Source organism: Bufo gargarizans, chromosome 1 (assembly GCF_014858855.1).
Source record: "Bufo gargarizans isolate SCDJY-AF-19 chromosome 1, ASM1485885v1, whole genome shotgun sequence".
Taxonomy (NCBI): domain Eukaryota; kingdom Metazoa; phylum Chordata; class Amphibia; order Anura; family Bufonidae; genus Bufo; species Bufo gargarizans.
The window spans coordinates 284,697,995-284,761,897 of NC_058080.1; the positions used below are offsets into that span (position 1 = coordinate 284,697,995).

Here is a 63,903-nt window from a genome sequence, read left to right on the forward strand (position 1 = left end):
TGGATTTGCTGGACTCCGAAGGTTGGACCTTATCAGAACCTGAGCTTGGAACTAAGCTGAATATCCCCCCTTCCCATGGTCTACTTCTCAATTTCCTTAGAAAATAAATTACATACTGGACTACATCTGGGAAGGCCGTTGTCACCCAAGATTGGTTTGAGAATTTATTGACATGTACCAAGTACCCTTCTAAACTAATCTCCACTTTGTACAAAAAACTGATCCTCCTACCCCTGGATGTCAAACTGGCTGCAATCAGTTTGTGTGAAAAGGATTTAGGGAGACAATTCTCCGTAGCTGAGGTCAACAAACTGTTTAGTACTTCTCACAAACTTTTGAGATGTGTCCGAGTGCAAGAAATGGGTACAAGATCTTGTCTAGGTGGAATAAAACCCCAGACGAGATCTCTTTTATCAATCCATCTATCCCAGTGGATCTGATAGAGGCTCATTCATCCATATCTGGTGGAAATGCCCCCTAATAAATGTTTGGTGGAAAAAGATCTTTCAATTGAGCAACTCGATTTATCGCTCTAATTTCCCATGCACTCCCGAGATAGCTCTCTTGTCGTTTGGCATCCATGGAGGGGAAGTCCATAGTAAAACCCTCTTCTTCTTCTTGATACAGCCACCCATCTTCTCATACCTACATTTTGGCGTTCATCTGACACACCCAGTGTTGAACAGTGGATTATTAAAGTGGACCAGTTTTTCCATCTAGAGATCTCACATTGGGAACTCCACTCTAGGAATAAATTCCTTTCCATTTGGTCTCTCTGGAAGTCCCACAGGCACTTTGCCTAATACTATATCTTTGATTTAAACCCACACGTTTTCCCCACAATAGTCAATCTAGGTTTTTGTATTGACAAATACATTTATCTGCTACTCATGTTCTTTAACAAAAAGAATTTTACTTGACTGATTGTTTTTTGTATCAATCGTGACATATGCCTTATTCTTTTGACTTTATATGCATATACAAAACCAATAAAAAAAATAAAAACATATGGCGTTCCTTTCCTTCTGCGTCCAGCAGTTTACGACCACATATGGTGTGTTTCTGTAAACTACAGAATCAGGGCAATACATATTGAGTTTTGTTTGGCTGTTAACCCTTGCTTTGTTACTGGAAAAAATGGATTAAAATGGAAAATCTGCCAAAAAAAGTGAAATTCTGAAATTTCATCTACATTTTCCTTTAATTCTTGTGGAACACTTAAAGGGTTAAGAAAGTTTGTAAAATCAGTTTTGAATACGTTGAGGGTGTAGTTTCTAAAATGGGGCCATTTATTGTTAGTTTCTATTATGTCAGCCTCACAAAGTGACTTCATAATGCACCTGGGGCGTAAAAACCCAAGGGCAGAATATAGAATATTCGACACAGTCCTGACCTCAGTATCTGAGGAAAGGGATTTAGGAGTAATTATTTCAGAAGACTTAAAGGTGGGAAGACAATGTAATAAAGCAGCACGAAATGCAAGCAGAATGCTTGGATGTATAGGGAGAGGTATAAGCAGTAGAAAGAGTGAAGTGCTTATGCCGCTGTACAGAACACTGGTGAGACCTCACTTGGAGTATTGTGCGCAGTACTGGAGGCCATATCTCCAGAAGGATATAGATACTCTAGAGAGAGTTCAGAGAAGAGCTACTAAACTAGTACATGGATTGCAGGATAAAACTTACCAGGAAAGGTTAAAAGACCTTAATATGTATAGCTTGGAAGAAAGAAGAGACCGAGGGGATATGATAGAAACTTTTAAATACATAAAGGGAATCAACTCGGTAAAGGAGGAGAGCATATTTAAAAGAAGAAAAACTACCACAAGAGGACACAGTTTTAAATTAGAGGGGCAAAGGTTTAAAAGTAATATAAGGAAGTATTACTTTACTGAGAGGGTAGTGGATGCATGGAATAGCCTTCCTGCAGAAGTGGTAGCTGCAAATACAGTGAAGGAGTTTAAGCATGCATGGGATAGGCATAAGGCTATCCTTCATATAAGATAGGGCCGGGGCTATTCATAGGATTCAGATATATTGGGCAGACTAGATGGGCCAAATGGTTCTTATCTGCCGACACATTCTATGTTTCTATGTTTCTATAACTGAACTGGTCCTTAAAATGTGGGTTTTGGAAAATTTCAAGATTTGCTTCTAAACGTCTAAGTCTTCTAACGTCCAAAAAAAAGAAAATTTCATTATACAGAATGATCCAAACATGAAGTAGACATATGGGAAATGTAAAGTAATAACTATTTTAGGAGGTATCACTATCTGTTTTACAAACAGAGAAATTAAAATTTTGAAAATTGTGAATTTTTCCACATTTTTGGTAAATTTGGCATTTTTTTATAAATAAAAATGAAATGTTTTGACTCAGATTTGTCATGAAGTAGAATATGTGATGAGAAAAAAAAATCTCAGAATGGCTTGGATAAGTAAAAGCGCTTTAAAGTTATCACCACATAAAGTGACACTGGTCAGATTTGTAAAAAAACAGCCTGGTCCTTAATGTGCAAAATACCAGGGTCCTGAAAGGGTTAATGCACACTAATTCCTCCTTTGTGGCCTAGTTTTCTGTGAAAGAACTCCACCTTTTTGGTCCAGTTCTATGTACGGTATAAGAGATTTTTTAAATGTGCATGGTTGTTTCCTGAGACAAATTCTGCACCAGTTTAAAAGATTGCATATAGCGCTTCACAAAATAGAGTATGTTTCTTAGAGTAATTTTCACTATAACCACTAGATGGCAACATATAGCTACTGAATTTATATTTGTGAACCCTAGGCAGAATGCATGCGGCTGCCTCAGGAAACGTCATCAATACACGCCAGTGGTAGCTAGGAGAGCTGAGTTGCCATGGTACCCAACATGGAAACGAACACAAACCATACTGGTTAGTGTTTCCATGTGGGTTTCTTCTGACCTGTCAGTTATTAGACTTGTATCGCAAATGAATGAAATATGTTCCCTCTGTAACTAATCTATGAGCCATGTCCACTCTGACAGGACTGAGAAGTGATTCGCAGCCTCCTCGCTATCCTTGGTGAGTATATATGCAATTATACTTTATCTAATATTCTGAAAAATAAATGGATATAGATAATAATCATATAGTATTAAAATGTGAATCGCTAAATAAATCTAATATTCTTATATCTACTGTATATTATCTATCTATCTATCTATCTATCTATCTATCTAATATCTATCTATCTATCTCTATAATATCTATCTATCTCTTATCTATCTCCTATCTATTTATCTATCTATCTATCTCATATCTATCTATCTATCTATCTATCTATCTATCTATCTCCTATCTATCTATCTATCTATCTATGTATCTATCTCCTATCTATTTATCTATCTCATATCTATCTATAAATCTCATATCTATCTATCTATCTATCTATCTATCTATCTATCTATCTATCTATCTATCTCCTATCTATCTATTTATCTATCTCATATCTATCTATAAATCTCATATCTATCTATCTATCTATCTATCTATCTATCTATCAATCAAACAAGCTTTATTGTCAGGACTAAATACATTTAAACATTGGGAAATAATTGGGTAGAGTTGGGAGATGGGGACATGTCGATAGGAGTCCATGGTATATCAGGCTCCTCTCTATTATGGCAGGCAGTAATATATTGTGCTATTATGGCAGTTGTGTTCTCCTGTTCCCCCAGCAGTATGGAGAGTCTCTCTTCCTCCTCCATGGAGATGAAGTCTGGGCATCAATCAGACAGTCTCCTGAAGTGAGAGTCCCTCACTGCTGAGTATTTGGGGCACCGCAGCAGGAAGTGGGCCTCATCCTCCACGGCCTCCTGGTCGCACTGCTGGCACAGTCTGCTCTCCCTGGGCTTGTACCTCTGTCGGTAACGCCCAGATTCAATGAGCAGGCTGTGGGCACTCAGTCTGTACGGGCTCAGGATCTCTTGGATCGGAAAGTCACTCCAGATATGGGACCAGTTTGTACTCCCTCTGCAGGCTACGGTCAGCTTCTGTGATGTTCGTATGTCGTTCCTGCAGACGCTGATATACTCCTCTTTGCCCTTGTGTATCGTCCTCTGCATTTTCCCCTTTGCCAGTATGTATTGCTTGTTGGCTTAGGCAGGCTGCATTTGGGTGACTTCTTGGAGGGTGCTTTGTTTTTCTGAAGTTTCTTGGTGCAGCAAAGCTTTGTGATGGTAGGAGCTTGGACTGCTGCTATGCAGATGGGCTGTGAATGATAGCACCCTATTCTGGACAGCAAAGTAGAGTGGGAATCTGCCCAGTTCTGCTCGACAGGCGCTCTTTGAGGTGCTCTTGTGGACCTGGAGAAGGTGTTTGGAGAATTTTAGGCGCAAAAACTTCTGTTGGCCCAGAGTTCCACTTTGCCCAGTCTGGGTATGTGTCTGGGCCCCAGACTTCGCTGCCATACAGGAGGATTAAGGAGATAATGGTATTAAGGATTTTAAACCAGACGAGCTGTCTCCTTACTGGTCTGATTTGCTCATGGAGCTCCTCTTTATACCAGACTAATATTCCTCCTGAGCTCCGGCCCAGCTTGACACTTTTTTGTTTTTCAGGGCAGGGACAGAGATCTCCCTGTAAACGGTGGGCACCAGTGATTTATTCTCTTTCTTAGTCCATGTTTCTAGGAGCATCTGTATGTCAATGTTTTTTGGTCTTTGGGTAAAGTCTAGATCATGCGTCTTACATCCGAAGGCTGAAGCGTTCAGGCCCTGAATGTTCCAGCTGCTGACAATAAGAGAAGTCATTTTTTGTCCATATACCTTGTAATGAGCTGCCCCGTGTAGGACAAGCTGGATTGTTGACTGGTGGCCATGTTGTAGCAGTTTGGTCCAGTCAGTGTTCTGCACAGAGTGCTGAGCAGGGTCTTTATCTACTCAATGTCTCTGCTCTGCATTAGTCTATGTGAGGCAGGTGGATTCCTCGATGGTTTGTGCCTCTGATACCCATATTTTGGGTAAAGGTCACCATTTCCAGTTTGTTGAGGAGGGTATGAGGTTTCAGGTCTATTTGTTGTTGGTGACTTTTTCATAGGTTTTTGTCTTGTGTGGGGTCTGGGCCGGGGTCTCTGTTGAGCACTATATCTTGGCTAGAAGGCTAACTCCTTGGTTATTGAGGTGTTTATTGTCATATATAGTACAGACCAAAAGTTTGGACACACCTCATTCAAAGAGTTTTCTTTATTTTCATGACTATGAAAATTGTAGATTCACACTGAAGGTATCAAAACTATGAATTAACACATGTGGAATTATATACATAACAAAAAAGTGTGAAACAACTGAAAATATGTCATATTCTAGGTTACCGATTTGCACACTCTTGGCATTCTCTTGATGAGCTTCAAGAGGTAGTCACCTGAAATGGTCTTCCAAACAGTATTGAAGGAGTTCCCAGAGATGCTTAGCACTTGTTGGCCCTTTTGCCTTCACTCTGCGGTCCAGCTCACCCCAAACCATCTCGATTGGGTTCGGGTCCGGTGACTGTGGAGGCCAGGTCATCTGGCGCAGCACCCCATCACTCTCCTTCATGGTCAAATAGCCCTTCCACAGCCTGGAGGTGGTCTGTACTGTAGGTGATTATGGTTTATGTGCCAGGGTGATGTCTGGCATGGCGCTGATTTTAGCTGCAGCTCTGCGTTGATGCTCTGGATGATGTGTTCAGGGATGTCCTTTCTTGGGAGCAGCGATGGCAGGATGATTTTACAGCTGGGGAACTTCTGTTGTGCAGTCTCTGCTAGCTAGCTCAGTTGTCCTGCTATCTGCTGGTGCTGGTCCTGGAGGGTATTGGTGCCTATATGTATGATAATATGGTTGAGTTTGGTGAAATATGGATTATTGATGATGGCTGTTGCTTGTTCGATAGTAGAGCAGCAGATTTTACTGACTCTTTTTCCTGGGAAAAGTCGCTTTGTGTTCAAGTATTTACCATTGGAGTTTATATACAGGACAGTATCAGGGCACGGTGACTTACTTCTCCTTGTTCATGTCCTGCCTGCTGCTCAGGCTTCTTGTTAGGAAGCTGCTGTGTTGGGGTTCTGGTAATGGTTGTCTCTGTTGTTGAGGGCTGTTGTGGTTGTGTACGTAAGGGTTGTCAGCTCTTGTTTTGTGAGTCTTTTACCCTGATCTGTCGGCTCTTGTTGATGCCACATCTGGTGATATTCTTATAATGCCTGCACAGGTCTGTCTGCCAGGCGGCGGGCTGCTCGCTATAGAAAAGCACATTCGTTTTTCTCTTCCTTCTCTTCTTCCTTTAAGGTAAAATCACTGAAAAGGGTTTCTAGTCTGTCTCTAATTTAGGCATGTTGTATGGCTCTTCTCACTTGATTGCTTCTCTGGCCTTCACAGTATGTGATCTCCTGGGAGTATTACCCCCTGCTGTCGGAGGCTACAGTGCCCAGCTCTATCCTATATATAGTTCTAGTTATAGTTACTGTATAGTTAGCTATATTCTTGGGGCTTTCTTTTTCTAAATTATAATTTTCTAAGTTTTAGTTTTCTATTTTCTGGAAGCTCTCTATATTCTTTATTTCTATAGGGTGTGCTCTCTAGAAGAACTATTACCATATTTTTCACCCCATAAGATGTACTTTTTCCCCCCAAAAGTGGGGGGGAAATGCCCCTGCGTCTTATGGGGCGAATGCTGCCATTTTACATCGCAGTCTGTGATGCTGCAGCATTGCAGACTGCGATGTATCAGCTGGAGGGGGAGGGAGGAGGGGTCGGTGTCATGCAAAAGCGGCGGGGTGGTGCGGTCACTGTACTCCGGCCCCGCCGCTCACTCACTTCCTTAATGCCTAAATCTTTTATAATAATAACTTTAATTGAAGTTCCGATCCCCAGCATCATCTGTACTACTTACTAAATGTCCTGTAGCAGGCAGAGCAGGGCGGGCAGCCGGCCATAACTCACTGATGTCACGTACCTGCGCCACCTACTTTTGCATGCCACCGGCCCCTCCCACAGGTTTAGCTCCGGTATATTAGGGCATCTGTGGATGCCACTATTATGGGGTGGGGGATATGTGGATGGCACTGTTATGGGGTGGGAATCTGTGGGTGACACATATATAGCAGTGCCAACCACAGATCTTCCCCCCATAACAGTGCCATCCACAGATCACCCCCCCCATAACAGTGCCATACACAGATCACCCCCCGATAACAGTGCCATCCACAGATCCCCCCCAAAACAATGCCCTCCTCAGATCCTCCCATAACAGTGCCCCCCTCAGATCCCCCCATAACAGTGCCATCCACAGATCCCCCCATAACAGTGCCATCCACAGATCCCCCCATAACAGTGCCACCCACAGATCCCCCATAACAGTGCCACCCACAGATCCCCCCATAACAGTGCCATCCACAGATCCCCCATAGTCATGTGTCATGCACAGACCACCATTAGTTCAAAACCCACCAAAAGCACACCTTTTGGTTAAAAATATTTTTTCTTATTTTCCTCCTCAAAAACCTAGGTGCGTCTTATGGGCCGGTGCGTCTTATATGGCGAAAAATCCGGTAGATAGGTGAAGGAGCCAGGTGCTCTTACCTTTAGATGTTTTCACATGCTCAGCTCTATCTGATGCTCCCTGTTGCTTGTAGTCTATGTTAGGGTACTTTCACACTTGCGGCAGAGGATTCCGGCAGGCAGTTCCGTCGCTGGAGCTGACTGCCGGATACGGCAATCCTGATGCAAAAGGATGGCATTTGTCAGACGGATCCGGATCCAACAAATGCTTTGAAATACCGGATCCATCTCTCCACTGTAATCCGGAAAAACTGACCCGGTATTTATTTTCTTTTGCATTTTTAAAGGTCTGAGCATGTGCAGACCGGAAAACCGGATCCGTTTTGCCGGAATATATTTTGCACTAATATATTTCAATGGAAATTCCGGCAAGTGTTCAGGATTTTTGGCCGGAGAGAAAACTGCAGCATGCTGCAGTATTTTCTCTGGCCAAAAAATGTGAGAGGGACTGAACTGATGCATCCTGATACATACTGAGCGGAATGCTCTCCATTCAGAATGCATTAGGATGAAACTGATAATTCTTTTTCCGGTATTGAGCTCCTGTGATGGAACTCAACATCGGAAAAGAAAAATGCTAGTGTGAAAGTACCCTTACAGGTAGATTTCGTGTCTGATCAATAAAATCCTGTTTTTATCCTTCTTTGTTCTATCTATCTATCTATCTATCTATCTATCTATCTATCATATTATCTATCTACTGTCTCTATCTATCTATCTATCTATCTATCTATCTAAATATCTATTATATGTGTCTATCTTTCTATCTATCTATCTATTGTGGGGTTTTGCTCTGGTAGACAGGCTAGCGGACGCAGTATAGAGGCAATCACAAAGTCTTTAACTTAAACAGTTAAGTGTTTATTCACACATAAGGCCTCATGCACACGACAGTTTTTTTTCACGGCCCGCAAAAACGGGGTCCGTGGGTCCGTGATCTGTGACCGTTTTTTTCGTCCGTGGGTCTTCCTTGATTTTTGGAGGATCCACGGCCGTGCGGAGCCAAACGGATCCATCCTGAATTACAATGCAAGTCAATGGGGACGGATCCGTTTGATGTTGACACAATATGGTGCCATTTCAAACGGATCCGTCCCCATTGACTTTCAATGTAAAGTCTGGAGTTCTTTTATACCATCGGATTGGAGTTTTCTCCAATCCGATGGTATATTTTAACTTGAAGCGTCCCCTTCACCATGGGAACGCCTCTATGTTAGAATATACTGTCGGATATGAGCTACTTCGTGAACCTCAGATCCGACAGTATATTCTAACACAGAGGCGTTCCCATGGTGATGGGGACGCTTCAGGTTAGAATACACTACAAACTTTGTACAAGACTGCCCCCTGCTGCCTGGCAGCACCCGATCTCTTACTGGGGGATATGATAGCACAATTAACCCCTTTAGGTGCGGCACCTAAAGGGGTTAATTGTACTATCATATTCCCCTGTAAGAGATCAGGGCTGCCAGGCAGCAGGGGGCAGCCCCCCCCCCCTCCCCAGTTTGAATATCGTTGGTGGCACAGTGTGCCCCCACCATCGCCCCCCCCCTCCCTCCCTCTATTGTATTAAATCGTTGGTGGCACAGTGTGCCAACCACCATCGGCCCCCCTCCCTCCCTTTATTGTATTAAATCATTGGTGGCACAGTGTGCCAACCACCATCGGCCCCCCTCCCTCCCTCTATTGTATTAAATCGTTGGTGGCACAGTGTGCCAACCACCATCGGCCCCCCTCCCTCCCTCTATTGTATTAAATCGTTGGTGGCACAGTGTGCCAACCACCATCGCCCCCCCCTCCCTCTATAGCAGTAACATTGGTGGCAGTGTGCGGTCTCAACAGTAGAAGATTCATACTTACCTGCTTGCTGCTGCGATGTCTGTGTCCGGCCGGGAGCTCCTCCTACTGGTAAGTGAAAGGTCTGTGCGGCGCATTGCTAAAGAACTGTCACTTACCAGTAGGAGGAGCTCCCGGCCGTTCACAGACATCGCAGCAGCAAGCAGGTAAGTATGAATCTTCTACTGTTGAGACCGCACACTGCCACCAATGTTACTGCTATAGAGGGAGGGGGGGGGCGATGGTGGTTGGCACACTGTGCCACCAACGATTTAATACAATAGAGGGAGGGAGGGGGGCCGATGGTGGTTGGCACACTGTGCCACCAACGATTTAATACAATAGAGGGAGGGAGGGGGGCCGATGGTGGTTGGCACACTGTGCCACCAACGATTTAATACAATAGAGGGAGGGAGGGGGGCCGATGGTGGTTGGCACACTGTGCCACCAACGATTTAATACAATAGAGGGAGGGGGGGCGATGGTGGGGGCACACTGTGCCACCAACGATATTCAAACTGGGGGGGGGGTCTGCCCCCTGCTGCCTGGCAGCCCTGATCTCTTACAGGGGAATATGATAGTACAATTAACCCCTTTAGGTGCCGCACCTGAAGGGGTTAATTGTGCTATCATATCCCCCTGTAAGAGATCGGGTGCTGCCAGGCAGCAGGGGGCAGTCTTGTACAAAGTTTGCAGTGTATTCTAACTAGAAGCGTCCCCATCACCATGGGAACGCTTCTGTGTTAGAATATACTGTCGGAAATGAGTTTTCACGAAGTGAAAACTTAGATCAGAAAAAGCAAAAGCAAAACGGTGCATTTTCCGATTTATCCACGGACCCATTGAAAGTCAATGGGTCCGCGAAAAAAAAACGGAAAACGGCACAACGGCCACGGATGCACACAACGGTCGTGTGCATGAGGCCTAAGGAAAACAAAATGACGGTTCACAGTCTTGGTGTTTGTTCACACCATGCAATGTCCATAGAACAAAATCTTCACCTCGTTAGCAGTTTTCCATCTGCAGTCCACAGCAGGCTTTAGGGCAGTGGCGTACCGTCAATATAGGCAGACCACACACTGGCTATGGGGCCCGTGAGGTTAGGGGGCCCAGCCAGGCTGCATGGCTCCGCCCCCTTTCCGACCTGAATACACGCTGCATTAGTAACAGTAGAGAGAAAAAAACCGGCAATGGGGCATTTGGGTCAGCAGGCCCGGGCCCAGTGTCAATGAGGGGCCCATTGCCACCCCAAACGCCCCAGTGCCATTTCATATTTTCATTTGGCATTATGCGCAGCGCTAGTGCTGACAACAGCAGGCTGGGCCCCGATTGGAAGGAGGGAGGGAGGGAGAGTGAACAGCCGCTTCCTCCAATCAGGTAGCAGCTCACTGCCTGATGTGCCCGCCCCTCTGTGATGTCTTTGGTGGAAGTTTGCTCCCACAGCTGGCAGCACAGTAGAGTACCAGCTCTTCATTGACTTTTATCAGCAGTAATGTCCCACATGCTGACCCTCCTCTGGGTCTTCCTGCCCTTCTGTTTGCTTGTTAACCCCCAGCACTGCCTTCACTATTCCTAGGCTGTGTGAGAGGGCAGAAGGAAGCAGCAGCAGAAGCGCTCTGCATGATGGAGCTGACAGGAAGACGGGCTGTTTGCTGCGGCAGGGTGACTGTACTTAGAGCTGTTAGGGTCAGACAGGAGCCTCAGCTCTGCTCACTGTAGTGCATATATATTCTTTCACATGGGACCTGTGGCATGTGCGGGATGCTCCATATACACTACCTCTGAGTGAAAGATGGGACATGACTAAAATTGCTCAGCTCTGCTCCCTGTTAACAACAAAGGGAAAAGTTGAGCTGTGTGACAGAGATCTAATGCTGTGGACCTGCAGAAGATCTGTCCCAGGGGTCACATTGACCAATGTGGACAGTTCTGCTGCAGTAATTAACCCTACAGGCTCTCCTGTGATTTACACCTATCATAAAATAAATAAAACTTAAAGGGTAAGGCCGAGTTCATATCCCGTTTTTTCCATCTGTTTCATGTATACATACAGTGGCATCCTTCATCATAGAGTTTGAAAGAAAAATGTATATACGTATACGTTTTTTCTACTGGACTCTGCAGGATAGAAAAGCATTGGGTGCACCACTTTTTTTATCTCTTTTTTCCCCCCAACATATATGTAAAAATGGATGGCAAAAACGTGATGTGAACACAGCCTAACCTTTCATTTAGCCCCTAATGTACCCCGCACCCTCACTAATCAGCTTTAATAATGGTACTTTTTATTGGGGGGGGGGGCCCAATTCTGAGTTTTGCTATGGGGCTCCATGATTTCGATGTACACCCCTGCTTTAGGGGCCTGTTTCCCGGCATGCAGCTCTCAGCCCTTTAGCACGACACAAATTCACAAGTACCAAAACACAGAGACTCCCCAGCTTCTCTGTCAGATGGAGGAAAAAACCACACCCAGCTGAGACTGCCGGCCAAATAAGACCCGGGCTGGAGCATGGGGAGAAGCCACCAACCCAGCACTTTGGCTGCTCACAGTAAGAGCCGGCCCGGATCGGCTTTACAGCCATACTAACAACAAAACAGTGTCAGTAAGCACTAGCTGCCGCTGACACTTAAAACTACCGGCTCTTACCTCACTGAGGCCAGGAATCTCGGTGACACATACCTTCCATCAATGACGGCCCCTTGCGCCTTCCTACATACCTCCCCCCTTTGTTCAACCCTGAGGGGGTGAACACCCGCCAGACAGTGTACCCGGGACAGGGCATCTGCATTTCCCTGTAACCTGCCTGCCCTATGTCCTATGTTCCATTGGATAACTTGAAGTTTTGTAAAGATAAGAACCATCTGGTGACCCAAGCATTCCTCTCTTTGGCTTGGTTTATCCACTTGAGAGGGGAGTGGTCGGTCCCCAAACAGAACTTTCTCCCCAACAGATAATAGCGGAGAGACTCGAGTGCCCACTTGATGGCCAGGCACTCTCTCTCCACTATACTGTACCTAGTCTTGGCTGGGGTAAGTTTGCGGCTCAGGAAAACAACAGGATGTTCCTCCCCATTGATGTCCTGAGAGAGTACAGCTCAGAGGCCTACTTCAGAGGCATCGGTCTGTACCATAAACTCCCTCTTGAAGTCAGGCGTCACCAATACCAGGTTCATTCCACTGAACCATCACTGACTTGCGTCCCTTCACAAGGCCTGTCAATGGTGCGGCGACTGTAGCCAAATTGGGGACAAACCTCATATAGTACCCCACCATACCCAGGAACGACTTTACTTGCCGAGTAGTGACAGGTCGGGCCAATTCCTAATTGCCTCAATTTTGTTTACCTTAAGTTTTAATAATTCCGCGCCCAATTACATACCTTAGGTACTTGGTCTCTTCTAACCCTATCGTGCACTTTTTTGGGTTAGCGGTTAAGCCAGCCTTCCTAAGGGAGTCCACTACAGCCTGTACTTTAGGTAGGTGACTTTCCCAGTCGGTGCTGTGGATAACGATATCATCCAGGTACGCCGAAGCGTACCGACGATGTGGATGGAGTACAATGTCCATTAGCCTTTGAAACGTGGCAGGAGCGCCATGTAGCCCAAAGGGTAATACCTTGTACTGATACAGCCCCTCTGGCGTGATAAAAGCATTTTTTTCCTTGGCAGCCTCCGTCAAGGGTACCTGCCAGTAGCCTTTGGTGAGGTCCAACACAGAAAAATACCGGGCTTGGCACAACTTCTCAATAAGCTCATCCACTCGGAGCATGGGATATGCAGGAAACTTGGACACCTCATTCAGTTTGTGGAAGTCGTCACAGAACCACAATGTCCCTTCCGGCTTAAGTATTAAGACTATCGGACTGGACCATTCGCTTTTTGACACCTAGCTGGAGCATTAGCTGCACTTCCTCCGCGATGGCTTGTCGCCGAGCCTCTGGTACCCGGTATGGTTTTAACCAGACTTTTGCCTGAGGCTCAGTGATAATGTCATGTCGGACTATGGAAGTGCGTCCAGCGAGGTCCGAGAACACATCCGTGTTCCGACTAATGAACTCCCTGGCTTCCTGAGCCTGTTTAGAGGAGAGGCTGTCAGAAATGTTCACAGTGCTAGCCGCTTCCCTTGCTTCAGACAGAGGGGCTGAAACCGCTTTACCTAGGAACCCTGGTCGTGGGCTGTCTTCCGTAAAGGTTTCCCTAACTTTCCAGGGTTTGAGCAAATTCACATGGTACACCTGCTCCGGCTTTCGCCTCCCTGTCTGGTGTACCTTGTAATCTACAGTACCTCTCCAATTTTTTCAAGCACCTCGTAGTGCCCCTGCCACCTAGCTAGGAACTTACTGTCTACGGTTGGTACCAGAACCAACACCCGATCACCCGGGTTAAAGGTCCACACCCGAGCCTGCCGACTATAGATCCTACTCTGGGCTCGACGCGCTGCCTCCATATGCTCCCCAACCAGAGGTAAAACTGTTGCTATCCGTCCTTGCATCTGGGTAATGTACTCATTGACACTTTTATGTGGAGTGGGTTGTTGTTCCCACGCCTCTTTGGCCACGTACAACAGACCGCGAGAAGGTTTGCCGTATGACAGTTTGAAGGGCAAGAACTCAGTAGAGGCCTGGGGCACCTCTCGCACTGCGAACATGAGATAGTGCAGAAGAAGGTCCCAGTCCCTCCCATCCTTAGAGACCACTCTTTTTAGCATATTTTTGATGTTTGATTAAACCTCTCTACCAGGCCATCCGTTTGCGGATGATATGCAGACGTTCGTAGCTGTTTTATGTGGCGCAACTTACAGAGTTCCCCATGACCTTGGACATAAACGGGGTCCCTTGGTCAGTTAGAACCTCTTTAGGCAGACCCAAGCGAGAAAACATCTCCATTAACTCCTTAGCTATGAGTTTGGCTAATGTATGCCCAGTGGCACCGCCTCCGGGTACCGAGTGGCGTAGTCGAGGACAACCAAGATGTGTTGGTGTCCTCTAGCAGACTTCAGTACTGGGCCTACGATATCCATAGCGATTCGCTTGAACGGGATCTCAATAATCGGGAGTGGTACCAGGGAATAACGGAAATGTGGCTGGAGGCTAGTTATCTGGCAGGTTGGGCAAGACTTACAATTTTCTTCTACCTCTCTGAACTCACTGGGCCAGTAAAACCGCTGTACAATCCGAACCTGCATTTTTTGCATTTCCAGATGACCCCCGAGAACATGCTGATGGGCTAACTCTAACACGAGTTTGTGATAAGCCTGGGGCACCACCAACTGTTCAATGGATTCACCTCGCAGCTGGTTTACTCGATGCAACATCTCTTGATAAACCACAAAATGGGGAAACACTGCCTCTGCCCCCGGTTGTTGTGGTTCCCCATCTATTATTAATACATTTTCCCAGGCTCGGGATAGGGTTGGGTCCTGATGTTGTGCAGTACCAAAATTATCCCCGAAGACATTGAGGTCGACTAGCTCCGGACCTGGCAGCAAGTCCTCCATGTCTCCCACCATCACACTTAGCAGGGTTGTCTCCCCCTCTTCCACCGAAGTGGCGGTCACCCCTACTGCTGGCCCTTTGGACTTAGGGTCCCAGGGTTCTTTTCTCCCCCCTGAGCCGGGCCACTTCTGCTAGGGTCACATCTGTCTCACGGGTATCGGTAACTTTTGTGTCCGGCCATAGTGCTGGGAAACCGGGGTAGTCTCTCCCAATTATTAGTTCATATGGTCATTTTGTGGCACTGATATATTGTGCTGCTATGCCCACAGTGTTCTCTTCCTCTTGCAGCAGGATGGGCAGTTTCTCTTCCTCCTCCATGGAGCTAAAGTCTGGGAGTAGAACAGAGAGTCTTCTAAAGTGGATGTCCCTCAGTGCTGAGTATTTGGGACAGTATATCAGGAATTGGGCCTCATCCTCCACCACCTCCAGGTGGCACTGCTGGCACAGTCTGCTTTCTCTAGGCATGTAGCTCTGTCGATGCTGTCCGGATTCCACGGCCAGGCTGTGGGCGCTCAGTCTGTAGCAGCTCAGCATTTTCCGGTCTCTGGGGTTCCTTAGTTTCTTCAGATATGGGGCCAGTTTGTAGTATCTATCTATCTATCTATCTATCTATCTATCTATCTATCTCATATCTATCCATCTATATCAAATGTATCTATCAATCTATATATCAGTTATCTATCTATCTATCTATCTATCTATCTATCTATCAATCTATCTATCTATTCTGTCTGTCAATCATCTATCTCTTATCTATCATGTTTCTGTCTGTCCATCCATCCAGCAGAGAGCCTCTGTGCAGGAACTGTATATATGCCTCTTGCTTATTGTAGTGACTATGGGGGTTATTTACTAAACTGAAATACCGCAAAATCAGATGTATTTAAGGCGCAGATGGCAGCGCAACAGCCACTATCTGAGACTTCACCCTGCTCACGCCAGGTATAAAAAAGTGGGCGTGGTGGGGAAGGGGGCGGGGGCAGCACCCCCGTCTCATTGATTATTTTCTACATCTGTTTTAGGTGTAGAAAATGGTCTAAATGTAAGATAGCTAGGAAGCTGCCTTACATTTGGAACTGGCGCTGGATGCTCTGAAGTTCGGAGAGGTCTGCGCCTTTTCATAACTCTGACAGCTCCTCCACCAACTCAGGGCTTTATTAAGACCGACGTCTAAAACGCCGGTCTTTATAAATGTGCCCCTATATGCCCCCATTCATCATCCCATAAGGCTTCGTTCACACTTCAGTGATTTCCATCAGTGATTTGTGAGCGAAAACCAGGTGTGGGTCAAAAACACAGAAACGGTGCAGATCTCCCCCTTATACCTTATGTTTGAGTAAGATTCACTTCTGGTTTTGGCTCACAAATCACTGATGGAAATCACTGACCAAACACTGAAGTGTGAATGAGGCCTAAAGGTAATATACATAATAACAGCGTGTGACTGTGCGACGTCCGACAGCAGCAATGGGTCCTTTTAAGAAATATTCGAGACGCCAGTTGCAGTGAACCAACAACGAGACAGAGTCCCTTTACTAAATGGTGTTGGTGGTGGTACCAAGATGTAGGAATGGCCGAGTGGGTGCCCTACAGTGTCCCTTGTTGTTTTGTATGTGTCACGGTGCTCCTACCTGGATATGTTGGAGCCCAGGTGTTGTCTTCCGAAGCAGCAAATAAGGGGTATTTGAATTGGGGGATGAAAGAAATAACTTGAGTCCAGACCTTGTGATGAAGTTCAATAACAGCTTTACTTAGCATAGGCGTTTCTCCAAACGGGTTACAGACTTTGTTTTAGCATTAAAACTCTGGGAGGCAAACTCATCTCTGCTACATCTGTTGCTCTCTGGCTCTGCTGTACTGACAGGGTAGCTGTATAACTTAGCTTCATCTGGATGCTGCAACTTCTCTCGGTAGTCTGTCCCTTAAGTAGTACCAGGGAACTCTACTTCCTGGCTTCTGAAGCTTCAGGCTGTGGCCTCCATATCCACCAGAGCTGAAGGTGCTCTAGCTGGCTTAGACAGGGGGTAAACTGGAACTCACTCTAACTAAAACTCCACCTTTCCTGCAGAAATTGGGACACACCCACCACACCACACGGGGGGGGGGGGGGGGGGGGCTAGAATGGAAAACAAGGTTCCACTCTATGTAAATGTAGCTCTGCCAAATTCGCTGCCACCTACTGGTCAACCAGGTACATTACATGATAACATAATTAGTTTCAAACTTTAGAAATGAACAGTGTTCAGGACCTGAAATACAGTCAGGTCCATAAATATTGGGACAACGACACAATTCTAAAATGTTTGGCTCTATACACCACTACAATGGATTTGAAATAAAACAAACAAGATGTGCTTTAACTGCAGACTGTCAGCTTTAATTTGAGGGTATTTACATCCAAATCAGGTGAACGGTGTATGAACTACAACAGTTTGCATATGTGCCTCCCACTTGTTAAGGGACCAAAAGTAATGGGACAATTGGCTTCTCAGCTGTTCCATGGCCAGGTGTGTGTTATTCCCTCATTATCCCAATTACAATTAGCAGGTAAAAGGTCCAGAGTTCATTTCAAGTGTGCTATTTGCATTTGGAATCTGTTGCTGTCAACTCTCAAGATAAGATCCAAAGAGCTGTCACTATCAGTGAAGCAAGCCATCATTAGGCTGAAAAAACAAAACAACCCCATCAGAGAGATAGCAAAAACATTAGGCGTGGCCAAAACAACTGTTTGGAACATTCGTAAAAAGAAGGAATGCATCGGTGAGCTCAGCAACACCAAAAGAGCCGGAACACCACGGAAAAAAACTGTGGTGGATGACCGAAGAATTCTTTCCCTGGTGAAAAAAACACCCTTCACAACAGTTGGCCAGATCAGGAACACTCTCCAGGAGGTAGGTGTATGTGTGTCAAAGTCAACAATCAAGAGTAGACTTCACCAGAGTGAATACAGAGGGTTTACCACAAGGTGTAAACCATCGGTGAGCCTCAAAAACAGGAAGGCCAGATTAGAGTTTGCCAAACGACATCTAAAAAATCCTTCGTAGTTCTGGAACAACATCCTATAGACAGATGAGTCCAAGATCATCTTGTACCAGAGTGATGGGAAGAGTAGAGTATGGAGAAGGAAAGGAACTGCTCATGATCCTAAGCATACCACCTCATCAGTGGAGCATGGTGGTGGTAGTGTCATGGCATGGGCATGTATGGCTGCCAATGGAATTGGTTCTCTTGTATTTATTGATGATATGACTACTGACAAAAGCAGCAGGATGAATTCTGAAGTATTTCGGGCAATATTATCTGCTCATATTCAGCCAAATGCTTCAGAACTCATTAGACGGCGCTTCACAGTGCAGATGGACAATGACCCAAAGCATAATGCAAAAGCAACCAAACAGTTTTTTAAGGGAAAGAAGTGGAATGTTATGCAATGGCCAAGTCAATCACCTGACCTGAATCCAGTTGAGCATGCATTTCACTTGCTGAAGACAAAACTGAAGGGAAAATGCCCCAAGAACAAGCAGGAACTGAAGACAGTTGCAGTAGAGGCCTGGCAGAGCAGGGATGAAACCCAGCGTCTGGTGATGTCTATGCTTTCCAGACTTCAGGCTGTAATTGACTGCAAAGGATTTGCAACCAAGTATTAAAAAGTGAAAGTTTGATTTATTATTAACATTATGTCCCATTAATTTTGGTCACTTAACAAGTGGGAGGCACATATGCAAACTGTTGTAATTCCTACACCGGTCACCTGATTTGGATGTAAATACCCTCAAATTAAAGCTGACAGTCTGCAGTTAAAGCACATCTTGTTCGTTTCATTTCAAATCCACTGTGGTGGTGTATAGAGCCAAAAATGTTAGAATTGTGTCGATGTCCCAATATTTATGGACCTGACTGTAAATACACAAATTACATTATATTAGAGCATTGGAGATAGTAGCTAGGTTCAGAAGTGGTAATGCCACTCTGGGGCGTTTCAACTGCAATGATCTTTCTTGGTGTGGTAGCTGCAGCCACAGCTCTCGACTGGATGCCACCCACAGATGACAGGTGCACAATTCCAATTAATACCAGGAGAACAAATGGAGATTCAGTCCATGGTGCTGTTTTGGCTCAGACTAGAAGGGAGTAGGCTTATAGTAGGACCTGCCTGACTGAGACCACATTGGCGCTGGTAGGTGGGCACAGATGTGTTTTGTTAAAGAGAGTCTCTGATCTTATCATATCAGAGTAAGGGCTTAGTCCATATATAATGCTTGCATCTATTGTATGAGTGCATTATTTTCCATGATTTTTCTTATATAAATGTTGCCATATACATCCGCATATTCAGTTATCATATCGTGCAGGATGGTTTGCATCTTTTTCTGTGAATTTTGATTAATTTATGTTCTTGAGGGAGTGGCACCTTCAAGTGTGAATGCGCTCCTATTATCTGGGGAGTAGCAGTTTTGTGCACTTTTGCCCCACCTAGCTGTGCATGCTCCTCCTCCTCCTCTCATTGGTTGCTTGATGCACATAGAGGTGACTAGGAGCAACACACTATATGTGCAGGGTCTTCTCTCCTGTATTTAGATGCCCAACAGCATAGGTAGGTTTAGATTAGGACCTGCCTGAACCTGAGACCACCTTAGCGCGGGTAGGTGGGCACAGATGTGTTTTGATCTAAATATATTGGCTGGGAGTCTCAGATTTTATCATATCAGAGTGAGGGCTTAGTCCATATATAATGCTTGCATCTATTGTGTTAGTGCATTCATTTCTGTGATTTTTCTTTTTTAGAGAATGAAACAGGCCAGAAACATGTTTTGAATGTCAAAGTGGGGGGGGGGGGGGTTTAGGGGCTACCAAATTGGTGTATATTACACCTTATTTATCAACTTATGTTTGGCTTGAAAGGCACAAAATGTACCGGCAGATTAAGCTTGCTTCTGTAGTAGTGTAAATCGTTAAAAAGGCGCACGGCAGATCAGATAGATACAACTTTTATGCAAACATTCACAATTTTAATGATTAAGTGTAGCAAATCAGCCTTAAAGTAGTCGCGCGTTCAAAATGAGTTGAGCACAGATACATTGTGGCAAATACAATTAAATGTCTCATTTTAACACTTCTACTTAAAATTTTTTTAATTTTAATGAAATTATCGATTTTTAACCTACAATTACAGAAGAGACACGTTTTAAAAATAGCATGCACCTTTTGATACATGAGGTAAAATAAATCACCACTTTTGATTCGTGATGTAAGGATTTTTCTGGTGCAAAATACGCCATTATTGATAAATGTCCCCCAAAATGTGTTCACCTCTTTGCTGGTATTGATACACCTACCCCCGTTACCTCATTCACTCCTGTATGGCTGTAAAAATAGATTCGCTGTGTGAAAATTCTGGAAAGCTGGATGGCAGCCATTTTGGGAGCTGTAAAGGCCGACATATTTGTTGGCACCCAGCTTTCCTGAGTAGATAAGGAAATGCACCAAAATGATACGCAACTGACAATACTAGCCAATTCCTCAGGCCAATGTTAAAAGCTGAGAACTTCCTTTTCTGACAACTTCTCTCAGTGTACACATAATGGGGGAGATTTATCAAACTGGTGTAAAGGTGCTGTGAAAAATGAAAGATGAAATCTGATTGGTTTCTATGGTCAACTAAGCTAGTTCTACTATACAGCAGTTTTGGTAAATCTACCCTGATATACCGTACCAAATAAGCATCGTCTTTTGTAGAACCTATGTATATATGTGTACTGTCTATTGCAGGTATAAAGAGAGGCTTCATAAAAAATTCCTCAAAGAGTCCAACCATAAACTAAACCTTTCCGGTGCCCTCAATTCCCAACAATGGAAATTCTTACCAAGAGGAACAGCTGATTTTCGGGATGGCTATCCCTCTGGTACCGATGCCACTTCTGTTCCTGCCACCAAAGGGAGTGATGTTTTCCTGCAGAATGTAGCTGATGACCCAGAGCCTACCGAGAAACACAAAAAGAGGTTTACCAAGGAGCAGACTTACTTCTCCAAACTTCTCCCACAGCAGCAGGCACGCAGAGAATACATTGCTGGCATAGAATATGGACTGGTGCAACATCCGCTAGCGCTCTACCCTCACCTGGAAGAAGGAGTACCACCTGACGTAAGAACTAGCATCTACAGTGCAATTCATTGAAAGAATAAAGGGGTTGTTTGAGGGTTTAATATTGATGAGCTATGCTCCGGATAGGTCACCAATATCGTATTGGCGGGGGGGGGGGGTTCCAACACCTGGCATCTCAGGGGTCCAACACCGGCGGGGGGTCCAACACCTGGCATCTCAGGGGTCCAACACCGTCAATCAGCTGTTTGAAGAGGTTCACTCTCCAGTGAGTGTTGCAGTTTAAAAAGCAAAGCGTCATCCATTAGATAACAGTTGTTATCTACCTGCATCTCAGCTCCCTTCACTTGAATAGGATGGAGCTGCGCCTAGGTCATGTGATCAATGTATGGTGAAATCACTGACCTAGGAAGAGGCAGCGGCACTCACGAAGCGCCGCAGTCCCTTCAAACAGCTAATCATCGGGGACACTGGGAGTTGGACCCCCATGATCAGATACTGATGACCCATACTGAGTGTGTTTGCAGTTATATAGAAAAACTATTAGAGTTTATGTGATACATTCATAGCAGACAGGGCTTCTGTGGGTGAATCTTGCTAGACATATTACACACTTTTCTGTTGATGTCGACTCCATAAATCTTGCGCCTCCAGACTCCTCTGAGTCACATCCTGTAAAGAGTGTCTGAAAAACAAGTAATAGATTTGGCAGACAGAAGAAATGCCATTTTTTTCTAAACAAAATTTTGCTTTGTAAATCTCTCTGATGTATCATGTTGTGTAATATGACTGTTCATTCTGTATGACTATATACAGCCCCCACCTTATTCTGTTCTATATAAGATGATGTATGTATGATGAATGTGTGTTACATTATCACAAGCTGACATTTGAGCCTTTATTGGATAATCTGGATAAGGGTCCGACCACGCGGCGCGGTCATGAGGCACTTAAAACGTGCCCGTACAGGCCACAGCAGGCTCTAATTAAACTAATGAGGGCCTCACTGTTTGGGGGGTTAATGGCTGTGTGGCACCTTTAATACAGCGCAGCCATTAACAGCCTGCTGCGGTACTCGAGCATCACATGACCGCGCCGTGTAGCCATACCCTAACAGATCCCATAGATGTCCTAATCATTTTCAGGTTACTTGAGATTTTCCTACATGTTTCTCTACTGACATGCTATATATTTTTCGTATTAACCCCTTTATAAACACATCTATTTACCAGTATGTAATGTAAAATTACCTGGACCCTTGTTATTTTATTTGTGAAGCTGTTTGAAGAAATTGTGGGCATCCTGGACCCTGAGATGAGATTAAGGAGCGCTTCAGGGTCCTATGAAGGTATACCAGAGGATCAGGAAGAAGAGAACGTTCCTAGCCTCACACCAGCAGAGCAGCAGGAAGTACAAAGTGTGAAATCACGTGAAGAAAGCACAAGGCAATCATCAATGTAAGTGAACGCAGGTCTGCCTAGTTCTAAACGCCATGTATACTGTAGACAACGGTTTAACCAACACGGGATAGCGGCTCACTGTTATTGCAAAAATGGAAAAGGTGGGTGCTCCAGCTTATGAAAAAGCAAAGTATTGCTATGGACAAGTGCATGAAGAATAAAGCTGGCACTCTCACACACCTGGTACGTGTATACCAAAATATTGTATTTATTAAAACATGACTTCAGAATTACTGATAGATTAGATGATAAAGGAATTAATGATATAGTTATTACATTCGATCCCTCAATTCAATAATTATCGCGGGACCCTCACGGTAAAATAGAAAAAAAATAGAAGAAAAGGAAAAAAATGATAGAACAAAAAAAAAAAAAATGAAAAATAAAAAGGTAGTCTACTTAGTTTTTATAGTTTTCCATATTCATGTCCATACACAGGCATATTTTTATTTTTAATGCTACATATGTAGATTTATATAGTAGCGCCAACAAGTCTATGTATTTGATGGCACAGTTATTTAATAAATATTAATAGGGCACGGCTTGTCTTCAGTAGTGACAGGTATTTGTTTGATTGTGAAAAAAACGCTGCTCGACTTGCTGTGTATCTTATAGCTTCAGATATGCTGTAACACAGTAGCTATTGCTTGTGGTGTAGAAGAACAGTCCATGCGGCTGTATCAACGTGTGCTCACGGTCTGATGTTATTGAATTGAATCAATATAATTCTATGCGACCCCGTCAGTGCTGGGAGGTCAGGACGGGAGCTGCTGTATACTCACACTGCAAGTCTGGAGTTTGGAACTCACTCGGGCCTAAGGGTAAGATCATATGGTGCTGCTGAACGCACATGGGCAATCTCCGCCTAGCACCATGGAGGTCATTGGCATTACTGTTCTGCATCAGGTGGTTTTAACCTTTCTGGGCATTTGATTTTACGTTCCTTGTACTCTTATTGTTGCAGGAGTGAGCAATCCAGGCCCAAAAATCCATATAAATGGCTTTCTAACCAAGAGCCTGTTCCTGAAGAAAAAAAGTCCAAGACAACACAGTCTTTCACTCCTGTACTAGATGAAAATATCAAGGAAGTGACTAAGGAGTTTTGTGATTGGGTGACTTCCTTGGTAAGTTAATGATTAAAAACATAAAATGAACTTTAGCCTTGTGAAAACAATAAGAAACTATACATATGTAAAGAAAGGATTTTACTAACTCAATTCACATTAAAACTGTTGGCCTTTGTTTTCACTCTGCGCTGCTGGAGAAAGCACCTCATTTATGACAAGGTGCATGCTTCATCATAAATTAGGTGCACCTCCAGCAGTCCATGTGTCCTCTCCCCCCACTCCTAATTGGCGAAGACGGCACAAAACTTCAGCATGTGACAAAACGGGATCTTGGATTTTTTTGCGCCATAAACTGCCATAGTGCTGTTAGTAAATGACCGCAAAATGTTTGGCTTTTTGTCTGTGAGCTGACCATTAGTGGTGAGGCGCCCCCGCTGGTTTTGGCACATACTTTTGTGTGGCCACATAATTTTTTTATTTCCACAGTGCAGAGGATAACTATTAGATCGGTGGGGTTCCTACTGTTCGGTCCCCCACGATCATGAGAACAAGGCCACGCACGCAGCTGCACTAATTTTCATGGGAGTTCTGGAGATAGACCAGCTCAACAGCATTTGAGTGTAAAATATAGCTCTCTATAATGAAGGAGCTGTGCCCAAATCTGGTCCAGCATGAAACTGATGTAAAGTACCATATAATGAGTGAATACTACAGAACTGAGTGGTAGGCTTTTACATGGGCAATACAGCTGTGGAAGGATTCTATGGAGTGTGAGACCTCTCCATACGTGGCAATTTGCCACTGTTTTATATAGCTGACACCCACTTTCAACAGCCGGGATCAGAGATAACTCGGCTGTCATGGTAGCTGGCAGTATATTGAAAGCCTGAATACCTACCATCTTGGTACTACTATTAAGCTGTACCAAAGGTTGGGCTTAATAGGATGATGTAAGTCCCCTGGTGGGAAGAAACTAAAATATTAAAAGTTCAACATATCCGCCTGTTTCCTATTTATCATGTAAAAGTGTAAACAATAAAGAACTAAGCATAACTGGTATTACTCAGTCCATACATGTCTGATCTTTCAAAATATGACATTATTTATAAGGCATGGTGAACGAACGCCTAAAGGTAAAAAAAAATCCAAGAAAATAAAAATGGTGAAACTGGATTTTCTTTCAATTCCACCCCACAAACAAAGTATCAGTACATTATACAGTACACTAAATCGTGCCATTAAAAAACAGAACTTGTGCTGCAAAAGGCGAGCCCTCCTACGGCTTTGTCAATGGAAATAAAAAAAGTTATGGCTCTTAGAAGTTGGGATCAAACCCTTTAAACCATTTTACTTTATGATTCTAAAGAACTTGCAGTACAGGTGTATATAGATTGTTAGTCTTCATTTTTCGTTATACATTTACTTTTTATACTTTTGCTTTTGTTAATGCTTACCTTATGCAAGTAGCTATGTGTCATGGAAGAGAACACATACAACTCTTGCAATACAATGTAGACAAAGCTGTGAGCACATGGAGAAATGTATATGCAAGTTTGGAAATCTTATCAGTTACATATTAAAATTTGCCTAATCATTAAATGCCAGTTTATTCCATGCATGTCTCATTCTTTGCAGGGAGGGGAGCCATGCAATGTCAATGAGTCCACCATCTTCAGTTTATTTGCCAGTGGTTATGAGACAAAGCCTGCCCTCAGTGTCCCAATCCATGTAGTAGAGCTCAACAATGTGCCACCAGAGCTAAGAATGTCTGTAGGAATGTCACTTCAACAAGGAACAACAAAGACCTCAGAACCAAGGAACGCACAACAATCTAAGGTAAATCTAGTGACTTAAAGGGGTTATCCAATTTCTCAAAACCCTCCCACGTGTGCCGGGCCCCTCACCTGTAATATATTTACCCCACTGCTAGTGCCGCTCCTGGTCCTGTCCCCGCCTGCCATTGGCTGCCCCCCCCCCCCCCCGACACAGGATATTTTCATTCGTGTGCAGGGAGAAGCAGCAGCGGTGGTGCGAGGACCAAGAGCGGCGTTGGGAGTGGGGAGCAGGGTAAGTATATTACCGGTGAGGTGCCCGACACATATGTGTGTGAGTGTGGGGGAAGGGGGGGGGGGCGGGGTTGAGAAATTGGATAACCCCTTTTATTCTTAGCACAGTCCATGTGAAATCAAGCCATAGTGAAAGAGGTCCTGTACAGTGAATCATCACAGTCTTTGCATTTTATATTTATTCTGCAGTTACTGTATGTTTGCATGTATATACTGCCATGTGTATAACCCCTTTAAAGTTATTTTTTAGTAAAATAAAGCTTAGACAAAGTTTTCCTGAACACCATGCTATCATTTGCACCTATATCTGCTTCTTTCCTCAATCCCTTGTGCCATCTGCTATCTTCCCTATTCCTTGATCCTTCATCTGGTCCTCCATGCCCTCTCCTTCCTTCTCTGTTTCCTATATTCCCTGCTACTTCCTCTGGTCCTCTACACCCCCTTCTCTGTTCCCCATGGTCTTTGTTACTTCTTTAGATTCTCGATGCCCCTTGCTTCTTCCTCTGTTGCCTTTGTCCTCTGGTCCTCCAACCCTTTTGCCTCTTCCCCATTTTCCCCTTATCTTTCCTCTGGACCCCCATACTCTCTTCTTTTTCCCCATTTGCCTTTCCACATGATCTTTCCTCAGTGTCTTCTTACCCCCTGATTCCCTGCTTGCTTCTGTCTTTTCTATAATGTCTGCTCCTTCCTTTGGTCCTTCATGGCTCCTGCCTCCTCCTCTGTTTAACATTCTTCCTACTCCTTCCTTCGATCGCTCATTCTCCTGTTTACCGTGCTTATTGCTCCATCCCTTGGTTCTCCATGTCCTCTGTTCCTCCTCTGTTTACTCTACTCCATGCTCCTTCCGCTGGAGATTTACACAGTGATTGAAAGCATTTTTGACCACCTTATTTTTATGAAATTGATAACATAGTGTTTTATGACTTCAAAATTTTGTATTGCTATGTGACTTTGAGGGGGTTAGCTCAAGATTTACTAACTGGTTATTTTGTCTTATTTCTAATAAATATTAGTGGAAATACAACTGCATGGTAGTTATAATTTCCCATTTACAGGAATCCACATACTGTCCAAGTTGGGTAAAAACAAGATATGGAGCTTGGTACCTTGATCCTAAAACATGGAAAATGCAGAACGTCAATGAGCCATTGAAAGATCCAGCCACAGAAAAGAAAGGTCCACATTCAACAGAAAGAATAAGCCAAAAGGTATCTTTTTTTTTTAAGAAAAAGGTAATTTTCTGTCTCTTTAAATACATTCCACTTTACAATATGCCTCCATCACATGCAGTAAACACTCCATGCCATGATTATTTGTAGAGATGAGCGAAGTTTTTAAAAAAAATTGTCAATAAATTTTATTTGTTCAAAATTATTTAGTCACAAAATGCTATAAATAAGGTATACCCAGGCCAGTCTGCCTTAGGGTATGGCCATTTATTAATGAGGACCGCACTGTATAGTCGGTCTGCATTGTTAATGGCAGCGTGACACCTTTAAACAGGGGCTGTACCCACTTTTCCAACCCCAGCACTCTCCTGCCCTACAGGTGGGAGCCCTTCTTCTGCCATCTGCTTTTCCTCCTTTTCCACATCATCTAATATTGATGAGAATAAGTCATCAGTAACATCCAGCTACTCCTCTCTCTGCATCTTGCTGACTTTTCTAGGACATGGAGTCTTTGAAGGATAATTTGGAAGAAATAAAGCCAGCAAAAGATTAGCATGGTCATCATTAAGACCACCCTAAGGGGTGCAGACTGGATGGTTTTGGTTGGCACACTGGCACTGCCTGATCTCCGTACTGACCCTGAGATGCCCACCCTGACCTTGGCCTGTTCCGTACTATGGTTTTGCCTGACCCCTCTGTGCCTTTTCTGATGTCTTTTGTCCCCCATTGGTCAGCAGTCACTTGAACAAAGACTACTCCAAGAGGTGGCCGCCTGGTGGTTCCCCTGCACTGGAGTCCAGATTTCTGTACAGGGGTTAGAGGATGAAGACCAAGGGGGCTAATTAGATAATGCTATTAGGAGTAGCCCCAAGCCAAATCTATTCAGTGACACAACGGATCCACATCCTCTGCATTTCAGTCTACGTCATTTGCAGTTCTTCATTCGGATTCTTATATGATTGAGATGGTTATGTTGGAATAGTCTGTATACATACTGTATATACAAAAGCACAGTTTTCTTCCTAATGTGGAAAAAGAATGCCATGAGCACAATATCTGTCATTGCAGGATGAAGAACTTCTGCAACTTCATGGAACTATTGCCTTTAAAGATTTTATTGACAAGAAAGGCTATAGAAAACCTGAGGTGAGCGCTGGCAGTCCTGTTTGCTATAATTCAATATCCAATTTATTAGTTTACATGATATGGGTAAACTATCCTGAGGATAGATCAGGGGTGGCCAAACTGTGGCTCTCCAGCTGTTGTAAAACTACAACTCCCACCATGCCCCGCTGTAGGCTGATAGCTATAGGCTGTCTGGGCATGCTGGGAGTTATAGTTTTGCAACAGCTGGAGAGCCTCAGGTTGGCCATCCCTGGGATAGGTCATCATAATGTACTGGCTGCACAACCCCTTTGAGACTCATCTTCAATAACAACTGGGGTGTCCTATACACCAGGGGAGGGCTGGCAGCCTTAGTCCTGGGAGGCAAATCCAGTCAAGTGGCCAATTTTTAGCCCCGCCCATTATTAAAAGCCCCTCCTACATATAAAAGGCCACTCCTAACAAACACTGTACAGCTGAAATTCTATTGTTGAGGCCTGTCTCTACACATCATACGGAGAGGGGGGGGGGGGGGTCTGTCCTGGCTCCACTGCCTGCTTAACATTATACAATAAACAGCAGGCTACAGCCAGGAAGCTCCTCCGCTCTCCTCTCTCCCCAGATCCTGCTCAAGGCTTGTGGTTCCCCCCACTATCTGCCACCCGCCCGTGGTCTGCTACCCCCCTTGACCGTCCTCACCCAGCTCTGAATCCTCCTTCTGCAAATGGCAGGGGGAGAAGCCGGAGCATCTCCTCTCCTACATAGTGCCACATACCTCTTACATCCAGTGATGTCACCTTTGTTGCAGACGTTCTCTTTCCTCTTCTTCTCCATTCAGACCAGACCGCCATGATGATTTTCCCGTCTCTGCAGAGATTGACAAACAGACATTAGTTTCCCACATTTCCATCATCTTCACATCTTCTGAACACCGTTTCCTGCCACCCCCAATACTATACTGCAGAAACAGTCCTCCTGGAAATACAGATAGTGCCCCCTTCAACAATTATTGGCACACAGTGCTCTAAAAAATAACTGCGCTCAGACACTAATAGTATAAAGATAATGTCCCCCAAAAATAATTGTGCTAAGCTGATACTATGCCAGGCTGCCCCCCAAAGTAACAGTGCTCCCCAAAATCCCACCAATAGAAATAATTCTCTGCCAGAGCACACTTAGTAGTAATAATGCCCCTATAGTGCCCATACTAGTAATTATGTTCCTCATCGCCCCCCAGTAGTAGTAAAGCTCCGCATAATGCCCCCTAGTAGTAATAATTCTCCCTATAATATGACAGTACATGAAATACCCCTGCTTAGTGCCCGCAGTTGGGCTAATGTCTTCATAATGTATGCCAGTATAAACTACCCCTATATAGTGCCCCAGTAAATGCCCTCATAGTGCTCCTCTCGCCCTTCCCCATAGTGTCCCCCATAATATGCCAGTAAAAAAATGCCCCTTCTTAGTGCCCCCAGCAGATGTCCCTAAAGTGCTCCTCTCCCCAATAATGTGCCAGTAAAAAATGCCCCTTCTTAGTGCCACCATATGCCCCAATAGTGCTCCACTCCCCCATAGTGCCCCCAAATAATGCCCCATAGTGCCACTCTCCCCTATAGTGCCTCCTATAATGTGCCAGTAAAAAATGCCCTCTTAGTGCCACCAGATGCCATAGTGCCCCCCATAATGTGCCAATAAAAAAGGCCCCTTTAGAGTCCCCACTTCCCCATAGTGTCCCCAAATAATGCCCCTATAGTGACACCAGATGCCCCATAGTGCCGCTCTCCCCTATAGTGCCCCCCATAATGTGCTAATAATAAAAATAGCCCCTTTAGAGCCCCCAGATACCCCCATAGTGCTCCTCTCCCCATAGTGCCCCCCCAAAATGGGTAAGAATTAAATGCTCCCAGAATGCCACCCCCAAAAAAATGGGGCTGTAAGAAATGCCAGCTCCCCCGCAAAGAAAAATAAATGAGAAAACACTAATGCTTACCTCCATCAGCAGCGATGCGATGCAGGCCTCTTCCGGCCTGTGTCCCGCGCTGTGTGCTGCCCGGCTCAGGCGGCGCGATGATAATGAGCCGATCTCTGATAGGCCGCAGGCAACAATGCCTGCAGCCTATCAGAAGAACAGTGGAGGGAGAAGCCTCAACGGCGATACAGATGAATATGGAGATGAGCGCTTCCACTAGTGCCCCCTGCCACCACCGCCACAATTACATCCAGGGCCGCGCCGCCTGTGGTGATCGGCGGTGCGGCCCTGAGAAATTAAAAAAAATTAGAAATAATAATTATTTGTTAAAGACGGCCTCCCTGCCCCCCGTCCCAGCCCGCCCCTGCTATACACCCTACTGAGGACAGTTGTGATCTACGGTGTGGTATCAGGAGTGGATGCCACAACTTCTGCCCACTGCTCATTGAAAATAGCTCCCACATCAGACTCCTGTCATCAACTTTGTGCTGCCCATACTAACGGTAAAATAAAGTAGTGACAGGCGAGTTGATCTCAGCGGTCTGTCATTTAAAAGTTTAAAGTTTGTTGGTTACCGAGAACAAACATCACAGTCATTGCAGACTAGGCCTGGAAAAGAGTCACAGCCACCTGAGAAGAGTCCTGGTTATTCATGGACTCCTGCTCTCCCTGCCCACCTGCTGATGACTGACAGTCTTCTACCTAGTTTTCTCCCTTTCTCTCTAGGAGAGAACTGCCAATCATCAGCAGGTGGGCGGGAGAGCAGGAGATTATGTATAACCAGGACTCTTCTCAGGTAGATTGGACTCTTTTCCAGGCCTGGGCTGCAATGGTTATGATGCTGGTTCTCAGTAACCACTTACTATAAGCTCATCAGTGACACACCGCTGATATCAGCATTTCTGTCACTATTTTATGCTGCCCTCAGTGAGGTCAGCATAAAGTTGATGACAGGTTCCCTTGCATTGGATTGCTTCTACTACAATCTTTCTACTAGAATTGGCTTTGATTGGTGGGGATCTGAGTGTTGAGATTCCTGCTGATCATTGGAACAAGGGGAGAGAAGCACTCACATAGTTAGCTTTCTATCCTTGCTGCAAGAGACGGAATCAAGATGGACTGTAGACTTTCCATTGAGCTTGTCACCTGCAGTGAGTACAGAGAGTGAGCTATGTGAGCAATTCTCTCTTTGCTCTAATGATTGGTGGGAGTCTGAGTACTGATGCACTATGACATATCACATTTTTTTTGAAAGTTCATTGACATGTTAATGGTTTAAGCACACAGTTGCAGCAAACCTTAAAGGGGTTGTGCCACTAATATAAGTGTATCCCATCCAACATACATTGCTGTTATATCCCTTTCCCCAAATACCACCATTTATTAAAATTGCCTCATTCTAAAGTTATTAGCCTACTATTACACTCAAGGGCAAATCTGTTCTGATATTCAGTTGCTGTAGGTTATGTCCTGTAGTGGACCCTTGTAATGTAGGACGTAGGAAGCGTCATTGGTAAGAATAAGGGGCGGGGTTAGTGTCACATGTCCTGCTGATGTCAGGACACCTCTCACTGCCCTAAGGTATAATGGGATAGCAGAAACATGACAAATCAGGAAGTAGGATTCAAGCATGGGGGGTAAGAGACAGATTAGGTAAATCTGAAAATAAAAATTATAATAATCAAAAGGACTGGATGCTACAGTAATTGATGAAAAGACACTCTGGAGTGAAAAGTAGTTTATTGCACAACCCCTTTAGTCTCACTTATTATTGCAGATCTTTAGCATTTTTCATATACTGTACAATACAATCACATATATAGTATATTCCTATGTCACAATTTATAAAAGGCATCATTTAATAAACCAGACATGTTTCTGTTTCAGTTTCTTAACAAACTGTTCTGTAAGAAGGATGGCGTCACTTCAGAAAGAGCAATTGTAACAGAATCCAGAGCGGCTTCTTCTGCAAGGAACACCTGGTACCGTTCCAGCTCAGCCTCCACCCATGAAGATAGTATAATAAACTGACCGGCTGCCTAGAAAACATCCTGTATTTGTGCATTCAGCTGTATGGAAATGATAAAATAAAATAATAAAGAAGAATCCTTTCAGAATTAATAGAGTACCATGGCGAACCTCAGCAGTAGTAATGTAAGACCTTGTTCACATAGTATAGTTTTTGATACATTCTTTTTATATATTCAAAAGCAGGAGTGAATTTTAATAGGAGGAGTAGAAAAAAGAATTTGGATACAATCCCAATTCGGGTTTAAATAAGCAAAAAAACTCTATAAAACTGTAATAGTTCTTGTAGTGAGTATCTCTCGAGACTTATATCTAAGGCCTGCACTGTGCTGACAAAGGTCATTAAAGGGGTTGTCACTTTTCAGAGTTATTTTTTTGTTCTTTGTTTCTAACTAGGCAAATGTAAGGGCTTTACCATGAACTTACTATATCTCAGATTTCACAGAGTGTCACATGACCTGTGATGTCAGCTTCTCTCCCTGCTCTGATGATGTTTCATGCACAAGCCTGAGAGAGCAGATATGTGTCTGTACAGATGTCACTGTGCTGGCCACACACCCCTGCACGGCCCTCTGCCCTCTCCCTGGATTCTTCAGGAAACTCGAACCCCTTCTGCAGCACAGACTTAGGGCTGGAGGCTTACTGAGCAGCTGCAGGCAGTGAAGAGACACAGGATCTTCCCTCCTCATCCTGCAGACACAGAGCTGACAGACTGAAAGGGTTATGCAGAGCATTGCACAAGAACAGGTAGGGGGGAAATTCTGTGTCTATCAGCAATGTCATTGTACAGCACATACAACATGCTGCTGAGTATCCCAGCAGTCAGACATATCACTCAGGGCAGCACTGTTATCCACTCCCTTTGCAGAGCAGGGGAGGGGCACAAATATTCATTGAGAAAACCTCAGATATTGTTGTTATTGCATGTAAACAAAGAGCCAGAAGAGAACTAGGGAAATGAGGAAATATAATTTTTGTTGCCTAAAACTTGCTTTGCTTAGTTATATATTGCTGACCATCAGATTTCTAGTGCTATAATTTTTTTCATAACTCAGACAATCTCGTTAACCTCCACAACAGCTATGGACAGGCGTCATTTTCTTTTGAAGAAGACTGGTTTGGCTTATATCCTTAGACATAACACCAACCTACACTGGCTCCAATAGGTAACCACTATAAGCAACTAGAATCTCCGCACCAAAATGATATATACACAGCACAATTATTCTTTATTCATTTCTTACCAAACAGTAATGCACAGTTTTAAAATCAGCAGCAGCAGCAGCACGGCGGCATATACAAGAATAGAGCCACATATCAGTAAGAAGAAATCCCAATAATGAACTTGGTATTATAGTATAGTACCCATAGAAAACAATAATATTTGTTACTGCATAGTGCAAACCCATCTATATGACCATAAATAATGGGGGGTAACAAAAGTGCATAGTGCAATAAATAACATGTAAAGTTCATCAGGGAATACATCAAAAGAAATGTATACAGACCAATATGGCTCAGACCCCAATGCACGTTTCGCAAGTCGCTTCCTCAGGGGATTCCGAGTACGAGTACGGCACAGTGGTTGAGGGAATGTATGGAGCAGACTGCTGCAATGAGCCTGCTCCATATGCGGTGGGTGCCGGCTGTATCGTACATCTGACCCCCGGCCGCAATGACCGGGAATGGTGATCACGCCAAACCCCATCATTTAACCCCTCAGGTGCCGAGATCAACAGCGATCGTGGCACCTGTGAGGTAAGGTAGAGGAATACGGCTCCCTCTGCCTTCTGGTCGGAGCCCCTGCAGTGAAATCACAGGGCTCCGATCGATTACCATGGCAGCCTGGAAGCTACTGAAGCCTTCCAGACCTGCCATGGTAAGCTCCATGCTGCACTGTGCACAAGGCACAGCTCACCAGGGACAGTGTGAGGCCTCTTGCACACGAACATACTTTCATTCAGTTTCCGTTCCGTTTTTTTTTACGGACCGTAAACGGAGCCATTCATTTCAATGGGTCTGCAAACTGCAAAAAAAAACGGAAGGTACTTTGTGTGCATTCCGTTTCTGTATTTACGTATTTCTGTTCCACAAAAAAGTAGAACATGTCCTATTATTGTCCGCATTCCGCAAGTACTGTTCTATTAGGGGCCAGCTGCTCCGTTCCGCAAAATACAGAATGCACGCTGATATCATCCGTATTTTTTGTGGATCCGTTTTTTGCGGACCGCAAAATACATACGGTCATGTACAAGAAGCCTAAGAATCCTATTCACCCTAATACATCTGTATTAGGTTAAATAGGACAAAGGCTCAAAAGATCCAGATTCTAGCCCCCTAAGGCCTCATGCACACGACCGTTTTTTTTTAAGGTCCGCAAAAACGGGGTCCGTAGGTCCGTGATCCGTGACCGTTTATTTGTCCGTGGGTCTTCCTTGTTTTTTGGAGGATCCACGGACATGAAAAATGAAAAAAAAATCTAAGTCAAGTTTGCCATTGAAATGATAGGAAAAAACGGACACGGATCACGGACACGGATGCCAATCTTGTGTGCATCCGTGATTTTTCACGGACCCATTGACTTGAATGGGTCCGTGAACCGTTGGCCGTGAAAAAAATAGGACAGGTCCTATTTTTTTCACGGCCAGGAAACACGGATCACGGATGCGGCTGCCAAACGGTGCATTTTCCGATTTTTCCACGGACCCATTGAAAGTCAATGGGTCCGTGAAAAAAAACGGAAAACGGCACAACGGCCACGGATGCACACAACGTTCGTGTGCATGAGGCCTAATAGTTATTAAATATAAAGTAAAAAAAAAAAACACATCACCCTATATAAAAATGTATTAACAATAACAAAAAATTTGAACTGCATTGTTTATTCGGTTGTGAATGGACATGGTTACCATCAACAATCAAGACTGAATAAACAATGTGGTCCTAATCAGTTAGCTTGATCCCACTTCAGCTTGTGCGGCCATGTGGTACTGAGCCATAAGGCAGCTGCATTGCACTATGTGGTCATACCTTAAGGCCTCTTGCAGATGAGCGTGGGTCACGCTGCAAGTCCGCAGCGCATCTTTCTGCCTGATCTGCCAGCACTGCCGGGGTCACATAGAATTATATTGATTTATGATGCTATGTAACCATTAGGGCTGTTTCACATGAGCGGATGCCGTGCGTGACATCCGCTGCGTGAATGACAGCCAAGACCTGCTGCTCCGTGCCTCTCTGTGATCTCTTTACTACAAAATCACGGTGAAAACTTTATCTCACTGTGATTTTGTAGTAAAAAGGTCACAGAGAGGCACGGAGCATTATCAACCATATTAATGCTCTGTGCTTCTGCTGTCCGCAGCGGGTCTTGGCTGTCATTCACACAGCGGATGTCACGCACGGCATCCGCTCATGTGAAACAGCTTACAGTTCTGGAATGTATTAGATGACACTGACATAATGCTGTCATCCATGTACTGTCCACCTCTGTGTGGCCAGACCGCAAATTATAGAACCTGCCCTAGTCTTGTCTGTTTTGTGAACAAGTATAGCCACACAGAAAAAAAGCAAGAACTAAACTAATTCACAGAAAACACTGAAGCATTGCAAATAATTTTTTATTCAGTGCATAATATCTGCAAAGAAATCGATACTCACCTGCACCCTACTGCTCCATTCCAGCTCCTTGGCTCCCTGGTCTTTCAGTACCTGTCTGTCAACTTCCAAATTGATATTGGTAAAAAGGAAGCAGAAGGAGGATTTTCTGATTCGGTGCTGGAGCAATTGCAGGAGACAGTAGATATGGACGAGGGTACTTTCACACTAGCGTTTTTCTTTTTCGGCTTAGAGTTCCGTCACAGGGGCTCAATACCGGAAAAGAACTGATCAGGCATATCCCCATGCATTCTGAATAGAGAGTAATCCGTTCAGGATTCATCAGGATGTCTTCAGTTTAGTCATTTTGACTGATCAGGCAAAAGAGAAAACCGCAGCATGCTACGGTTTTATCTCCGGCGAAAAAAACTGAAGACTTGCCTGAATTTTTTTTCCATAGAAATGTATTAGTGCCGAATCCGGCATTTAAAATACCGGAATGCCTGATCCGTCCTTCCGGTCCTCGCATGTGCAGACGGAAAAAAAAGGTGAAAAAAATAAATGCCGGATCCATTTTGCCGGATGATACCGGAAAGACGGATCTGGCACTTCAATGCATTTTTCTGACTGATCAGTCTTACAAATGCCATCAGTTGGCATACGTTTTGCCGGCGACTGAACTGCTTGCCGGATTACTCTGCCGCAAGTGTGAAAGTAGCCTAAGAAGGTTCTTTTATTTTAGACAACGCATTGTAGAAGCTTTGAGCTTCCTTCAACAGGTTAATAGCCGGACCTGATGAAGGAAGCACAAAGCTTCTACAATGCGTTGTCTAAAATAAAGGAACCTTCTTAGGCTACTTTCACACTTGCGTTCGATGGGATCCGTTCAGAACGGATCCGTCTGCATTATATTTCAGAAAAAATTCTAAGTCTGAAAGTTAGTCAGACGGATCCGTCCAGACTTTACATTGAAAGTCAATGGGGGACGGATCTGTTTGAAATTGAGCCATATTGGGTCAACTTCAAACGGATCTATCCCCATTGACTTACATTGTAAGTCTGGACGGATCCGTTTGCCTCCGCACGGCCAGGCGGACACCCGAACGCTGCAAGCAGCGTTCGGGTGTCCGCCTGCTGAGCGGAACGGAGGCCAAATGGTGCCAGACTGATGCATTCTGAGCGGATCCACATCCACTCAGAATGCATTAGGGCTGGACGGATCCGTTCGGGGCCGCTTGTGAGAGCCTTCAAATGGAACTCACAAGCGGAACCCCGAAAGCAAGTGTGAAAGTAGCCTTATACGTATCTACTGTCTCCTGCAATTGCTCCTCCTTCTTCTTCCTTTTTACCAATATCAATTACACTGGACCTTGACAGTGGAACTCCAGACGAGGAACAGGCAGCTGAGCAACAGGGAGAGCAATTGGCGGCCGACACAGGCCAACTAAAGGTGACCATAAGCTGCTGTGACTTGTTCACAGCAGTATAAGGCTACATGCACACGACTGTTGTGTGTTTTGCACTCTGCAAATCGTGGATCAGCAAAACGCGGATGGCATCTACGTTCTGCATCTCCTAAACGTTATCACCCTATTGTTTTAATCCTCCTTGCTATAACTTCCAAATTGAAAATCACTAGAAAAAAATTACTGGGAATTTAAGGAGCCAATTCCACCTCAAGGCCATGGTTTTCTTCCTGGATTCCATGCCAAAAACTATCTGGCATCGGCGCTGAGACCGCCTCCAATGGGAGTCTGGTTTCCCAGACTGTGCCAAGAATGGACATGTCCATTCTTGGAGTAGTTTCCATGCGGACACCACCGAAAACCGAGACAGGAGTCTGCTCGCAGTTTAGCTCTATTCAGTGGGGCTAAACTGCAATCAGGTCCGCTCCCCTAAAGTAAAAAACCAAGGCAGAATACAATGAGGATTTTTGACATTTTATTAAAATCTGCTGTGTGAACAGAGCAGGGTGGTCGTAACCGGCCAGGTGGATTGCAGGGTGGTCGTGACCATGGAAACGAGCAGTGTATAATGTGATGGAAAAATGTATCCAGCCAGCAAAGGAGGCAATATGGACAATAACAATACATTAGTAAGTGGCTTGAATTAACTTCTTCTACATAATAAATGCTTTGTGTTGAAGTGAGACAACCCCTTTAAGCCTCATTCACACGTCTGTGTCCGTGCTCAAATCCGTGAAGGGGTGATCTCAGTGATGCCTCCGTGAAGATGTCCGGGAAGGATCCGTGTTTGGTCCGTGTGTCCGTTTTTTGCTGTCTGTGTGTCATCCGTGTTTCACTGACACTGCACAGCTGGAAAATAATTTTCAAAGCATCTCTTCTTAATGATCTGTGAAACACGGATGGCATCCTTCTTGCAGCTGTGGTTTTCACTGACCCATAGACTATAATGGGTTTGATGGATTTGTGAACACAGTGAAAATAGAGGATGCCTCTGTGCTAAAATCAGGGACCCGCAGACAATGGTGAAAAACTGATGCGTGAATACATGCGTTAAAATGAATGCTGTCCGTGGAGAACACGTACATTGCACATATGTGGAACACCGTCGTGTGAATTAGGCTTTACTTGAAAAATGCATTGGTATCCGTGTGAAAAATCTGCATCAGACCCGCCACGTATGGCCGGTCCCTATAAGGGTGACAGGACAATGAGTATCCTCCACTGATGTCCAGACCCTTCTAATTGTGTGCATTGCTCTGGTCCTACTGTAATCTGATGTCACATAATGTCAGGATGGGCGCGGGGCCGAGGTGACACAGACACAACTGGAAAAACGAGTAAAACTGGATAATAGTGATGATATGCATATCCTTTAATGGCAGTGAAATGCAGATTGCATACATTTGCATAGGACTGATGGAGGAAACCTCTTGGGTCTTGCATCTACAAAAACTGCACAGGAGAAGTAAATGACGGTTTTCAGTTCTTGTTTTTCCCCATTGCTGCTAGGTCAAGGATGCATCATCTTTCATGGTATAGGGCGCCATGCCTCATGTGCTCAAATCCTTGCAGATTTTCATCTTTAGCACATTAAAGGATTTAGAAAAATCCTATTTACTTGACTAGAAAGTAATTTCTGTCAAGTCTGAATTAATTTTTGCCTAAAGCGTCCCAAATGATAAAGTTGCTCTCTTCTGGTGGACTTGATCTCCTAGGATATATGGTGTAGACATCTCAGTAATGATGGGCAGCAGGTGCCTGAACTGCTTCTTGACCTGCACTGTCTACTGGAAGCTGGTTACATAACTTGGATTTCCCAGGGAGCATTCATTGCTGTGATCCGTTTATGTGCGCTGGCACTAGTCCCTGGATCCGATAAGTGAGTGGATCAGGGAGGGGTTTGATCTCTCTCCAGCAGCTGATCCTCTAATAGATAAGGGGGTGGAGACCTCTTCTTTACTAAGTGCGTGGACTGGGTGGATCTGCTGCGGAGAAAGCAGTTGCACGGTCCCTACAAGCAGGCAAGCAGCATGTGGCCAGCTCTGGTGCTGGGGATACTGACGGCGATTTTCGCCTGGATCTGGTACAGAGGAGGTGAAGAGGTAAAGGATCCGGAGACTCCGGAGCAGAAGCCAGAGGAACTGGCCGTGACACCAGAGACCGACCAGGAGAGTGTGGGGTCCGAGCCGGGTCATCTGGCTGCACACCTAGTCTCCAGAGAAAGCAGCCTCCCTGCAGGTGACCATGATGGGTGTGAGCTTAATACCACCGGGCAAGAGGTTCCTTGCCTCAGATTCCAAAAAAACAAGGCTGTGAACCCCGAAACTTGCCTAGCCAAGAATGAGCAGAAGTCCGAACTGCAGGGCAAAGACCAAGAAGGACTGGCTGTTGATCACCTGGAGAGTGGTCTTGAAGTACAAAGACCTGAAACAACTAATGTTCCTATTTTAACAGATCAGCAATCCAATGCCCCAGCACCAGAGCTACCAGGTAATATACAGGAGCACCCTTCAGATGTCCCAAAGGAAGAGGAGTTGCAAAAGGAGCACCCTTCAGATGTCCCAAAGAAAGAGGAGTTGCAAAAGGAGCACCCTCCAGATCACCAAAAGAAAGAGGCGCTACAAGCTGACATAGGGGGCACCACTACTGATGTCCTAAAGAAAGAGCCACATGGTAACATAAAGGAGCACCCCACAGATCTCCCAATCAAAGAGGTGCTACAAGCTGACATACAAGAGCACCCTACAGATGCCCTAAGGATAGAGAAGCTACAAGTTGACATACAGGAGCACCCCACGGATCTCCCAATTAAAGAGGAGCTACAAGCTGACACACCGGAGCATCCTCCAGATGTCCCAAACAAAGGTGAACTAGCCATTCTACTTGAGCGCCAAGCAGTTTTTCAAGTGAAAGGGGACAATTTATTAGAGGAACATGTCAAAGACCTAGTGCAGACCGGTGCAGATGAAAGTTGTACAGAGATTTCTTCCAAAAATGATGAGATACACAGCCATGAAGTGGAAGTGCACCCCTCTGAGATCCCAGAAGCAAAGCAAATCATTATTTATAAGGAGGAATATAACCCATTGATAAAGGAGATGCAGCTTTGTGTTGGAAATCTAGACAAAGTGGAACAGGCTACTGGAGAAGTTCTATGTCCCACACTAATGGCAGAGGTGCCTGGAGTACAGATACTACCAGCTGACTCCTGTCATGAAAGTATGTCCGTGCAGGCTAAAGAATTTTTACACCCAGAAAATGAAAGTCTGGATGGTGTCTGTGCAACTGGTGAACTGAATGGAGAAAACCAATCGGCCATAGATGCAACAGGTAGGTTGTACATTTCTTTCAAATAACTGCATACGTGGTAATTAACTAACGAACATTGGATTATGAATTGATGTGCATTGAGGGAGTTCTGCACCTAGAGCAGGGATCAGCAATAGTGTTGAGCGAACTTCTGTTTTAAGTTCGGCGTCTAAAGTTCGGCTTCCGGTTAGCGGAGAATCCCGATATGGATTCCGAATTCCGTGGTAGCGGAATCGATAATGGCCGATTGATTCCGCTACCACGGACCACATCGGCCATTATTGATTCCGCTACCACGGAATTCGGAATCCATATCGGGATTCTCCGCTAACCGGAAGCCGAACTTTAGACGCCGAACTTAAAACAGAAGTTCGCTCAACACTAATCAGCAACCTTCTGCACTCCGGCTGTGGTGAAATTAGGACTCCCAGTATGCACACTTGCTTGGCTGTTCACAGAACTCACATATAAGTGAATGGAGCATGCTGGGAGTTGTAGTTTCACCACAGCTGGAGTGTAAAGTTTGCTGACCTCTTCCCTAGAGGGTGGCCTACTTATGAGTTCAGTGGGTGATCATAAAGGCCCAGATTTACTAAAAATCTGTCTGCAGTGTCACATATTGGTGAATATAGGGCTTCTAAGGCCCCTTTCACACGGGCGAGTTTTCTGCGCGGGTGCAATGCGTGAGTTGAACGCATTGCACCCGCACTGACTCAGGACCTATTCATTTCTATGGAGCTGTTCACATGAGCGGTGATTTTCACGCATCACTTGTGCGTTGCGTGAAAATCGCAGCATGCTCTATTTTAGTTTCAATAGTTTTTTATTTTATCAGATAAAGGCAAAGGAGCAATCGAGCATGGACACCGCCACATTAGACAGATGAGTACATGAACAAAGACAGTACAACTGTGGTCGCAGCCACTATTGAACAATAATGTATGCCAGAGGTTTATCAAGCAGGTTAGACACAGTAACAGCATGTGTCGACAATAATGCAGGTGTAACACTAAAGCACCTACAGGTGCAATCCATACTCCGCATCGTGGGCATTGCAATCATATAAATCAGATAAAACACAAGCACAAATAAGAGTGAACAATGTAATCACTGTTTAGTGACATAACCAAGAACTGTGGGTGACCACAGAGCAAAATAAGCATGCTCTATTTTGTGCGTTTTTTCATGCAACGCAGGCCCCAAAGAAGTGAATGGGGCTGCGTGAAAATCATTTTCACGCACGGTTGCTAGGAGATGATCAGGACGGAGACCCAATCATTATTATTTTCCCTTTTATAACATGGTTATAAGGGAAAATAATAGCATTCTTAATACAGAATGCATAGTACGATAGCGCTGGAGGGGTTAAAAATAAATAAAATAATTTAACTCGCCTTAATCCACTTGATCGCGCAGCCCTGCTTCTCTTCTGTCTTATTTGCTGTGTACAGGAAAAGGACCTGTGGTGATGTCACTCCGGTCATCACATGATCTTTTACCATGGTGATGGATCATGTGATGACTGGAGTGACGTCACCACAGGTCCTGTTCCTGCACACAGCAAATAAGACAGAAGAGAAGCTGGGCTGCGCGATCAAGTGGATTAAGGTGAGTTAAATTATTTTATTTAACCCCTCCAGCGCTATTGTACTATGCATTCTGTATTCAGAATGCTATTATTTTCCCCCTATAACCATGTTATAAGGGAAAATAATACAATCTACACAACACCGATCCCAAGCCCGAACTTCTGTGAAGAAGTTCGGGTCTGTGTACCAAACATGCCGATTTCTCACGCGTGTGCAAAGCGCATTACAATGTTTTGCACTCCCGCGGAAAAATCGCGCATTTTCCCGGAACGCCTGTGTGAAAGAGGCCTAAAGGTTTTGGTGTGTGGTCCCCCCCCACAGACCTGTTCAACAATGTGTGTCTTGGGTTACTTTCACATCTGCGCTTTGGTCTCCAAAAGGGTTCAGTTTGATTTAAATACATCGGGATGCATCCGTTCCGTTAGGAGGCAGTTATGTTAAATAGAAATGGAACAAACTGGATCTGTCACTAAAAACAATGTAAGTCAATGGGTGACCGATCCAGAAAAAAATAAATCCGGCACCGTTGACTTACATGGGTTTTTAGTGACCTGATTTTGTTCTGTTTTGATAACTGACGCACTGTTTTATGTCCTTTCGCGAAACTGAATGCATACGGATGCATCCTGAACGGAGCATACCACATTCACGATACATTGGCCCTAAATGGAACAATTTTGGCCCGGTTTTGCGATCCTCTCCTATGCCAAAACGCGGATGTGAAAGTAGCTTTAGCAGAGTGAGGTCAGGCTTCTCTGAAAAGCTGTGTGGCTAAGACACAATTTTTCACCACAATTCTGTCACACAGTAAGCCAACCAGAGGCAGAGTTAGTCAGTGAAATGTTTGTTCCTGCAGCAGATTCCTCATCCAGCCTGATCTCCTGTGATCATTCTGGTGCAGGTCTAGAGAGCTTGTCTTACACCATCTACAGCAGGCATGTCCAAACTGCGGCCCTCCAGCTGTTCCAAAACTACAACTCCCAGCATGCCTGGATATCTTACAGCTATTAGGGCATGCTGGGAGTTGTAGTTTTGCAACAGCTGGAGGGCCGCAGTTTGGACATGCCTGATCTACAGGCTTCATAATTCTGGGCCACAGTCTTTTCATTCTCACATGTTGCGTTCACCAAAGTAGGTATTTCAAAATACCTGTATGCATGTAACACAAATCCCACATTCTACTGAGAAATGAAAGCCAAGTTCACACTTCCAAGTGCTTCTATCACTTTTTTTTGTATTATTATTTTTTCTTCACTCTTTCTGTTGTACTACAAAACCCACAATATTAGGCTTTAGGCCTCATGCACACGATTGTTTTGTGCACCCGTGGCTGTTGTTCCGTTTTCCGTGACTTTCAATGGGTCTGTTGAAAACTCGGAAAATGCACCGTTTGTCATCCGCCTCCGTGATCCGTGTATCCTGTCCGTCAAAAAAATAGGACCTGTCCTATTTTTTTGACGGACAACGGATCACGGACCCATTCAAGTCAATGGGTCCGTGGAAAAACACAGATGCACACAAGATTGGCATCCGTGTCCGTAGGCTACTTTCATACAGACGGATCCGAAGATCCGTCTGCATAAAAGCTTTTTCAGAGCTGAGTTTTCACTTCGTGAGAACTCAGATCCGACAGTATATTCTAACACAGAGGCGTTCCCATAGTGATGGGGACGCTTCAAGTTAGAATATACTACGAACTGTGTACATGACTGCTGCCTGGCAGCACCCGATCTCTTACAGGGGGGCCGTGATCCGCACAATTAACCCCTCAGGTGCCCCCTCCCTCCTAGTTTTAATCTCATTGGTGGCCAGTGCGGCCCCCCCCCCTCCCTCTACTGTATTAATTTCATTTGTGCGGCCCCCCCCTCCCTCTATTGTATTAATTTCATTGGTGGCCAGTATGCTTTTTTATTTTAACCCCTCCCCACTTCCCATCCCTTTGTTTTTGCTTCCCTCCTATTTTTGATTTCTGTTCTACAAAAAACTTTCAATAAAAGTTCTGTTGAATGGGAAAAAAAATTTAAGGTTATTCAGGAATAAAAAAAAAAAAGGCTTATGTTCCAAAAAACAGCACCACACCTGTCCTCAGGTTGTGGGTGGTATTCACTTGAGGACAGGTGTGGTGCTGTTTTGGAAGAAAACTGTAATTTTTCTATTCCTGGATAACCCCTTTTAAATGAAATAAGTATTTACACATTTTCTTTAAGCTTGTCAGTTTTCATTCTCAGTAATACCAACATGCCATAGGAGTTTCTTCTGTGTCCCGTCCCCCCCCCCCCCCCCCCCCTACATTTTACCGTTTTCCAAGTAAAATTCTGCTCAGGAATTACACTTGGAAATTTTGATTCAGCCGAGTCCCATTGCAATCAATAGGATTCCGCTGCACAGTGCACACTACAGAATTTCACAGAAATTTCTCTGTCAAAAGAATGAACATGTTAATTTTTCCAGGACGTCCCCCATGACAGCACATGGGAGGATGTCCAATCCAATCACTGTTGGGACAGGAAGTGAAACAGATTAAAAGCCCCCCCCCCATCCCTCCAATCTCCAGTGTCTTCCTGTCCCTACTGGGATGAGGGTGAATAAGGTTATCGTTTTAAGAATCGGGTGCTTACCTAGGCACCAGGGGGCCAGGTCGGGTCGGGGGTTCCGGTACTCCCCTCTCAGGCCAGGTCGGGCGGCGTCCCGTACGGCCCCGCTAGCTCCCCCTCCGGGGGTTCTCTAGCTTGTCCCGACCTGCCTGGGACGGCGGCAGGCGGGACGCTGATGCCGCTTCTCCTCCGGGAGCTCTCGGCTCAGCGGCGCGCTCCCAATGGCGTCGTCGTCGCATCATGACGTCACTTCCGGGTCAGCCGGAAACAAGATGGCGGCGCCCAGCACAAGCGCTGGAGGCCTGGAAGCCCGGCCTCGCGCTCAGGGGTTGACTCCCTCCCACCGGGAGGGTTGAGTTCCCCTTATAAGAACGGAGCAGCGCGGCAGCAGAGGTGGAGGTAAGCCCCAGTGGGGAAGTTGTGAGCGGCTGTGTGTTTGCTTAGCCACCATGGAGCCCCAAGCGTCAGCCAAATCTGAGATTGCGTCTGACCCCTCTGCTGCAGCTCATGTAAGTGTCTTTGTCCTTATACCCTGGTGTACTCTCCCCAGTCATTGAGCGCGGTTTCTCGGATTTTTTCTAGGATAAAAAGAGTTCTGGGCAGTCGTCTTCTCAGGACCCCAGAAGGAAACCGAGAAAGTGTGCAACTTGTGGGGAAAAGATGCATATATCTTACAAGAAGCAGCTATGTGCCGATTGCATTGCCAGGTTAATGAAGGAGGAGCAGCTGTCCTTTCTCACAGAACTTAGGAATATCGTTCGTGAAGAAGTACAGGCTACGGTTTCTTCCCTAAACCCTCCGCCACCTCCTTCTCAACCTGACTCCCCTCCCCCAAAAAGAAGGAGGACTCAGGAGAACTCTGATTCTGATAATCAGGAAGTCTCGGACGGAGAGATTGAAGACGACACCATCTCTGCTTCCGGCTCTTCAGACCACCCTAAAAGATTTTTATTTTCTACTGAGGACTTAGACGCCCTCCTCCATGCGGTTAGAGATACCATGCAAGTAGAGGAAGCTAGCCCTCCCATATCCGTTCAGGACGAGATGTTTGGGGGGTTAGGGGCAAAAAAGACTCGCCTATTCCCAGTAAACTCCCATCTGAAGGAGATAATTCTGGAGGAATGGAAGGAGGCCGAAAAGAAGCTAGTTATGCCTAGGGAATTTAAAAATCGGCTGATTTTTAATCCTGAGGATACTAAACTATGGGACGAAGTTCCCAGGATAGACATTCAGGTGGCGAAGGTCACAAAGAAGACCACCATCCCCTTCGAAGATTCCTCAAACTTAAAAGACCCTATGGATAGGAAGGCGGAGGGGCTACTTAAGAAGGCCTGGGAGTGTTCATCTGCTCTTATTAACGCCAACATTACTGCCACCTCGGTAGCCAGGTCTATGGGGTTATGGCTGAATCAGCTAGAGAACCACCTTAGACTAAAAACCCCAAGGGAAGACATTCTAGAATCTATTCCCCTTCTTAAGATGGCTACGGCCTACCTGGCGGACTCCTCGGCCGAATCCATCAGGATTTCAGCTAGAAATAGCACCCTGGCGAATTCGGCTAGAAGGGCCCTTTGGCTAAGAAGTTGGTCAGGGGATGTAGCATCAAAGAATAAACTTTGTTCAATCCCTTTCTCAGGTTCACATGTGTTTGGCCCTGTCCTAGATACAATCCTTGAGAGTGCCGCGGACAGAAAAAAGGGCTTTCCGGAAGAGAGGTCTAAGAAGACTCAGTCCTTTCGGAGGGATTCAGGCCAGGGTCAGTCACAGAATTTTCCAGGTAGAGGGAAAGGCAAATCGGGCAGGTGGAGCTACCCCAAAGGTGGGAAGGGGAGGGGGTTCCTTCTCAAACCCAACACTTCCTCTTACCAGAGTAAATGACGCCAGACCTGTGGGGGGGAGACTTCGGTTCTTCAGTCATCAGTGGCCTTTAGTAACTCAGAACCCCTGGGTACTTCAGACGGTTCGAGAGGGGTACAAGATAGAGTTCCGTCGTCCTCCCCCTCAGAGATTCTGTGTTACCACTCCCCAGTCTCCGTCTCTAAAGAACCAGATGGTTCAGGACTTGGAGAAACTTTGCGCAATGGAAGCAATAGTTCCTGTTCCAAGACCCCAACAGGGCAGAGGCCACTACTCCAAACTGTTCTGGGTAAAAAAAACAGACGGTTCACTAAGAACTATCATAAACCTGAAGTTCCTGAACAATTGGATCCAATATTTCAGATTCAAGATGGAGTCAATACGTTCAACGGTTCCACTGATTCCAGCAGGGGCATTGATGTGCACCATCGATCTCAAAGATGCCTACTATCATGTCCCCATTCATCCAAGCCATCATCAGTTCCTCAGGTTCGCGGTGACGTTAGATGGCATAGTGCATCACTTCCAGTTCCAATGTCTTCCATTTGGGATTTCAAGTGCCCCACGCATCTTTACGAAACTAATAGTAGAGATAATGGCGTTCCTGAGACAACAGGGAATAACAATAGTCCCGTACTTAGACGACTTCCTCCTGACAGCATCCTCAGAGGTCCTTCTGCGGAACCATCTGCAGACGACGTTACGGGTTCTACAGGACTTAGGCTGGATTATCAACCTAGAGAAATCAGATCTTTGCATGAGCGAAAGGAAGATCTTTCTAGGCACCCTTCTGGACTCCCAGAGACAGATGTCCTTCCTTCCAGGTTCAAAACGCGACGCTTTCATAGAAGAAATATCCTCCTTCCAAAGGAAAAACCTCTGCTCCATCAGAGAGGCTATGCGGATACTAGGCCTGATGACATCCTGTATACAGATGGTCCAGTGGGCCCAGATCCACTCAAGGCCACTTCAGGGTCTAGTCCTCACCAAGTGGGACAAAGACCAGAGGTCTCTAGACAGGAAGATCAGGATCCCAATGTCCATAAAGGAGTCCTTGAACTGGTGGATAACTCCCGACAACCTACAGAGAGGGGTTCACTGGTTGAGGAGACCTTGTTTGACGGTGGTGACCGATGCCAGCTTGACCGGCTGGGGTTCACACATAGAAGATCATCTCTTTCAGGGTTCATGGTCCCTGGCAGAGAGTCAGCGCTCCTCAAACGTAAGAGAATTAATGGCGGTACTAAGGTCTCTCCAAGCAGCAGAACTTCTCTTAAAAGGGAACCACGTTCAAGTTCTGTCAGACAATATAACTACAGTCTGCTATATAAGGCATCAAGGGGGAACTCAGAACCCAGGCCTTCAGGAGGTCGCAGAAAAAATCTTCCTTTGGGCACAGGAAAATATCCTATCTATCTCAGCCCTCCATATCAGAGGGAAGGACAATGTTACAGCAGACTACCTGAGCAGAAGAAGATTCCATCCGGGAGAATGGATGCTGAACAGGCAAGTCTTTCACCAGATCTGCAGGAAATGGGGGTACCCCCAGGTGGATCTCCTAGCCTCCAAGGAAAACGCCCAGGCGTCTCAGTTCTTTTCCCTAGATCCCAGCGGGGATCCTCTGGGGATAGATGCCATGTCAAAATCATGGGACATGGATCTAGCTTACGCCTTCCCGCCAATCACGCTTATCCCGGCCACCTTGAGGAAGATCAGCGAGAGCTCGGGGAAGTTCATTTTCATAGGCCCAGCCTGGCCGAAGAGGAGCTGGTATCCCCTGTTAGACAGGCTAAAGGTAGAAGAACCAATATCCCTCCCTCTGCAGCCGGACCTTCTCACTCAGGGGTCCCTTCTCCACCCGGATCTGGAAAAGTGGAATCTGAAAGCCTGGATCCTGAAAGGAGAATGCTGAGCAGGCAGGGCTTGTCACATGCTGTAATCTCCACACTACAAAAAAGTAGGAAACCAGTTACAAATGCTATATATAGGAAGATCTGGAACAGATTTAATTCCTGGTTGGCTGATATACATCCATCCAGATCAACTCCTTCCATCGCGCAGATTCTTGACTTCCTACAGAGAGGCTTTGACCTAGGGCTACGCCCTAGCACGATCAAGGTGCAGATATCTGCCTTATCATCCTTCCTGGACTACCCACTAGCAGAACATCGTTGGATAAAGAGGTTCGTAAAGGCTATATCCAGACTAAAACCCACTCTGAGACAGACTGTTCCTCCTTGGGACTTATCTATAGTTCTAGATGCCCTCTGTAAGATGCCCTTTGAACCCTTGGACACCATTCCATTAAAATTGCTCTCCTGGAAGACGGCCTTCTTGGTAGCCATCACTTCAGCACGCAGAATTGGTGAACTTCAGGCCTTATCCATGAAGGAACCTTTCTTAAGAGTCTGCCCGGATCGAATAATTCTTCAGTTAGACCCAGCGTTCCTCCCTAAAGTCGTCTCTACTTTCCATAGGGAACAAGAAATATTCTTACCTTCTTTTTACGCCTCTCCTAGAGATCCGGAAGAGGAGAAATTCCATTGCCTGGACGTCCGTCGGGCAGTCCTTGAATACCTTCGCCGAACAGATCCTGATAGGAAGGACTCAAACCTCTTTGTACAATTTGGTAGAGCAGGAAGAGGGAAGAAAGTGACTAGAAGGACTCTGACACAGTGGATCAAGTCAACAATTGTGGAAGCATATCGTCTTCAGGATAGTCCCTGTCCTATCTCTATCAGAGCACATTCTACTAGGGCAGTCGCAGCTTCCTGGGCGGAGAAGGCGAACGCCTCTATAGATCAGATTTGTCAGGCAGCCACCTGGACAAGTTATAACACCTTTTGTAAACATTACAGGTTGAACCTACCGTCCAATCGTCAGCTTTCCTTTGGGCGTAAGGTTCTACAGGCTGTGGTCCCTCCCTGATGGCTAAGTTGGTAACTCTCCCATGTGCTGTCATGGGGGACGTCCTGGAAATCGGTAGTTAGTCTTACCGGTAACGTTCTTTCCAGGAGTCCAACATGACAGCACTACCAATTCCCTCCCTATTATGTGATTCAGTGTGATGTTAACATTGCTTATCATATTAGTAATAAAATTGTGTTGCATCCATCCGGTGTAGTAATTTAGAAGACACTGGAGATTGGAGGGATGGGGGGGCTTTTAATCTGTTTCACTTCCTGTCCCAACAGTGATTGGATTGGACCTCCTCCCATGTGCTGTCATGTTGGACTCCTGGAAAGAACGTTACCGGTAAGACTAACTACCGATTTTTCCGCGGAATATTGAGCGGAATGCACTGCCAGCTATAGGGAACAGCAATGGCTGCGCTGCACAAGCACCGACTAAATCAGTCTGGGCAGGACGCATTTGGAATTTCCAAACTGAATTTCTCCGCTTGGAAATTCTGTAGTGTGCATGGACCCGTAATTGCCTCCATGTATTCTCCACCCCAAAATCAGAGCCCATTCCTAGTCCTGGGCCTATAGTTGGTGAGGGGGAGGAAAGCTGTTTTTAGTTCAAAAACTCAATTTCCATTATTCTCTAGGGGTATTCCACTTCCCATTATACCTTTTTTGAATCCCCTTTCATCTCCACTTTATTATTTACCACTGGACTTGGAGATTGTCTGCTAAAGATTTATTTGATATGTTGAATTGTTCACACTCCTAATCACATTTTACTTCCCATTATACTGTATGGGCATTCCATTCTGTCATTCACATGTTATTCCATAGATAGTTTTAAATTTACAATGTGCTACTCTACCCAGGGAAGACTTGCGGTAAACATAACACATTGTCCTACATAACACAGATTTACCTGCAAATGAGCTCATAGTTTACTTCCCAATATAGTCTATGGGCATTCCATTGTGTCATTCCCCTTGTCATTTTATAGAAACCAATGATAATCCCACTTCATCTCAATTTTAAATAATCCCACTGACTTGAAGAGTAAGCCTGCTAAAGATCTACTTGATATGCTAAATGGTTCAGACGTCACATTTTACTTCACATTATAGTCTATGGGCATAATATTGCTAAATAACACAGATTAACCTATAAATAAAATCATATTTTTCTTCCCATTATAGTCTATGGGCATTCCATTGTGTCATTCACACTTGTCATTCCATAGAAAATGATTATCCTACCTAATCTCAATTTAGATAAATGCTACTGTGTTCGGATAGTATGCCTGCTAAAGATTTATTTGATGTGTCATATGGTTCTCGACTCCATGGCCCATCTTTCTTCCCATTATACTCTATGGGCATTCCATTGTGCTAGTCACCGGTCATTCCATAGAAAACAATAATAATCCAAAGTTATTTCAATTGTAAAAGATGTTACTATACATGGGGAAGATCTGTGGTAAAGGATAAATTGATATTTTTTTGTAGATTTGCCTACAAATTATCTAATACTTTGCTTCCCATTATACTCTATGGGCATTCCGTTTGGCTTCATTATAGTCTATGGCCATTCTCTTCCCCTGTCAAAGTCTATGGGCATTCCATTCTGTCATTCCTTTTAGTATGCCCCTCCATAGGCTCTCTTCACACTTGCTGTGTTTTTGTCATCGTGGATTCCTGTTTTTTGATGGCTTGAGGATCCATTTTTGGGACTTGTTGATAACACTACTGATCTCTAGGCTGCATCTATTTTCAAATGCCAATGCGAGCAGAGCCTTATGCCCATTTCACACGAGTTTTCCGCGCGGGTGCAATGCGTGACGTGAACGCATAGCACCCACACTGAATCCTGACCCATTCATTTCAATGGGTCGGTGTACATAAGTGTTGTTTTTTTTTTTTCATGCAGCAGTTCTGCGTTGCGTGAAAAACGCAGCAGGTTCTATATTCTGCATTTTTTTCACGCAGCCCAGGCCCCATAGAAGTGAATGGGGCTGCGTGAAAAACGCATTGCATCCGCAAGCAGGTGCGATGCGTTTTTCACTTATGGTTGCTAAGAGATGTTGTTTGTAAACCTTCAGTTTTTTTATCACGCGCGTGAAAAACGCATCAAAACGCATTGCACCTGCGTGGAAAAAAAACTGAATGCAATCGCAGACAAAACTGGCTGAACTTGCTTGCAAAATGGTGCGAGTTTCACTGAATGCATCCGGACCTGATCCGTATCGTTCGTGTGAAAGAGGCCTTACAAAGTTCAACCTGCAATCATGCAGGCCTAGATTAATGTGTGCACCAAAAATCTGTCTAAAAAGTGGCAGAATTTATTGCATCTAGGGTTTCGGCCCTTATTTCTGACATGCAGGACAAGGTGGTGGGCTTACTGCAGAAGGTTGGAGTTTCAGGGTAAAGAAGGCCGGGCCTAAGATGCACCACAATTCTGGTGGAAAAATCTGTCTCAAAGTAAGCCCCGCAATAGTTGGTATAGAGAAACGCGTCTGTCCCTGTACCAAATTTATCACCCAACCTGAGCCCCTGTGATAAATCTGGTGCTGGTCTAGACATCCTGTCTTGGGCTACTTTCACACTGAGGTTTTGGTTTCCGTTTGTGAGATCCGTTCAGGGCTCACACGCGGTCCAAACGGATGAGTTTTGCCCTTAATGCATTCTGAATGGAAAAGGATCCGATCAGAATGCATCAGTTCAGCCTCCATTCCGCTTTGAAGACGAACAGCAAAATGCTGCTTTCAGTGTTTTGGTGTCCATCTGATGAAACTGAGCCAAACAGATCCGTCCCTACACACAATGTAAGTCAATGGGGAGAGATCCGTTTTCACTGGCACAATAGAAAACTGATCCGTCACCCATTGACTTTCAATGGTGTTCAAGACAGATCAGTTGTGGCTATGTTACAGATAATACAAATGGATCCGTTCTGAACGGATGCATGCAGTTGTATTATCTGAACGGATGCGTTTGTGCAGATCCATGACGGATCCACACCATACGCGATTGTGAAAGTAGCCTAAGCTTACACCATTTTTAGGATTAGTAAATCTGGGCCTTTGTGTTCAACTACAGGTCGGCAAGAACTACAATGATTTAGTTTCTAGTTGCCTAAAATTAAGGGTTGGCGAATTCTTCCCAACTCCAAATATGCAGAATACATTTCTAGATTATGAACCTGTCTATTAATCTTGTAATTATAATTGATATTTATTTCACATGATATATTGGCCCCTTTTGAACTCTTTCTAAGAATCCTACAAAGCAACATCATTTAGCAGACTTTACACTTTTAGTGTTGCAGCTCTTCTATCATCTATACCTAGTAGATGCCCCCTTCACATTAGACGTTAAAGGAATTATCTGAACAATGATGATGATGACCTTTCCTCAGGATAGGTCATAATTATCAGATCACCAGAAGTCCGAGTGCTGGCACCCCCGCCAATCAGCTGTTCCAGATTGCTGCAGCACTTACCAGAGCTTTGCTGAGTCCCGCAGGTTCCCAGCAGCTCTGTACATTGTATAGCGGCTGTGCTTGGTATTGCAGCTCAGCCTCCTTCACTTCTATGGGGCTGAGCTGCAACCTGGCCATGTGACTGATGTACGGTGACGTCACATGGCCTAGGAAGAGGACATGGCCCTCAGAGTCCAGCCTCTGATCGTCAGGGCTCCCAGTTGTTGGACCCCTGCCAATCTGATATCGATGACTTATCCTGAGGCTAGGTCATCAGAATTAAGCTATAACCCTTTAATGGACAGTGGCGGGATCTAATTGAATGTAGTAATTAGCTCCTAAACAGTCTTTGTTTCCATACTAAATAATCCCAATTTTAATTGTATGCTTTGTTTAATCCTTATGTATGTTCTTTCAACTAGGTTGTCCATTGGAAAATGCATTTGTTGTGAAAGAAAGTGCCCTGAATCTATGTGAGGCCAAAGAGACATTAAATAAAGACTTGTATCTGGAGATGGGCAATACCTCAAACTATGACGGGAATGCCAATATTGCTGATCAGTTTATGAAACTGTCTATGGAGAAATGTGACATTGTAAAACCTTCTACTGAATCACCTCAAGAGGGATCAGCAAAAGTCCAGAAATTGGAAACTCATCCTGACAGTTCATCAGTGGACATATGCAACCTTGGGTTCAACCTGGAAAAAGAAATGGCTGGTCTCAGTAGTTCAAACACAGATGACAAAACCTCTTTCGGTAGTCCATCAGATGCAAATATCCATGAAAATGACCATCAGAAGACAAGAAAGGTTGCTACTATTCAGCCAATGCCTCAGAATGTGAATTTTGTCTTCAAAGTTCACTATATCACACAAAATGACTCTCAAATTATTGCCGTCACAGGTGATCACGAGAAACTTGGTAAATGGGAGTCCTATGTCCCTCTGACCTCTAAAAATGGTGGCTTTTGGTCAGCTACCATCACCTTGCCTGCAGATGCCAGTTTGGCTTGGAAGTTTGTAATGGTTGAAAATGGCAAGATAAAACGCTGGGAGGAATGTAACAATAGGTTTTTGAAGACTGCACATGAAGACATTGAAGCTCAGCTGTGGTGGGGCTACCCATAATACATGGACATCAGAAGGGACTATTGGCATAGCTTTTAGATCATACGCCTAGTCCCTCAAGTCACAAAGATGAAATCGCATTTATACTTCATCTATTAACTTATGTCTGCAGTTTAATGATTACCTAGCATTGCCTGGTTATTGAAACATTGTTGACATATCAAATAACCTTTTAGCCTATATTTTTTTAGAAGTTGCATTTTAGCCTGCTGTCAGCCTTGGTTTCCAGAGTGAAAATACAGCATGAAAGAGGACTAAATTATTGAGTAAAATACAGTTTCCTTCCTGTAAAACAGATTTCAACATTAATTTAGTATTCACAACGGAATTGGACATAACCTTTTAATTCACAGTCCGTTTGTTGTACAAAGACGTGTGATATTTTGTATTGTATCTCAACCACAAGTTATTTAGGACACAAACTAAACTGGGTGTCAGATAATTAAAGTACTGCATTTAAAATTTGAAATGTGTTTCATATGTAGCGAGACCTGGTTGTATTGTATAGTGAACTTAGTAGACAGTCCACCTACATTATGATTTGTTGAGCTCACCTTTTGCCCATATAAATACATATTTGACTGCAAGTTGAGAGAATTTGTGCTTTTATTTCCCCCATGGTTCAGATTGGATGTAAAAACAAAAAAAAAATGCCTCCATCTATATGTGGGACTGAGTGATTTCCCTAGAAGCGGTGTGTCCTTGATTTAGCACTCGACATGTAAGGGTACTTTCGCACTAGCGTTTTTCTTTTCCGGCACTGAGTTCCGTCATAGGGGCTCTATACTGGAAAAGAACTGATAAGTTGTATCCTAATGCATTCTGAATGGAGAGCAATCCGTTCAGGATGTCTTCAGTTCAGTCTTTTTGACTGATCAGGCAAAAGATAAAACGGCAGCATGCTACGGTTTTATCTCCGGCCCAATAAACTGAAGACTTGTCTGAATGCCGGATCCGGCATTTTTTCCCCATAGGAATGTATTGGTGCCGGATCTGGCATTCATGCACAGACTGGTAAAAAGGCAAAAAAACACACAAAACTGATCCGTTTGTCTGTATGACAGACGGATCCGTTCTTGCAATGCATTTTTAAGATGGATTAGGATCCTGATCAGTCTTAAAATGCCATCAGTTTGCATGCATTTTGCTGGCAGGCAGTTTTGGTGACTGAACTGATGCCGGATCACTCTGCCTCAAGTGTGAAAGTAGGCTAACACATTTCACGTCGTCAGATTGGCTCCCAGAGACCTCCTGCAGTACTGGCTGCCATTACTGCTCTGTTCCCACTGACTCATGTCCAGTGCACCCACCCAATCACACTTGAGGGCACCATATTTAAGGCTTCCTATGTCACACTAGTAACCAGTGGTAGTGTGTGGACAATATATTGCTAATAACATGTTTTAAAGTTATTATTTGCATATTTGGAGGACTTTCATCCCTTTCTGTTGATGAGCAGCAGCTCATCAAGCACCTGCCTTTACCAGGATGCATTGTAGTTGGCTCTGGTTAACCCTTCCTCTCCAGCATGGAAGATAGTACCTCACATATAGCCCTAGAGGTGCATATGGTATGTAATACCCCCATGTTGTAGGTTAATCCAAGATGACAGAAGGAAGGGCAACACAAGTACAAGCTACTTGCAACTTTAATTTTCTTTTGTCTACTTTGGACTTTTACTAGCCCGAGATGTAGAAACCACTCGGGTCAAATGTGTTCTTGGCTCAGTAGATGGAGATCTGCCCTCTAGGGCAGTGTTCCTCAACTCCAGTCCTCAGGGCCCACCTGCCCATTAAGTTTTCAGGATTTCCTTAGCATTGAGCAGTGATATCGTTGGTGTCAATGCATCAAGACTTGCCACAGATAATTATTCTGCCAAGACCGGCAGGTGGGCCTTGAGGACTGGAGTTGAGGAACACTGCTCTAGGGTATTAAAAAAAAAAAAAAAAAGTTGTGAGTTGCAAAATGAATCAGTCTGAGCTGCTTCCTACTTCTGCTTGCTCCAGCGAATACTATAAACAGGTTTATGGTTTGACTTTACGTTATTGACAGCTGATGGTGCAGCTGATAAACAGTTCAGAATCGGCATAGAATAGCACAAGATATGAATGTGGATTGTTAAAGTGAATGTGTCATGTAAAAACTACCTATTGTTTAAATTAAATTTTGTAGTAAATATTTTTAAAGTGTTTTGGGGGCTGTTACTTTTAACATGTCGCTAAATGAAAAATATATTCCTGCACTAAGCCTAATAGGTACCACTTCTTGGTCTGTGCAGATCACTTTACTGCAGTGATCAGACAATGATGTATCAATCTATAGAAGTCAATGGTGTCCCCTTAGGCTAGGTCTACACGACGACATTTGTCGCGCGACAAAAAGTCGCACCAATGTCGCGCGACAATTTTTATAATGGCAGTCTATGGTGTCGCACTGCAACATGCGACATGTTGCGACTGCAACGCGACAGTCGCAGAAAAATCCATCTTGAATGGATTTTCTGCGAGCGTCGCAGTCGCAGCATGTCGCATGTTGCAGTGCGACACCATAGACTGCCATTATAAAAATTGTCGCGCGACATTGGTGCAACAAAATGTCGCGCGACAAATGTCGTGTGGACCTAGCCTTAAAGTACATTAGGGGTCATTTTACTAAGGTGAAATACTCCTAAATTAGGCATATTTCAGGTGTAGATGGTGCAATTAACCGTTGCACCACCATCTGCTCCCCTCCCCCCACTAACGCTAGTTCTAAAAAAGATGGGGAGGGGCGGGTAGGCTCGTCTCATTCACCATTTTCGATGCCTGTTTTAGGTGTACAAAAAGGTCTAAATGTAAGACTGCTCGGAATATATCTTAAAGGAGTTGTCCGGGTTCAGAGCTGAACCCGGACATACCCTTATTTTCACCCAGGCAGCCCCCCTGAGGCTAGCATCGGAGCATCTCACGCTCCGATGTGCTCCCTTGCCCTGCGCTAAATTGCGCAGGGCAAGGGCTCTTAAGTTCTCAATAACACACTGCCGGGCGGAAACGTCTGCACGGCAGTGTGTTCGGTGACTACACCGGCTCTGATGGGTGGGCTTTAGTGCTGCCCTAGCCGTTTTACTGGCTTGGGCAGCGCTAAATCCCGCCCATCAGTGCCGGTGTGTTCGGTGACTACACCGGCTTTAGTGCTGCCCTAGCCGTTTTACTGGCTTGGGCAGCGCTAAATCCCGCCCATCAGTGCCGGTGACGTCACCGGGGTTGCTGGCAGCCCCATGGAGAGCCCCGGTACGTCACTGGATCTCCCAAAAAATGCCTTTGCCCTGCGCAATTTAACGCAGGGCAAAGGAGAGCATCGGAGCATGAACTGCTCCGATGCTCATGTCAGGGGGGCTGCCGGGGTGAAAATGGAGGTATGTCCAGGTTCAGCTCTGAACCCGGACAATCCCTTTTAAATTTAGAACTGGCGCTGGATACGCCTAAGTTATGGAGAGGCCTGCGTCTCTTCATAACCCTGGCAGAACCACCGCCAGCACAGGGCCTTTTATTAAAGGCGTTATCCAACCCCTAAAATGCCTCCTAATACGCTCGGGTCCATCACAATGGTTGTACTTGCCTCACTCCAGGCATCCATGTCCCTATCGTGCCCTGCTATTGGCTGCATCCATAAAGCAGTTTTCTTAATGCTTTCTAAATGCTGTTAAGAACAGCTCAGGCAATATGGCAGCTCCCATAATCATGTTCAGGAAACAGAATAAAAATAAAAAAATCTACAATCGGAAAATAAAGAGATTAGTAGAAAATTGGATTGTTGCTAGGCATGTAGATTTGGGCCCTGGACTACAAGCACATTGCCATGAATCTCTGCCGATAGCTTTCTTTTTCTCTGCATCTCCAGCTTCTTTTCATGGTTATATTGAGCCACCAGTGCAGTGAGACCAGCCAGCAGCCCCACACTGGTGGCTCAGTATTGAAGCAGGGCTTGTGCTTAGCCCCGCCCCTCACTCGGGCCTGGCAGACTAAGACCAGACCCAGCCCTGCAGGAGAAGTTGCCCAGACAGGACAAGCAGATGCCAGAGCTACTGCTTCCTGTCCTGTTGTAGCAACCTAGGTCACCAGTGCTGCAGTGTGAAAGGCCTTATGACAGCAGCAGCTGCTACCAATGTGGTTCCATGGAACAGAAGAGAGTTGTTACAACTGCAGCCAGGGTTGCCAACTATCCCGAAATTTCTGGATTGTCTGTTAGGGGAAAAAAAAGTTGCTTCTATATTAAATTATTTTTTTTTTTTTTATTTTTTTTTTATATATACACAGACCCAGAAAAAAAAAAAAGTGTCCATGATTTTTCTGAAGCTGGTGGTACATGACTAGATTGTTTGGTGGTAATTATCATCATTAGATCGCTCCCAGTAATTGCTGGTAATGAGTTCCTATCAGAATATTGAGCTAGAGACCTGTATTAATTATAATCTTTATCATTCGGTATGGTTTTCCAATTTGTCCGTAAAAAATGTAACCTATGATGCTGTGTACTCCTGTGCGCATGATGTATGCTGCTCCGAAACATAGGGCCCGCTCACAGACCGTATGTCTCGGTGGGCATACGGTCGTGTGCATGAGCCCTAATGGGGATCTGTGAGACTGCTGTCTTAACCAACAGATTTGACTTTGGGCAGTTCCCTGGTATTCACCCTTTAACCACTGTACATGGATTTTGACTTCTTTGTAGTGGAGATACCAGGCTGATTACTCCTGGAGTAGTCTGTGTGGTGGACATGGTACTAAGGGGTCAGGCAAAATCAGTTTTGCATGAACTAGCAAGCTAAGGCACCTTACTATAGGGAAAGGTGCCTTTAGTACCCCAAGATTGCCAGCCATTGGCTGATAAGGATTAGCGCATTGGCACTTTAAGAGGTCAAGTGAGTGAGCTTATGCTATGGGGCAGAGGATGAGGGGCCTTGCTGGCAAGCAGACCACAGTCTGTGTGGAGGGACCCATTGAGAAGAAGACTGTGGGTGGCGAGTCCAAGCTCCCAGACAGGTAAACAGTGCACCGGCAGCTCACTGCCATTACTGTAACACAGACTAGACTGCTGCCCAGGTCAGGACACCCTGGAAAGTATATTGACACTGGAATAGTTGAACAGACTTGATTAAGAACAATGTAGCAGGCTGGCTTCTGGAATAAACTTGTCCAAGAACAGATGTGGCTTGGCTAGGAAAGATCGACCAGCAACCTGTCCTTGAATAGTTTGTATTGGGTTATATTATAAACCAGTACAGTTTATGGAACGGCACATTTAACACCTATGCAATTCTCCTGCTATTCTTAGTTATGGCATAAACTAATATGGTTTGTGAAAACAAGGCAGCCCATATCGCATGATGTAAAAAAGGGTTTTGTATCCTGCAGTCCATTTAAAAAATGCATACGTTAACGTAATTTTTTTTCTACCATGGAACTGTATGGTGAACAGACGCCACTGTACGGCATCAGTCTGAGGCATCTGTTAACGCACACATTTTTCGTATGCATTAAATGGATGGCAAAAATAGGATGTGAACCCAGCCCTAGTGTCAGAATAAGCACCAGTACACAGCAGCATGGCAGAGAGAGGAGGCTGCCATGTACTGACAGAGCGCTACCTGGTCCTGGTGGTCAGGGATGAGGACTGTGTTTCCCAAGGATCATTTTCTACTGGGAAATACAGGGCACAATATAATACACTAGAATCTATATAAAATTAAGATATTAGCCCTACCCCCGAATAATAATACAAATAGGTGGTCATTTATTATATAGAAATACGTCTATGTTAGGCGTATTTCTGACACAGATTGTAGCGCAAAGGTCCTTAGCTCATGCCAGGTCTAAAAAAGGATGGCATAAGCAGGGAAAGGGGTACAGTTATGGCCACCCAGTTATTGGATACCACCGCCATACATTAACCGGATAACACCGCCATACCGTGACCGGATAAAAGGGTATAAGAGGGCACAGTACAGGGAATGACTAGGGTTGCACAGGGTGTGGTAAGGGGGCACAGTACGGGGTGAGGGGCACAGTACGGGGGGGGCACAATCACATGACCCTGTTACATTAGAAGATCCTTATGGTGAATGCAGTTCTTACGCCACCATAATGAGGCAGAAGAGTGAGACGGGTGTGATTATGTGGCTAGAGATAAAAAATGTAACTGTCGGCCAGTACAGGCCCCAAAAATTAGGCAATAGGCATTCACCTGACAGCAAAGAACTTTGGATTCTGTGGCTGGAGGTACATTAGGCGGTCACAGGATAACAATGTAACTGTCAGCCAGTACAGGCCCTAAAAATCACAGGATAAAAAGATTAATCTAGGCCAGTACAAATACATGTCAAATACATATGTTTAAAATAACAAAAAATATACATTTGGATTAAAAACATGGCTAACAAACCCCCCCCCCCCTCTTGAATAAACCCCAAATGATAATAGGTGAAATTCAATTACATGTGGTCATCACAGGTGTTGAATTCCTTCGAGATCCATGCCTCATTCATTTTTTGAAATGTGAGGTAGTCCACACTGTCGTGAGCTAGGCGAGTGCGCGAGTGCGCTTAGTCACGATCCCCCCTGCTGAGCTGAACGTCCTTTCGGACAGGACACTCGACGAGGGGCAAGCCAAGAGTTCCATGGCAAATTGTGCCAGCTCTGGCCACAGGTCAAGCCTGCTTACCCAGTAGTCAAGGGGTTCCTCGCTTCTCAGAGCGTCCACATCGGCCGTAACCCTGATGTAGTCGGACACTTGTCGTTCTAGGTGTTCCCTGAGGCTGGGTCCGAAGGGCGGCTGTCGATGGGTTGGCTGCAAGAATGATCTAATATCTGAAGTGACCAACACATCTTCAAACCGCCCTCTTTTTGCAGGCATGGTAGGATTGGTACCCGTACCTGTTTTGCTATGGGTGGAAATTCCTCTGCCAGTGCCCGCAACAGCAGAATACAGTATCTCTCGCAGCAAGGCCTGAAAGTGCTGCATTCTGACAGCCCTCTGTGATGCTGATAACATGTCCGCCATTTTGTGTTTTTACCAGGCGTCTAAGTACATTGCCACCCAGTAAAGGTCCTTGATCTTTATGCTTTTTATACGGGGGTCCCTCTTCAAACACTGGAGCATGAAGGCCCCCATTTGCACTAAATTGGATGCATTGGAGCGCCCTGGTTCCTGCTCATCGCCCAGGAGAATGTCGTCCTCGGTCTCACCCACCCAACCACGGACAACACCAGGGATCCCTGAAAAGTCTAAAGCCTCCTCTTCTTGCACCTCCTCCTCCCCCCAGCCACCATCCTCCTCTTCAGACTCCTGCTGACTTGTCTCAGATGCAGTAGCACCCCCGGGAATTCATTCAGCATTGCGACTTCCTCATCTTCCAGATCCTGCTCCTCGACGTCTTGATCAATGACACGACGCAAAATGCATGCTCCAGAAAGAAGGCGTAAGGTACGATGTCACTGATGGTGCCCTGGCTGCGACTGAAGCAGTATTTGTGGAAGCAGGTGTATCGCACCTCTCAATCAGTATTTGGCGGACACAGGTATATAGCACCCCTCAATCAGTATTTGGTGGAAACAGCTATATGGCACCCCTCAATCAGTATTTTGTGGAAGCAGGTGTATCGGAGCCCCTTAATCAGTATTTGGTGGAAGAAGGTATATAGCAATAGCACCCCTCAATCAGTATTTTGTGGAAGAAGGTATATGGCACTCCTCAATCAGTATTTGGCGGAAACAGGTATGTAGCACCCCCTCAATCAGTATTTGGCGGAAACTTGTATATAGCACCACTCAATCAGTATTTTGTGGAAGCAGGTATATCGCAGCCCTCAAGCTGTTTTTTGGGGGCAACAGGTATATCACACCCATTGCAATTAGTTACTCCAATATCCTTTGTCCTATCTAGCTGCGGTATCGCAGCAGAACCGCACACAACTGCTGCACAATACAAATACACTATAATATAATTTCTATGTTAGAAAGTATATTATAAGTATATCACATCCCTCTATATCACACCTATCAATAGCACACCTATTCCAGTCCTTAAAAGGACTTTTGTGGCCCTATTAGTTAGTGTTTGGTGTCCTTAACTGTCCCTGCTCCAAAATGCAACCTCTCCCTACACTGGCAAAACACATAATGTAAAATGGCTGCCAGATCGGGTTCTGTTATAGGGTTAGGGGGGTGTCCATGTGCTGAAACGTCTCAATTAACCGTCCTGTCCCACCTGATGGATGTGTCATAGGTCAAAGTTCAGTGCTATGCAAAAAATTATGGCGTGTGCAAATATCGCCATATGTTTGCATGTTTGGCGAATCGCGAACAAGCAAAGTTCGCTGTGAAACGACCTCCGGGCGAACCGCAAAGCCATCTCTACTAATTGGTTTAACTTTGGGATAAACTCTAAGGGCATTATTTCAGCACTACCCTGGTATTCACCCTTTAATCCATATACAGAGATCTGGATTTCGCTGCAGGTTAGCAAACACACTGCTACCTCCTGGGTTAGTCCTGGTGTCGTTGAGAGCTGACCCACTGGAGTCAAGGACAGTGGTGCAAGCACCAGAAGCTCAGAGTACAGAAAACACACCGAAAATGCAGGAAAACTGCAGGTATAGTCTGAACAGTCGGGCTAGAATGCTGTTTTTTAGAGATGACTTGCCGGCAGAGTAGTGATGTGGCAGACATTAAGCAGGCAGACAGGGTAGACAGACTGGATTACCTTAAACATGAACTGAACTAAACTTGGAAGTTCAGGGGCACATAGGCAGGAAGGCACACACTTGACAGATGGCAGGAATACAGGAAGGATATAATGTACGATACTCATGTAAATCACAATACCACTAGACTTTCAAACACTTTTGCTGGTCACAAGGGAACCTAAAGCTCAGGCACCATCCTGCTGGAGAGGGTACCTTAAATACCCAGGGACCCTCGGCAATTGGCTGGGGAAGGATTGGGTAGCCTATGAACTGGCCCTTTTAGAGGCCAGAGGTGAGTGTGTGTGTATACCCTAAGGAAGCATGGAGGCAGCAGCATGGATAGGACGTCGGAGACCAAAACGTTGGATGGCATGGTAAGTGGCACGGCATCTAGGCTATAGCACAGAATATGTGCAGGTTGTGACAAGGATATTGGGGTCACTTAGTAAGACTCCTTATGCCAGTTTTTGGCAGAAAAAAGTTGCAAGTCCACATTCTGTGACTTTTTAAACGCCTGTGCCACAAACTGTCTCCAGGCATAAATGACAATCAAAAGCTAATCTCATAGTTTTCAATCTAGGCATGTACCTTGCCAGGTGCATCATCTGGCAGTGCAGCGGCTATCAAAATGACCCCCATTAACTTTTCAGAAAATTAACTTTCTTTCAAGTAAATCTTGAGTATGCGATTTTTTGGAAAAAACTGATAACATTAACTCCTGTTATATTTCTGAAAGGAATCTACCTTAGGTATGAATCCTGGCACAGTAAGAGTCCTCCCCTGCATAATGGAAAAGGGACGGATCAGTTATGCAGCCCATAGACTACTATTATGATGGAATGAATAACGGAATGCCTCTAAAGGCATTCCGTTGTAGAATTGCATTATGGTCCGTGGTAACGGAATCCATAACGCAATTCACATTTTACCACCAAACGAAGAATTTCATAGGCGGAAATTCGCTCATCTCTAATCAGCAACCTTCGTCACTCCAGCTCCAGTGAAACTACGACTCCCAGCATGCAAACATGCTCAGCTGTTCTTACAACTCCCATAGAAGTGAATAGAGCATTCTAGGAGTTGTAGTTTCAGAACATCTGGAGTGTTGGAGGTTGCTGATCCCTGTCCTATATGGAACTTCTGAGTAAGCGAGGTTAGGGTGCAGAATACCTTGGATCTATGTGTACTCTGTGGGGATTACAGCTAGTCTCCAGTACACATATTAGAGTCATCTGAGGATTAGAGATGTAGCCAGTATCTTCAAAATGGCTATGTATGGAGTGTGATAAGATCATGTATTGGGGGTCAACATAGTGTGATGAAGTAGGACATTCCTATGCAACTTTGCACCATCCTCACCGGTATCTTCCCTCTTGCATTCTCTGAAGCCAGTTGGATTGATTGTGATATAGA

The 63,903-nt window shown here is 44.9% G+C and overlaps 2 protein-coding genes across 4 annotated transcripts; both read left to right on the forward strand.

Annotated features, from left to right (window-relative positions):
* Nucleotides 1-2,865: 2,865 nt before the first annotated feature.
* LOC122926811 (protein FAM47E-like) lies at nt 2,866-31,913 on the forward strand. 3 transcript variants are annotated; one of them, XM_044278312.1, is made up of 8 exons: nt 2,866-3,046; nt 20,657-21,029; nt 22,266-22,444; nt 23,412-23,571; nt 25,150-25,350; nt 26,636-26,812; nt 27,818-27,895; nt 31,710-31,913. In XM_044278312.1, the coding sequence occupies exons 1-8, from the start codon at nt 2,994-2,996 to the stop codon at nt 31,851-31,853; spliced, it is 1,365 nt and encodes a 454-aa protein (XP_044134247.1). In that variant the 5' UTR covers nt 2,866-2,993; the 3' UTR covers nt 31,854-31,913. The 3 variants fall into 3 exon arrangements, with proteins under 3 accessions (XP_044134247.1, XP_044134252.1, XP_044134260.1); XM_044278317.1 differs by having other exon boundaries at nt 26,636-26,788; XM_044278325.1 differs by lacking the exon at nt 2,866-3,046 and adding an exon at nt 5,760-5,827.
* Nucleotides 31,914-38,867: 6,954 nt separating this feature from the next.
* Nucleotides 38,868-54,354, forward strand: STBD1 (starch binding domain 1). The gene is made up of 2 exons (XM_044304338.1): nt 38,868-40,240; nt 53,062-54,354. The coding sequence occupies exons 1-2, from the start codon at nt 38,941-38,943 to the stop codon at nt 53,766-53,768; spliced, it is 2,007 nt and encodes a 668-aa protein (XP_044160273.1). The 5' UTR covers nt 38,868-38,940; the 3' UTR covers nt 53,769-54,354.
* The last annotated feature ends 9,549 nt before the right edge of the window (nt 54,355-63,903 follow it).

Excerpts from the sequence above, each read along its gene's own strand:
- LOC122926811 (XM_044278312.1), top strand. The coding sequence starts at position 2,994 with ATGTCCACTCTGACAGGACTGAGAAGTGATTCGCAGCCTCCTCGCTAT. Across the intron at positions 23,572-25,149 it reads GTGATTGGGTGACTTCCTTG|GGAGGGGAGCCATGCAATGT; the intron begins GTAAGTTAATGA and ends CATTCTTTGCAG. Across the intron at positions 27,896-31,709 it reads AAGGCTATAGAAAACCTGAG|TTTCTTAACAAACTGTTCTG; the intron begins GTGAGCGCTGGC and ends TTTCTGTTTCAG.
- STBD1 (XM_044304338.1), top strand. The coding sequence starts at position 38,941 with ATGTGGCCAGCTCTGGTGCTGGGGATACTGACGGCGATTTTCGCCTGG. Across the intron at positions 40,241-53,061 it reads ATCGGCCATAGATGCAACAG|GTTGTCCATTGGAAAATGCA; the intron begins GTAGGTTGTACA and ends TCTTTCAACTAG.